Below are 70,928 nucleotides of genomic sequence, written 5' to 3' on the forward strand. Positions count from 1 at the left end.
GAACACAGGCGATGCTCAGTAAATGCCTGCTGAGTGCCGTGTGGGTGAAAGCAAGCCGCAGCCCCCTCCGTGGCTCGGCAGGGCACAGGACTGCGTCTCTGCCGGCTCCGATGGCACAGTGTCGTACGCTGCCTGAGTTATTAGCTTCCTAGGGCTGCCCGAACCAGGTACCACCAACGGGGTGGCTTAACACCGTAGACACTATTCTCCCACGGTTCTGGAGGCCAGGAGCCTGCAATCAAGGTGTTGGCAGCGCCCGCCCCAAAGGCCCCGGGGAGAATCCTTCCTGCCTCTTCCAGCTGCTGCTGGTTGCCAAGTGATTCTTGGCGTGTCTTTGCCTGTAGCGGCCGCACTCCAATCCCTGCCCGCAATCCCCGCGGGGCTTTCTCCCCGTGGGTCCCCGGTGAGTGCTCCTCTCAGGAGGAGCCGGTCGGGGAGGGTGAATGTGCCCCACTCCAGCCCAGCCTGACCTCATGTTCAGTTGATTACACCTGCAAAGACCCTATATCTGAATAAAGTTCCATTCATAGGCACGGGGGTTAGGGCTTCAACCTATCTTTTGGGCCATACACTCAACCCACAGCAGAACCCAACACAGTACTGAGACTAGGGGCTCCGGGAAAAAAAATTCCTTTCAACAGACTTTTCCGTGACCCCTACCTGAGGTTCCTGCTTGGGTTGGATGCCAGCCCGAGGCAGTTCGCCTACCTGAGGACGATGCCCGTTGAGCCCTCCCAAGCTCAGCCTCCTGCAGGCCGGGACCTGGTATGTCAGTAGCTCTCATTGAATCCCCTGGTTGCCAATTGTTCTTCTTCCCGCAGGAGCCGACCACGAATGCACCAGAACAGCTTTCACCTGGCATGTACCACACTGGCTGCGAGGGAGACTTAATATTCACTCTGGTTGTATAACTGTAGGCTTTTTATTTTTATTTTTATGGGATAGAGGGTCTAATCTGGGAACCTAACGACCATTTATAACGCTGCATTTGTCCTTAGAAACACTGAATTGTACATTGACTTTATAATCTAAATTACAAATAAATTGGGGTTATATTAGGTATAAAAAAGTTAAAGATGAGGCAAGAATCAAATAACAATTCGACAGCAACATACAATCCCAGGGGAATAAACTGACAACACTTACAAGTGCTATTGCTTCCAGAGAGGCATTTGTACATGAGTAACTCCAAACCTCAAGGGCACCGCTCTGACGCCGAGCTCTACTCAGTGCCGTGGGAGGCTCCACGTTCCTCCTTTTTTCTGGACCGCCAGGCCTGCCCGTTGCTTCAGAGTCAAACATGGGTAGAAACTGGCTCTATCTGTAAATGCTGACCCTGCGATGGACTCCCAGCTTCCAGATTCAGTATACGAACAACTCACCCCGTCCTGCCATAAAGAAGGGAGCTTGAAGAAATGGGATTCACCCAGGCAGTGGTCTCGCTGGGAAGAGATGGTGGTTCGAGGCCACCCTGAGCCGGCCACAGGCGGGCTGGCTCCCTGCCCGCTGGAGGGAGAATTCCAGTACTTTCTTCCATTGTTGGGTGAATGGGGGGATTTTATGGGGTGTTGTTTTCTACTGCAGGACACACCTGTCTCCTGTTTCAAGAAGAGGCCAACACACGCCATTACCTCCTCATAAGAATAACAGGTATTTGCTGGGCTGCTCTAAATCCGCAGTGTTACCCGATGTCGTGAAAGACCCCTCAGCCGTCAGGCGGGCCTGGGTCCTGGAAGTAGGGAGGGCAGGCAGGAGTGAGATATTTCTTTTAACTGTCTACAAGTAAAAATCTTCGATCTGAAACAGAAAATGATGTTAAGCTGGGCCTGATGTACCAGAGGCTCTTGTGACATAGGAACAATATTTGGCCGAAGTGCTGCCTTTCTGAGTCAACACACGGGTACCCACACACCTGCCAGGTCTTAAGAGTCCTCGGGGCCCTCTGTTCTGGGACGGAGGCATCATGCCTTTGGCGTCAGCACGTTCCCGGCCAGGAGAACCTAGCCGCTGATGGAAAGAGCACAGACATTATCCCTTAATAATTATGCTCTGGCTGAAGGACAAACCAGCCACCCCTGTATCTTAAAGCGAATCTCTGAAAGCGTTCTGAAAGCCCATCGATCTCCAGGCTGGTCTCCAATAGATGGAGAGAGGAGTGGAATATTCGTATTTATTCACCAAACACCCCTTGAGTCCCTATTGTGTGAAAAGCCTTCCTTTACGGCTCTGCTACGCATAATACAAAGATGAATGAACAAAACGCCTGCTTTCAAAGGAGGGAGAACTCTTGTTGCCATTCTGGGCAAAGCATGAAGTGTGCCCTACAGATAGACCCAGGCGGGGTTTCTCACTAGGCCCTCCCTTCCCGTGGGGCGGATCTGAACCTGGACAGGTGACGGGCAAGATTTTCAATTTGTAGAAGCAACGTGGAGGGTGGGGTGAGATGGAAGAACATTCTAGGCAGGGAGGAAAGCGTGAGCTGGAGGCGGAGTTCCCCAGCTGGCCTGGCAAGGTGTCATACAAGGAAGCAGAGCACGGCGGGAGCTTCGAATGCCAGGTAACTGAGTCACTGTTTTACGCTTCAGGTGGAAGGCTGGGTGAACAGAAACTTTATTATAACCTGGTTCTGTCCGGGACAAACTGGGACCTCAGGTGACACTAGCAATTGGGAAACTGCAGGAGCAGCTTTGACTGGGAGACTTCATTACAGAGTACGGGGTGGGGGTGGTGGGGGGTGGGGAGGGCTGGGGGCAGGCCTAGGAGTAGTGTATCAGTTCCCTGGCTGCTACCACAAAGTACCACAAACGGGGTGCTTAACATAATAGGAACCTATTCTCTCAGGGGTCTGGAGGTAGCAGTACCAGGCCCAGGCGTCGGCCGGGCCACCCTCGCTCTCCAGGCTCTCGGACAGGATCCTTCCTGGCCTCTCCCGAGCTCCTGGTGCTGGTCGCAGTCCATGGCCTGTGGATGAATCACAAGGTCTGCCTTCGTTGCGTTTTCCGTGTGTCTTAGCATTGTCTTCCTGCTGCAAGCCCGTCTCAGGCGCCCCCCTACTCTAGAATGCCCTCTACTAACTGAACTACATGTCAGAACCCCAATTCCCAGCGAGGTCACATTTGGAGGTTCTGGGGAAGATATGAATCTCGGGGTACATTCCTCAACCCAATACAAGCACCAAACAGGGAAGTCTGACTAGGTGAGGATGCTCCTGTCGGGCAGGGGGGCATCCGGAGGGCCACAGGGGAGTCCAGAGTGTGGGACTGCGCTTACTTGGGCAGCGTCCCCCAGGGGCCCACTGGGTGCATTTAGCCAGGGTGCCCTTGAAATGCCAGGACAAGGCTGGCAGGCTGCCCACTGCCGCCCATCCTGTGCGCACCCCCCATCTTCTCAAGTCTGGCTCCTCTCTCCCTCCTCTGAACAAGGGGAGACGTCTACTACTAGAAACCAAACCGGAGGTGAGGCTGGGTGATGGCAGTTCAGGTCATGACTCGGCTGCTTTAACCTGGTCACCTTGGGCAAGTCCTGTGACATCCGAGTCTGTTTCCTCCGCTATAAAGTGATCCTGGGAGGGCGTTGGAGAAGGAGCCTTCTGGCTCTGGAAGCTGTGACTTTAGGCGGGAGAAGAGGAACCATGCTCCGCTGCCCGTTAGGGCACCTCCCACAGGACCCTTTGCCATCCCCATCTTTTTCCCCAAGTCCATCTATCGGACAGCATTTGTGGCTGCCAACAACAGAAAGTGATTATCTTGAGCACAACGGGGACTTACTCGAAGGCTGATGGGGGCTGGCACCAAGAAGCACCTGGCCCATGTACCCCGCTGGGTCGAATCTGGTCCCCCCCTCGCCGGTGAGCCCCGTGTCTGCATCTCTTGCTCAAGGGTGGCGGTCCTGGCAAGAGGCTGGGTCCTGGGCATGCCTTCCAGCTGGGCTGGGTGTGGGCTGAGAAGGGCACGATGCCCCCAGGGAGCCGGGCTGCTGATAACAGGAAGAGCTGGCGGTGGGCAGCCGGGGGAACAGGCGCTGCAGCCAGGGAGGGCCTGGGATTCAGCCGAGGATGGAGGGCTCGGTGGCTTATTTAGCCGCCGGTGCCTCCCGAGTTGCAGCTGCCCGGTTAGACCGTGGCCGCTACTGCTTGACCGGAGCGCCGAGCTCGCCTCTGCGGGCGGAGGCCTCGGCCTGGGCTCGGGCGGCCGGCGGCGCCCCAAAGTTCCTCGCTGTTCACGCCGCACCCCAGGAGCCCGCTTCCTGCGGGACGCGGGACGGCGGCTGGGGCCTCACAGGCCGCTGTTCAAACCAAAGGCGAGACTGTAACACGGGCTTTACGCGCAGCCTGGCCCAGAGGACACGCCGCCCAGCAGCGCTCCCGGCCACCCCGAGAAACGCGGCGGGTTCGGGCGCCACCGTGTCGCGCGTGGGGCTCCGCGGCGCAGCCCGAGCGGACTCCCCCCGCACGAAACGCCGCCGAAAAGCGCTGAATGGGAACGTGGGTGGCGTCAAGTAGGGACCAAGTTTTCTCCGAGCGAGCCCGAGTCCCGGTTACACCGCGGGGGGTGCGGGGAGGGCTCCCCCAGGGCGGCCCTGCGGGCCCGGGCCTCCCCTCCCCGGGCGGCCCGCCTGGGTCCCGGGCCAGCGCCGGGCCCACGCCGGAGGCCGGAGGGGACGGTCCCGACCGCCACGGCCCGGCCCCCCCCCCCCCGAGGCGCGCAGCAGGGGACTGAGACCCGAGGGGCCGCCTCCGGGGAGCGCGGGGCGCCCGCGGCTCTGAGCTCACGGCAGCTCCAGGCCGCCCCGTGGCCCCGCCGCCCCCGGGCCCGTGCGCCCCGGACCCCGCGCGCCCCGCCCCTTCGCGCATCTGCGCGCCCCGCCCCCGCCCCGCCCCGCCCCCCGCGCGCCCCCGCCCCCCGCGCGCCCCCGCCCCCCCGCGCGCCCCCGCCCCCCGCGCGCCCCCGCCCCCCGCGCGCCCCCGCCCCCCGCGCGCCCCCGCCCCCGCGCGCCCCCGCCCCCCGCGCGCCCGCCCCCAGCGCCCCGGGCCGAGTAGTGGGCGCGGGGCGGCCGCTGGAGGAGGCGGGAGGAGGCGGGAGGAGGCGGGAGGAGGCCGCGAGGCAGTGGCGCCGGCGCCGGGCGAGGAAGCGGAGCGGCCCCGCGGGTGAGCGTCTGCGGGTCGGGTCGGGTCGGGCGGCCGCCGCCTCGGTGCCCGGCCCGGGGCGCTTCCCCCGAGGCGGCTGGCGGGCCCGGGGGCCGGGGCCGGGGTCCGTGGCGCGAGGCCCTGCGCCTCCCGCGGGCCGGGGGCGGGCGCGCGAGCCGGGAGGCCGAGGCCTGCTTCCGCCGCCGCCCGACCCTCGGCCTCCGGGCCCCGCGCGCCGGGCCGGCCTCCGCCTTTGTGGGCCCGCGGCCGGGGAGAGGCCGGGCCCGGCGAGGCCTGGGGCGGGGCGCGGGGCCTGCGCTCAGCACCCCCGGGCCCCGCACCCCTGGGCTCGGGGCCGGGGCGGCGGGCGGCGCGCGGGGGCTGCGGGGGCTGCGGGGCGGGGGGCGGGCTCCGGCAGCCCCCAGCTCGCTCCAGGAGTTGGCAACTTGGGGGCCCGGCGCTGGCGCGCCGTGGGCGGGGCTGTTGACATGTCCCGCGGGCCCCGCCGGAGCCGGAGCCGGAGCGGCCGGGACCGTGCGCGGCGTCACGTGCCGGCGGGTCGGGGAAGTGGGCCCGGCCCCGCTTCTGGGGTTAGGCGCGGTGGGGACACGCGGGGGCACCCACAGGGTCGGGCCCGGTGCCCGAGGGTCCCCGAGCGCCGTCCCCGGACCAGGCACGGGCGTCGCGGCGGCCTCGCCACGGACGCCGAGCGGTTCCCAGGCACGTTGCGGGCGGAACCTGGTCCCTGGAATCGAAACCTCTTTTAATCACACAAAAGTAAACTGCCAGCTCCTCCTCCGTGAGGCCCCTGGGGCTTGCGTCCCTCTTTCTCCTTAACCCAGCAGGTACCACGGCATGAAACACCCTTCACTTACTCGAGTAAGTGAATTTTAAGGGGCACGCTCAGTGCTCTGGAGAGTCAGGGTTGTTTAAAAGCATGAATGGCGTGCTTGACCAGGTTCCACAGGGAAAGCCCCAGAGGTAGGCCGCGGCACCCCGCTGCCCCACAGCCCCGGCTTCTCAGCGCTGCCTCACCTGGTGCCACCTGCCCAGGTGCCAAGTAAGGTCCGCAGTCTGTCTCTGGGGCCGGGTTGGGGGGGTGGCCTCAGCCCTTAGGTTCCAGCACAGGCCCCGCTGTTCTTCCCTTGTCTTGGGGGCAGCTGGCTCTCTGATGGGGGGACTTGATGAGGGTTCTTAGAAGAGCTTATTCTCGGGTTTGGCGAGCACTGGCCCCTGTTCCCGTCCGGTGAGGACCAGCCAGGCTGTTCACCAGAACCTTTGCCCGTTTTAGGGCTCCCTTCAGCATCTCTTTGAAACACTTTTCCTCTTTATTATTATGATTCTTAAATATCTTCTGAGTTGGTGGAAGTACACTGTCCCTGCCCCCCCCCCCTTTTTAATATGTGTCTTAATTGATTTTTTAGAAATAAAGGAAGGGAGAGGGAGAGAGAGAGGAACATTGATGAGAAACATCAACGTCGATTGGCTGCCTCCTCCACGCCCTCCACTGGGGATCAAGCCCGAAACTGGGCGTGTGCCCTGTCTGGGAATCAACTGGTGACCTCTTGGTGCGTGGGATGGTGCTCAACCACTGAGCCACGCCGGTCAGGCCCTTTCCCCTTCTTTTAATGGGAAGGCTGGTAGTCCCTAAACTTGACTGCCCCACGATCCAGGGACACACCCTCAGGCGTCACCTTGCGCCCGCCCAGGGCAGCAGCTTGCTGGGAGTGGCGGAGAAGGGGTTTGGCCCCATTGACCTGAGCTGCAGCTGACTCTGGGCTGTGCCGTGACCTGGGAGGAAAAGCTGGCTGTACCGAGGACTGGATTCCTACTCATTTCTCGGTCCCCGGGGTTCCTTTTAATGGCCCTCTTTTTAGGGAACATGCAAGTATCTTGAGACTGCCTTGTTATGTAACTTCACCCCTCACAGATAACTCTGGTTGTGGTCAGTTAGGAAACTCTTGTGTTACTAATAGTGCATGTCTTTTATTTTGCTCATGGAAGTTCATTGCGCAATCTGACTTAAAAGTCGTAATATACTCTGAAGAAAAGGAAATGCTGTGTCTCCGATTTTGTGGCAGTTACTGTTTTCTCTCAGAAACATGCAGCCATGTGAAATGGGTTGGTGCACAACTATGTTGAAGTATGGTCCTTATTTATGTACAATCCGGTATGACCAGTGGGTGTGTATGCGTCTGTTTTAATACTTTGTCAGGGCAGACAGGGACAGGCAGATGACCCAGAGCTAAGATCACCTTCTGCTCCTTCCTGTCGGTTGCATCTGTGGTGGGAAGTGAAGGCTGCCTGCTCCAGTCCTCTGTCTCTCTCCCTCACCTCCCCCAGGTTTGGCAAGGGGTGTATCTGTGTAGCCTGGGTACTCTTGGAAAGGTATTCCTTTCGCAAGGGAGGGATTTGTAACACCAGCGTATGTCGCAGAAAGGGGGAACTTGTGTGTGACCAGATTGGTCAAAAGAGTTGTCCAGGTAGTAAACTGGGAACAGCAGCGGGACATGCGCGACGTTGGACCGACAGTGAACTTGGCATTAATGCTCTGTGGTTAAATTTTTATGCTTATTAGCAGTGAAAGCTTTAGGACTGAGGACACATTTTACTTTAAAGTTGGGGGTCTTCTTTGATGAGTCACACAAACATCAAATTTTACTTGCTTGGAGCAGTTGTTTTTAGGTGGCTGTTGGCATTGTTGATGTTTCAAGGGTAGTCGTACCAGGTAAAGTCATTTGAGGTTTTAGTTCTCGCATGGCACCCAGAGGGCACTGTGGAGGTGTTAGATCTTTAGGAAAGAGCACACGTTACTAGCTTTGTGGCCTTTTTTTTCCCTTTCCCCTAAATATGTTTTTACTGATTTTTACAGAGAGAAAGGAAGCCGGATAGAGACATAGAAACATCGACTGGATCGGCTGCCTCCTGCACGCCCCCTACTGGGGATCGAGCCAGAAACCCAGGCATGTGCCCTGACCGGCCATCGAACTGGTGACCTCTTGGTTCATGGGTCGAAGCTCAACCACTGAGCCGCACCAGCCAGGTGACCTTGAACACATCTTATATCCCCTCTCTGAGTCTCCCTCATATGGGGCTAAAGTGGGGATAACCATCCATTTGACAGTTATTGTGAGGTGGTTTTGTTTAAAGTAAAAGCCAAGTTCTACCGTGGGCTATAAGATTTCTGTCTGATTCTGCAGAATTCATAGGGTATTTATGTATTTATATTTCTTGTTTTACTGAGTTTATTGGGGTGACATTGATTAATAAAATTACATAGGTTTCAAGTGTACAATTCTATAGTACATCATCTGTATATTGTATTATGTGTTCACCACCCAAAGTCAGGGCCCTTCCATCACCATTTGTCACCCCTTGATTCTCTCCTACCTCCCACCCCCACTTTCCCTCTAGTAATCACTATAGTGATATCTGTGTCTGTGAGGGTTTTGGGTTTTTTTTTGTTTAATCCCTTCACCTTTTCCACCCAACCTCCCCTCCCCTCTGGCAGCTGCCAGTCTGTTCTCTATCTATGAGTCTGTTTCTGTTTTGTTTGCTAGTTTATTTTGTTCATTAGATTCCACATATAAGTGAGATCACGTGATACTTGTCTTTCCCTGCCTGGCTTGTTTTGCTTAGCATAATGCTCTCCAGGGCCCTCCATGCTGTCCCAAAGGGTAAGATTTCCGTCTTCTTTACAGCTGCGTAGTATTCCATGGTGTAAATGTCCCACAGCTTTTTATCCTCTCGTCGGCTGATGGGCACTTGGGGTGTTTCCAGATCTTGGCTGTTGTCAATACCACTGCAGTGAACATAGGGGTGCACATGTTCTTTTGAATCAGTGTTTCAGGTTTCTTCAGTTATGTTCCCAGAATTGGAATTGCTGGGTCATAAGGCAGCTCCATTTTTAATTTTTTGAGGTAACTGCACACTGCTTTCCACAGTGTCAGCACCCGTCTGCATTCCCACCAACAGTGCCACAGGGGTTCCCATTTTTCCACATCCTTGCCCAGCACTTTTTTTGTTTGTTGATTTGTTGATGGCAGCCATTCTGACAGGCGTGAGGTCGCATCTCATTGTGGTTTTCATTTGCGTCTCTCTGATGATTAGTGACGTTGAGCATCTTTTCATATGTCTATTGGCGTCTGTATGTCCTCTGTAGAGAAACGTCTATTCAGGTTCTTTGCCCATTTTTTAATTGGATTTTTTTTTGGTGTTGAGTTTTATAAGTTCTTTATACGGGTAGGTTTTTAAAGTAAACTGTAAGTCTTACTTGCTTTCTTTGTAAAACCGTGCCTTTCTCACCATTGGTGTGAGAATTAAGTGAGGTAATGCACATATATGTGTGAGTTCAGTGCATATAACAAGTACTAATAGTAATAGTTAGACTAAATTACTCTGTGATCTGTTAAAAGGCGTATTCCCATTTATTCACAACGTATGTATAAGACTTGGTTTTTCTTGTTAAGGAAGCCCTGTGTGGGAAAAGGGTGAGAGGCCAAGGGGACAGGAAAAATGGAAATAAAAGAGGAGTGAGTGGGAGTCCACAGAAGTCCGAATGGTGCCAGCTGCTAGAAGAGCGAGGGTGTCAGATGCTTACAGTGGGAGCCGCCATTGGGTTCCTTGGCCCTGGGTCGTGGTGGCCAGTTGGTGACGTGATCGAGAACAAAAAAGGTCCTGCACGGGTCCCTCTGCAAGGCCCCATGCGCGCGTGGTGCTGTTTTAACATTGTTTTATCACTCTTAACATCCATCACACTGAAGTTGTTTCTTAAAATTATTAAAAGGGCATCACACGCGGAGACTATGTTTGGGGAGCGGTGGCTGTCCCCTTGTCCCTGGGAGCAGACCGTTGAGTAGAGAAGAAAGAAAGGGGAGAAGAAAGAAGACAGGACCGGATCTCTGACGGCCCCGGAGACCAGCAGTCAGCTGAGCATCACTCGTCCCTGAAGCTGTCACTATGCCATCCTGACATTTCCCAGCAGGTAAGTGTGGTTGTCTGAAGAGGCATCTGCCTGCAGCAGTTTACTGCCAGTATGAGATTATATTTAATACACACACTTGTGTTTAAAGTTTTTTTCAGAAGGCAGAGGAATATATGGTTCCTATAAGATTTTTCATCAAAAACAGTTTTAAGAGTTTAAGGTTATTCTTTAGAACTACGTAGACAATAAGGTGTGTTCACCACGTGCTCTGTTTGGCGCTGGTCATGGTCGAACTTGTAGTGACAGCCGTTGATCTGGCCACACCAGAAACACGCTGGGTGGTTGAAGTGGCAGTAACACGCTTTTAAAGTACGATGCTGAAGTCCTACCCGGAGGCTTGTTACTTTGTATGATTCTCCTTTTGTGAAGTTGATTTTGATGTTCTAATAATGAAGGTGTTTGTTATTCAAGCTTAATTTTGGTTTTAAAGGAAATACCATCCTTTTGACAATAGACATTGATTTTAAAGTGCGCGCACACGGACACACACGCGCGGAATACCATTATTACCAGGTATCACAAACTTGAGATTACGGGTCAGACGTAGAATCGCATTAGGATTCTGATGGTTTGGCACATTTGCATTGCAGAGTTAGAAGGAACCTCCTGATCACTGACTGCTTTCATTCTTACCCAGATGATGAGGACTGGTTACATAATCTGCCCGGCGTCACAAACCACGTTACAGATTTCATAGTGGAGTCTGGTGTAGGCGCCCCTTCTTGCCATTGATGCAAGATGTTTTATTTCCTCCTGGGAGCAAGGGAGTTTGGATTCGTGTCTTCATGGGGGATGTGCCGGTTGAGCTGGCTCTTGGAGGGCGACCTTCGTTTGATTGAGAAGAACTGTAGATGACAGGGATGTTATCTCACATGAGTAAATCGGAGCTGTGTCGTCCATGTAGAGATTGTTTTCTCTTTGCCAAGTGGGGTTGCCTGCTTTCTGTTTCTTCGTTTGCTTCCTTGATTTGATACAGCCCATCCTCCTGGTGACTTCCCAGATAGGCGATGGGGCGGTCGTGTGCGTGTTTCACACCTTGACATTAGAAAATATTTATGCGCTCAACCTTGGATGTATAGTCCGGCTGGGTATAGATTTCTAGGTTGCTGTTTGAGTTGGTGGCAGCCTAACTCTGAAATTTCAGCAACAATAAAGGTGCGTTTCTCTCTTTCACCACATCTGCCGTGTGCCAGGGGCTCGTCTGGCATCTTCCCTGGAACCCAGCCTGCTCTCACCTGTGTTCCCTTTCCATCACCTGCTGCTCGGGCTGTCTCAGCAGATGCAGAGAGAGCTGACAGGTCACGGGCCGGCACTGAAATACTTGGTGCAGATGTGACACATGTCACACCTGCTCACAGTCCTTTGTCCAGAGCCAGTCATGACCCCGTGGGTGCCGAGAGATGTGGAAGCACGCCGGAGTCGCTGGTGGAACGTTGAAAGTCAGTTACCCTGGGACTTTGAAGGCTTTGCTCCGCCAGCTTTCAGGGCTACCTCTTGGTCGGTTGCCATCCGTGTCCCAATCATTCGCATGTAATTTCTTTCTCTGTCTGGATGCTTTATAGTACCTTTGTGTTATCTCCTGAACTCTAAAATGATTCCGTGATGTGCCTTGCCTGATAGTTATTTTTTCTTTTTGTATGGACTGAGCATTTGTTCCATGGATCCTTAGGCTCTGTACACTTGTATTCTTACTTTCTGGGAAAATGTTTAAAATTTCGTTCATAACTTCTTCCCCTTGATTTTTAAAATTTTCTCCCCTGACTGAAACTCTGTTGGATGTTGGACCTCCTGAATTGATATCTTAATGTTTTTAGCTTTTTTTTTTCCCCCCTCAATTTTTTACAATCAGCTTTTTAAAAAACCCTTTTTGGGGGTGTTTGTGATTTTCTCAGTTTTCCTTCTTTTGAATTTTAATTTTGGCTTTAGGAGTTTTTGTTTTCTAACTGTTCTCTCCCCACCTTTTACAATAAATAGCATATGACTCTTGTTTCAGATTTGTGGTCCTCTTCTCAGCAGGGTTGGTTGCCCCCTTCCAGCAGGCTTCGATCTCAGCGTCCTCCAGCGTCTCTAAGCCAGTTCACACTTGTTGCCCGCTTTCCATTTCTCATTGTCTTTGTGGTTTTGGGGGGAAGTGGGACAGTGGAGATGAAGACGTATGCATTTCATAAGGTCGTGCAAAGTTTTTTGTTCTTTTAATAGTTTGGGTGTGTTTTCCTTGCATTGGTGGATATAAAAGCCTTTTACCTTGGGGAACACTCACATCTAATTTTTTTCCCTGTTGGTTTTCAAAGAGTGGAAGGTGGAGAGAGAGACATCAATGTGAGAGAGACACATCCGTTGGTTGCCTCCCACACGTACCCCGGAGGGGGCTGGGGATTGGGCCTGCAACCCAGGTATGTGCCCTCGGCCAGAGTGGAACCTGAGACCCTTCAGTCCTCGGTCTGATGCTCTAAACACTGAGCAAAACTGGCCAGGGCTAAGTTTTCTTTAAATAAGGGCTTTCAGTGTGTCTCGGCTAGTGCTGTCATGGAGACACATCTCTGTCACTGAGCTCTGTGTGACTTAACACGAAATGTCTGCTGACCTGCAGTGGGCAATGTTAATTATTTTAGGTTGGGTCATTTTAAAGTCAAGAGATTCCATGTGTGGCAACTTATAATAAATGATTATATTTGACAATTATTGTTTTACAATGGATATAATGTTTTCCCTCTTGTAAGATTTTTATATCATTTGCTTAATAGGGCCGTATTATTAATTTGAATAGTTCTCGCTCCCCAGGATCCCCTTTATGTCTAAAGATCAGTGAGTGAGGTTCACATTTGCTCTTCATATACATTTAGTAAATCTTACGTGGATTGCTTTTTGTATCCCAAATCTGCTCTTCTCAATTTCAGTGTACTTACAGAAAATGAAAAAAGATGATTTTAACTGAAAGCTCATATTCTCTAATGCAGGCTGAACGAAAAACTCTTACATTCTATGCAGAATCATTTGAGTAGGTGACAAATTGCTTTTAAAATTGGAGCTTTTGTGTTAAGGTCTAAAGGCTGAGAGCATTCAAAACAGCTGTGTCACTTTTCAGTTTTGTTTTTTTAAAGATTTTTTTATTGCTTTTTTTTTTTTTTTTGAGAGAGAGAGAGGGAGGAGAAACATCGATGTGAGAGTGAAGCATCGATCAACTGCCACCTGTATGCTCCCTACCAGGTGTCGAGCCCACGACCTGCGCATGTGATCTGACCAGGAATTGAACCGGCAACCTTTCGGCGCACAGGACGACTCCCAACCACCTGAGCCACATGGGCCAGGGCACTTTTCAGTTATTTTTATGGGCAGGTTGCCTTTAGGATTTAAAAGTTTTTGCTTTAGTAGTTCAACATATTTAAGAGATTTTGTGTATAAAGGAATAACTTTAAATTTTGAAGAATGAAAAGTAACGACAGAACTTCATCGTTGTCCTGTTTGGTACAGCACCCCTGCCACAGAGTGAAAACAAGAACAGCAGACAGATCTTTGGGCCCTGCTTAATCATCAGTATTTGTCCGAAATTCTAAGAGGGTTTTCACCTGCTCGGTGGTTTGAACAGTGAGGTCATCTTTCTCTCAGGGGGTCAGCATGGTGAGGTTGTGTAGGGAATTTGCTAAACCATTGGCAAGTGCCTAGAAAGGTGTGAAAATAGGTACATTAAAATTTAATATGCACATATATAAAGACAGTGATGACTTGTTACGTAACTGTACTGCTTTTTAAATCCAACATGTTCAGATCCAAATTAGAAAATTAAGGAGGAGTGAGTTTATTTCATTAGCTATTATAAGCTGGCTCCATTAATATTTTATTTTTCCATTAATATCTTAAAGGGTTGAATTGATGAACACTTGTTTCATACTCAGTTTAGTAGGAGTGCGTTGAACACAGTTATAGGAAAAGATGCTTAGAGATGCCAGTGGAAGAGTTCTCTGCAGGTTTAATGGCTAAGTGTCTGTGTAGTTTTTTGTTTGTTTTGTTTTAAATATTTTTATTAATTTTTTTTTTTTTTTTTTTTTAATCCTTACCTGAGGATATTTTTCCATTGCTTTTTTCGGGGGGGAGGGGGAGAGACAGGGAGAGAGGAACATCAATGTGAGAGAGACACATCTATTGGTTGCCTCCCGCACAGGGCTAGGGATCCATCCAGAGCTTGGTTCTGCACGCATAAGTCTCAGGTATCTCTCAGACAGCCAAGTGGCCCTATCGAGAAGGGAGTGACAGTCAGTGGGCTGAGTAAATAGATAGAAACTCGGGAGTGGATGACACATCAGTGTTTAAAGCATGAGGAGTGAAGTTGCTTAGGGCAGCAGTGTAGATGGGGAAGAAATGACCGAGGTTGAGTGCTGGAAGCTCCAAAATTAAGAGACTGGAGGCCGCCCGAGGGGTGATGAGCTGTGTCAGATGCTGCTGGTAGAGCACCCGAGGTAAGGACTGAGACTTGATGCTGGATTTGCCGTGTGGACGTCATTAGTGACCCTGACAAGGGCAGTGTCCATGTAGTGGCAGTGTGGTTGGTCTCTGGTGTGGCTCAAGAGAAAATTGGGAGACAGGGAATGGTAGACCTCAGGTATGCATGATTTCCCAAGGTGCTTTGCTGCAGAGGGGATTGAAAAGTGGAACCTCTTTTCCACCCACAGCTGGTGGGGAGTGGGGGTCAAGACAAGTTTGTTTATACATGTGAGAAACGACATTTTTAGGAGCGACCCTGTAGAGTGGAGAAATGGTTGGGTGGCGAAGTTGGTCACCTGTGCAGGTGGAGGGTGCCTTTAGAAAGGTGTGTGCACGTTCACGGTGACGGGATGGAAACCCTGTCGCCAGGTGGTAGCAGTGGTGTCAGAGTTTGACGAAACAGGAAGCCGGGCCGTCAGCTGGGATTGAAGATGGGGGAGCAGGTGTCCTAGGTGGGAGGAAAGCTGGGAAATGGTCCACAAGAACAGAGAGAGCGAACGGACCAGGGGAACATAGTCTGACTTCCGGGCGGCGTGGAGGCTCCACCTGAAGTTCATGGTCGTGAGCAGTGAGACCCATCCGAGTGGTTGTAGGTTCCTGCAGCCACATTCCCCTGGAAGGGCCCAGGCGTGGCCCAGGTGGAGTGGGGTTTACCCATCGCTGTGGTTTGCTGAGAGTTTTCCGGAGTGAGAGTGGGGGAAAGGTTAGGGTTGGGGTTAGGTCTGTGCTGGGGAACGATCCTGATTGATCGTGGAAACAAGCTGAGGAAGGAGGGGGAAGGGACACTGAAAAGTTGGGGCTGTTACTCTTGTCTTTTAGACTCTGAATATTTCAGGCCACTGAAATACACCAACAAAATGTTAGATTTGAAAACGTTATTTTGGGTGGGATGGGAAGAAGGAGGCGACGACCTAGGTTCTAGTAAAACAAAAATAATCCCGTGCTCTCCTCTACTGACTTACATTTTTGTTTGGCCCTCACGGTGTAACTGGAGGCCAAGAAAAGGCCTCGCGTTTTGCTTCGATCTGATGGATTTGCTCAGCCATTCCCTTTAAAAAGGAACAAACAGGCCCACATACTTCATTCGTACAAAAACGCCCCGTGCTTGTTAGAGAATATTTGGAAAATAAAGTAATGGAAGTAATGTTTACAAAGGCTTCTCTCAACGGCCCAACTGTCGGTTCTGCTGTAGTTCTTACTGGTCCATTTTCCTCTGTATTCTTTCTACATAATCGAGACCACACTTTACATACGATTGTGTTTCCTGTGTTTCTGTGCTTAACAAACGAACAATATGAACTTTTCCCCATGTTATTTATAACTCTGTATAAATACCAATTTTAGTGGCTCGCTCCAGTCTCATTGTGTAGATGTGCGGATTTTGTTTCCAGTTCACATACTATTGGAACTTAGAATGCTTCTGATATTTGCGATTTAAATTTTTTTAAAAATTATTATATATACGAGTGCAGGGGACATTATGCTTTGGTTTCATATTATTTCTTTAAGATTTATAAAAACAGCATTATTGGGTTGCAGTGTGTGAATATTTTTAAGAGTTGCATATATCCAGATTATATCTTTACAACTATATGAAGACATCTTCATGTAAGGAGCATCATTATTTAGATAAATCTTTGCTGATTTGACTTGTGAAAAATCATTACCGTTTTAATTTGCACAGCTTTGATTCTTATGGGTGTCAGTATTTTTCTGGGAATGTGTTGAGCCAGTTGGTTACTTCTGTGGAAAATGCAAATTATTCCCTGCCTTACACATAACTGGGCACTAGATTAATCAAGGACTTGCATTTGAAAAGTACAACTTGGGTACTTTCCTGGGAAATAACAGCCCTAGCCAGTCTGGCTCAGTGGTTAGAGCGTCAGGCCTTGGGCTGAAGGGCCCCAGGGTCTATTCCGGCCAAGGGCACGCACCTTGATTGCAGGCTCGATTCCCACCCTGCCCAGGGAGCGTGCAGGAGGCGTCCAGTCGATGTGTCTCTCTCACATTGATGTTTCTCTCTTTCTGTCCCACCCCCCTTCCACTCTCTCTGAAAAGCAATGGGGAAAAATATCCTCAGGTGAGGACTGAAAAAAAACAAAAGGAAATGCAGGAGAATCTAATGCTTTCGAGTGCCAGAGGATTTCTTAAGATAATAGAATGGCAAACAATAAACCAAGACTAGCACATTCGACTAACATAAAATTAGAAACTTCTGTTCTTCAAGGTACCACAAAAAAAAAAAAAAAAAAAAAAGTCAGGGCACAAGTCCTGTACAGCTGCACAGAAAAGAAAGAAGATGAGCTGTGGGAACTGATGCGGAGAGGCTTCTGGGGGCCTGGAATGTACCTGCTGGGTCATAAATCTTTTTGTTCTATATATTTAGCCATGCGTTTAAATGATCTTTCCCACAGTAATAAAAAATAAATAAATAAAAACATCATTTAAAAGCCAACCGACTGTACGTCCCCACCAGCAGTGTGTGAGGGCTACGGTTTTCCACATGCATGCAGACGCTAGGGCTCGCCCTCCTCGTGGGTGGGCAGGGGCATCTCCTTGTGGCCTGTAGTTACAGTTTCCCAGTGAGCAGCACTATTAAGCACCTTTTCCTGTGGTCATTAGTCATTTATATATGTCTTCTTTGGTAGAAGTTCTATTCCAGTCACTTGCCTATTTTAGAAATTGGGTTGTCTTATATATATATATATATATATATATACACACACACACACACACACACATATATTATGGGTACAAATCCTTTATCAGATGTATGATATGCAGATATTTCCTCCCAGTCTATGACTGGTCTTTCTCTCAGTGATGTATTTTGGAGCACTGGAGTTTGGAATTTTTTTTTTTTTTTTTTTTAATATGTTTTTACTAATTTCACAGAGAGGAAAGGAGAGAGAGATAGAAACATCATTGAGAGAGTAACATTGATCGACTGCCTCCTACACACCCCCTGCTGGGGATCGAGTCCACAATCCTGGCATGTGCCCTGACTGGGAGTCGAACCGTGGTCTCATGTACCCTAGGTCAACACTCAATCACTGAGCCATGCCAGCTGGGCATTAATTTGGGATTTTAATGAAGTCCAAAGTTGAGTGATTTTCAGGAGTAAGTTTCTTGGTGGGTGCTGTTTGTTTCTGAAGTGCTGACGTGGTTACCTTGGGCCGGTGGCCCGTCTTCAGAGCTCCACTTACTGGGAGGGTTTATCAGCCTCTTGGTTCCATCATGCTAGACGTGGATCCCCTGGGTGTGTACTTTTCTTATGCCCAGGTTCAGATGAGAAAACGGAGGCACGGACGCCCCAGGTCCTTAGGCAGTGGTGGCTGGTCTGAGCTCAGGTCGGGTGGCTGCAGAGCCGTGCTCTGGATCACCGGGCTCTGTCCCCCGTGGCCCGTGTCACGTTCACACGGTCCAAGTGGTGTCTCTGAGCATGCTCCAGCGGTCAGCACTGTGTCTGTGAAGTTCCTAAGGTGCAGTTTGCTCTTTAAAATGGAGAGAAAGGTAGTACCTTCCAAAGAGAGTTCCTGGGGAGGGTTCAAGAAGATCCATGTGCATTCCTTAGTATGCACGTGGTAACTTCGACCCTTTGATGGGGAGGGAGGGTGTGGTGGTGTTAGTAACAAGTCGTAGCAGGGGCAGGAGCCTCCCCCCTCCTGGTGTGAGTCGGGCATCTCAGCGACGGTAGCACCCTAATGTTCCTCTTCCAGCCCCTCCTGTGGTCCTCTGCGAATGCCTGCGGGCTTTCACATTCTGTACTGGAGCCTCAGGGCCTGCAAGTATTAGGACGTGATTTTTCATCCTGTGGTTTTGCTGTGGCGGCAGCTATCTCCTTATACTTTTCAAGGGAGTGCGGCATTTTATCAGTACCGAGACCAGCATGCGACCTGGAGTAATGAAATAAGGCAGGCGAGGGAGGCACAGAGGTGGGCTCATGTCACGGAAGTTTACAGAATCGTAGTGGACGGTGAGTGCCACTTGGTGACTCGGTGGCAAGCTTGTGAGTCAGGTGTTCGGCTGGGTAAGGTGTGCATGCCTGGCGCCCATGGGCGCAGAGCCACCGGAGAGTCTGAGTGTGGTGAGGGAGGCCAGAGACTGAACTGTGAGTGTGAAGCCCATGGGGGGAGGCGGGGCGTGGAGGGAAGACCGAGTCATGGATTAGAAGATAGGAAGAACCGAGGCCGGTTTGGGGAGCTTTAGGGAGAAGGGACCTTTGACCCCGAGGGCATCAGAGTCCTGCTTCTCCTGACTCCAGGTGGCTGAAACACACACACATCCTTTTACTTGCACTGCCTCCTTTCTTCTGTGAGTGTGGATGGGGTGGTGGTTCTGTAGTAAAATAAAACCTGCCCAATGGTTACAGAACCATCTGATGTAGAAAATACGTGGCTCCTGGGCCCCCAGATCCTGTTCTCTGGAGGTAATCACGGATCCTTGGATATTCTTCTGGACATTTACTGTGCTTATTTAGGCATATGAGTATGCACACAGATGGGGTCATTCTTGCATTTTGTTCTGTAGCTTGCTTTTTTCTAACAGTGTATCTTGGACCTATTTCTTTATATGCAAAGTATTTCATTGTATTGGTGGATTATAAACTTACTATACAAGTCCACTGCTTTTTGATGTGTATTATTGTTGCTGTTTCTTGGAAGATATTTAGGTTAAGTCCACATTTTTCCTAAAATGAATTAAGCAGTAAAAGTCTGTGTCGTGATTAAGTGGGCTCGTTCTGTAGAATCAGTTGTGTGATTTTAGGCTAGAGCCTTAATCTCTGCCTCATCTTCCCCATCTGTGCAATGGGAGCATTACTATTGTTACTATTACTGTTTGCCGCAAGCGCCTATTTTTATGCATGTATATACGTATATGTATATTAGCCTCATGTGGACGAGACATTTTTTAAAGGGCACCACATACATGAACACATTCAAACTGCACAACTAACTTGAGTGATCAGTACTGTTATTCCTAAGATCGCACAGCTGTTAAATGGTGGAGCTGGGATATACGTGAACTCAGGCCTTCTGGTTCAACTGAACGCTCCCGCTGTGTTACACGTCTGCGTGCGTAGTACTTAATTGTAGCGTCATGAGGATTAAATGGGACACAGCATATTCAGATGACTTCAGCCAAGGCCCAGCACCTATCGGGTCAATACATGGCCTATTTTTACCAGCAACAGGCCAGCACTAGGTAAGTGATCAAGCAGTATTAGCCTTTAAAAAAAACAGTGCTGGAGGAGCATTGTTTTCCATAGGTCCTTGTTTTGGCATTAGCCTGTATCCAGAGGACAGATTCCTAATAGCATAATCACTTGGCTAAAGCACATGTGCATTTAAAGTTTTAATAAGTATTTCAAATAACCCTCTGCAGCTTGTACCGTTTACGCTCCGGCAGTTGGTTATGGGTGCCCAGTTTCCCGTACCCTTGCCAGCATTGTTAGCGGTGCAGCGTTTCAGGCTCGCAGGTGAAAGATATTATCTCGTTTTGTTTTGAATTTCCTTTGCGGTGAGTTTTTAGAGTTGAGATGCAGTGAGCTTAGAGGTTGCTGCGGGGCGACTCGCCCCGGGCGGTGCACTCTGCTCTCTGTTCGCGTCCCTCAGTCATGGGACCGCCGCCACACCCAGGAGTCAGGACAGTTCCCTCGCCCGCCTGGACTCCTCTGAACGACCGAGAATCTCCTGGGTGGCGACCGGCCGCTTGACTTAGCTTTCCCCGCCCGCTTGTGCCGTCCTCTTGCCTGTGGCCTCGCCTCCTTTGCTTCTCTCCCTTCCTGTGTGACCTGTCCACTTGGACATCCCGCCCGCGTGCGGACAGGATGGCGTGCCTTGCTCTCCCTGCTTTCTAAGCACACAGCCTGCTACAGAAACAAATCTTTTGTCCTGTGTGGTGCAGTTTTCCTCCAGTCTGTCTCTTCGCTTTATGACAGTTTTTGGCAATCTAGAAATTTATAAATTTTGCTTGATTAGACTTGTCGATCTTTTTCTTTACGGATTGAAGGTTTTATGTAATAATGCATGGAAGGGCTTTCTGCAGCGCGAGATTTTTATTGTCCTATTTCCCCCAAACTTTTATTTTAATGTCTGCATCTTTGATTCCCCTGGAATTTGTTTTTATGTAAGAAATAAAGTAAAAAGCCTTGCTGCCCCCTCCGCTCCCAAACGGTGGTCCAGCCTGCTCATCAGTTTTTGAGTAATCCACCCTCCCTCAGTGGTGCAGCAGGTCCGTCGTCACATGCTCTTTTCATGTGTCTTGGTCTGTTTCTTTCCCTCCAGCTTTAAGCTGTTACCATGTGTTTTAAAGCCTTGGGCAGCTCATCCCCGCTCAGGTGCCCCTTAGAGTTTTTCTCACTGTTTTCATCGTTTACATGTCAAAGTTTGCTTCACTATCATTTTGCCAGGTTTCTTGCAAATTCATTGTTGGTGATTTCTTGACTCTTGAGTTAGTATTTTGACAGGAGCGAGTTGTTTTATCTGAGAGCAGGGTGCGTCTTTCTGTGTATCTATAGAACAGGAATGATCCTCTGAGCGAAATTCTTGACGTGGCTTCAGATTTCTCAGCGCAGCTAACTTAAGAAACTATCACTTGTTGATTTTTGGTGTAGTATCACGGAAGGATACCCACAGTTGTTGTGAAAAGGTTATTTTATGCAACGCTCCTCCCTCTTCCAGCTCTTTTTACACTTTAACTGGCACAACGTATTGGAAACTATTGGAACCTACAGCGTATTGGATGCAGACCCAGACGTGAGAGTCGGCTGTCTTCAGTCAGACAGTAATGCAAAAAAAAAAAACAGTGCCACTCTGCTCGCTGAGTTTTTATTGTTTGGAATTTGTATTTATTTTTCATGAAAATATTATTTATGTTAACATTAATGCACATGTCATTTTAAAATGAACTGATAATTCATTTCTAAATCTTCTCAGTTTTAATGTCTAAGAGGGTAAATTTCAGTAGGTGTAACCCACACAGACAAAGCTGCTTGTGGTCCTCCTCAGTTTTAAGAAGATAAAGGGGTACCAAGTCCAGAAAGTTTGGGAGCCACTAATTGAGCAGTAGAATGACCAGCAGGGCAGCCTGTTGTAGGGGAAGGTGAGTTTTGGCGTCAGCAGCAGGATCCGCGATTTCCTAGTGGCAACTTATTTAACTCCATTGGGCAAATTTTAATCTTTCAGACCCAGTCTCCTCGATTGTAAAAGGACAGTGAAGATGCTGTTCTGGTCACTGGAGGTTAAGTAGTTTGATGCTGTTTTTTAATTTATTAGGTTGTTACAATGGCTGCATGACTACATCCAATCAATTTTTTAAAAAGAGATTGTGAAGTTACTTAAAGAAGTTATCTTCTGCCCACAGGTGTAAAATATTCGTGTCTAGAACCTTTTCCCGTGCAACGTTGTACACATTTTCAAGCATATGTGTAAACGTAAGATTTTACCATCAGAAAAGCGGTGAAACTAATTCCGAACGTGTACCCAGGCATGCTGAGACAGATGGTGATCCTATAGAGAAGGCATATATTTTTAGACGTGCAAACAGAAAAACAGATACTCTTAAAAATCCCCGAGTAATCTTTGCCCGGAAAATGAAGGGAAGAGAATATGGTCATATGGCCTAATAGAACGTCTTGCCGTTCCTCATGTCTGGAACTGAGTCTTGCTTATTTAATGGTCTTATTGAATTGCATATGGGTTGGTCGTTGAAAAGGAATAATCAGTCAGGTAGGTAATTACCAGCCACTTTTACTCGGGTGATCAGCCTCTCGCTTTCTATGAACTGGATGCAGTAGTGGGAAACAGAACCACAAGACCCCAGATTTAGTGAGGGTGATTTACATGTGAATGTGTGTCACTTGGGAGCAGTCACATAACAAACACATCAGTGCCAAGGTGCCTGTCATTGTAGAGCAGTGTTCTCATTCAGTTCACTCCGCTGTTCCTTTAACACACATTTATTTAGCATGCACCTTCTTTGGGCCAGGTGTGAGCTAGGTGCTGGGTATAAAGTGTTGAGAAAAATAATTGACGTAGTCTCTGCTGGCATGATAAATATTAGTCAAGTAATTATACAAATAGGTCTGAGCATACACACCAGATGGAAATTCTAGGCAGGAGAGATACGCGGTCTTCTGAGAGCCTTCGATCGGGGGATTTCACGTAGTTAGGAAGAGATGAGCTGAAGCTTGAACAAATTCATCAAAGAGGAGAGTGAAAAAACATTTCAGGTCAAAGGGCCAGTAGCTTAAAAGTTCTGTATTGAGAGAGACTGGTGACTCTGAAGCTTTCAGTGTAAATGGAGCAGAAATCAAGCCAAGAATTGGACAGACTGTGGAGGGGTCATACTATGGAGTTTTATAACTTGATCCTAAATAATGTTAAATTAACTTTATCCTAAATAATGGTAACTTATCTCTTAAGGCAGGGAGTGAGGGGGGAAAGTGGTCAGGGTGTCTCATTACCATACCTGATTAGAAGTGCACGTTTGAAATTCGTTAACTCATAATTACAGGGCTCCTCTTACCCCCTTGGTCAGATCCTGTACTCTTGGGAGACATCAGTGGCCAAAGCAGAGTTACAATCCCAGCTTTTGTAAAGCTCATGTTCTTTAATATAAAGACAGCTTCTTATTTTGAATATAAAACCTATACTGTCTATTTGAAAGGAGTGACTTGCCAGCTAAAGTACATTGTCATTATATTACCTAATTTTTATGAATGGCCTTATTTTTGTAGGAAATCCGACTCACATGATGCAGACACATTACACATATTTTTACCAGAAAGCCTATTTGCTCAGTTTTGCTTGCTATTTATTTCCTTGTCTCTTACTATTTCTGTTGATTTTTTTTTTTTTACAATTTCAACATAATTTTGTATATATTGTTATTCCCAAGTGAACCGTTCATTTATTTTACTTTACTTACATCTTATATACACTGCTCTCTAATGGCAGGTAATAATTAATCATATATCAACAAAATATCTGAATTCTATTACATTATGTTTTTATTTTATTTTATTATTTTATTTTTTTAATATGTTTTTGTTGATTTTAGCGAGACAGAAACATCAATGAGAGAGAAACATTGACTGGCTGCCTCCTGCACGCCCCCTACTGGGAATCGAGCCTGCAACCTGGGCATGTGCCCTGACTGGGAATTGAACCAGTGATCTCTTGGTTAATGGGTCAGTGCTCAACCACTGACCCACACCAGTTGGGCCACACAGTGGTTTTATATTTACAAATGTACCTATCCCAACCCCAGCACATGGCTTCCTAGTCTTGTCAAAAGACATTAGATACTGGAATATGTCTTACTTTAAATATAAAACCCACACTGTCTGTTTGAAAGGAGTGACTTGCCAGCTAAAGTACATTGTCATTATATTACTTAATTTTTATGAATGGCCTTATTTTTGTCAAACAAATAATATATGTTAATAAATGTTACATCTTTATGCTTGGGAAGAAGATAGAGGTACTTGGATAGCTAGTCAGTCTAATATACAGTAATGTTAAAACATAACTGGTGTTCCAAGGTTTATATATGTATTTTATCTTTTACCACTTGCTCAAAAACATAGGACATGACAGACTTTTTGAAATTGCATCTTCCTTTTTAGAGGTGACATTGCTGATCCCCTGGTAGGTTGTCCGATCTGAGTGGTTTTTTCTATAAATGAGTTCACGTAGATTCTGTCTACACAGTAAGCAAATTCCATCTATAACTAAAGTAAACATTTGTAAGACACCTCTCATTTCAACTCCTAACATGTTATCTTCTATATTACTAATGGGTTTGTAGTATAACTTATCCATTGATCGATCTCCCTCTACTGGACCATGAGGTCATAAACCCTCTGTTATCTGCATTTCACCACACAGTACTGGGTGTGTAGGGCTTAGTAGACGCACAGGGAATTAACAAATGTCATCAAGATTAGAACTGAAGTCTCACCATAGAAGACTGGTGGGTGGGGAGTCAGAATCTTGCTCTTAGTTAGCATTTTGCTGTAGTTCAGGCATTGCTCTTGTGACATTGTACTTTGATGGTTGCACCAACTGCAGGACGTGGCCACAGAGGGAGTAAAACATGCGTAGTTTAAACAAAATGATTTCTGTGATCGGTTAACATAACTTAGGAGGCCAACATGTTTTCCTCTGAAGTGACTCTCAGGTCTCTACAGAACTGAAATTCTATCATGTCAATGATGGAACAGTGTACAGAAAAGTTTAGAAATTATGTTTCTGGATACAGAAATAAAAATTTGCCATTGGAAATTGCGGAAAAAAAAAAAAAAAGAGCAAGACATGCTAATTCTGGACCTAAGTACTGCGACCATCTTCCAGATAGATGTCTGCTAGCCGTGCCCAGCTGTACGCCGTGCCCAAGGTGAGGCTCGGGGGTGCAGGCGAGTGGACTCGTCGGGAGAGAGCCACACTGCTGGCTCTTCCCAGATAGTCTATCACAGATTGTGGGATGCCTTTTTAAAAATTTTTATTTTTCATTTGTACAGATATTTAAATTTTAAATATATGTATAAGTTGTTGAGGAATCCACTATGTTTGCTTTTCTCCTGGTTCAGCCGAGTTCTGCCACCTCCAAGTGTGTGCTGTTCTTGGACACAGACTGGTGGCCGGGCCCTGCGGGAATTAGTGCTGAGGCTGAGCATTTAGGAAAGACCAGAAAGAACTCTGACCATGTCACGTGCAGGAGACGACCAGAAGCAAGGAACAAAAGGACATAGGTAGATTAGGGTTTGCTCGGTAAGTGTTACGAAATACTCATCAAATGCTGGTTGCATGGTCGGCCCGGGTCTACTGTGCTGGGTGAAATGGAAAAAACCACCGTTCTGATGGACCTGACCTTATGAACATACTCGGACGCCTTGTTCAAAAGCTAAAGGATTGAGACTGAGTAAAATAAAAGTTTTGTGAAAATTTCTTTAATGCAACCTTTTTTTAAAAAAATGCATTTATTTATTTATTTTAGAAAATGGCCCCGAAGGGTCAATGAAGCCGGGAAAATGCACCGACGCGGCGCTGCCCACGGCCTGTCCTGATGTTCGAGGGCGACACACCAGAGAGAAAGTGACCCCCTTGGATTCCGTCGCCCGTCATAATGAAGAAGATCAGTCTCAAGACCTTCCGGAAATCGTTCAACTTGACCAAAAGTAAAGAAGAAGCGGATTTCATGGTGGTCCAGCAGCCTTCGCTGGCCGGCGAGTTTGGAAAGGAAGATTCCTTGTTCGGCGGCTGCTATGGGAAGGACGTGGCCAGCTGCGACATCAACGGCGAGGACGACAGAGGGGCCAAAAACCGATCCAAAAGCGAGAGCCTCATGGGCACGTTGAAAAGGCGGCTGTCGGCCAAGCAGAAGAAGGGCAAGGGCGGCCCCCCGGGGGGCTCCGGGGATGGCGAGGCCTTCTGCTCCTCGGCACCGATGGTCTTTAAGGACGTGAGGGCCCAGAGGCCCATGCGCTCCACCTCCCTGCGCACCCACCACTACAGCCCCACGCCCTGGCCCCTGCGGCCCACCAACTCCGAGGAGACCTGCATCAAGATGGAGGTGAGGGTCAAGGCCTTGGTCCACTCCTCCAGCCCCAGCCCAGCCCTGAACGGGGTGCGCAAGGACTTCCACGACCTCCAGGCGGACGCCGGGTGCCAGGAACAGGCCGGCTCCCTGCGGAGCTCGGGGTCGCGCCCCGGAGACCTGCACCTTCCCCTGGACGAGCCCGTGGTGCCCGTGGTCATCGGGCTCCTGCCTCAGGACTACATTCAGTACACTGTGCCTTTGGAGGAGGGGATGTACCCGCTGGAAGGGCCGCGCGCCTGCTGCCCCGACGGCTCTTCTCCCATGGAGGTGTCCGCGGGGCCCCCCCCGGGCGGCGGCGCCTTCCCCGAGGACGGGAGTCAGGGGGACCCGGAGCTCGGGGTGGCCCCGGAGATCTTCGTGGACCCGGCGGTGAACGGCCTGCTGATGGGCACCACGGGGGTCCTGCTGCAGAGCCCCGGGGCGGGCCGCCGCCGCCACCACCACCACCACCACGACCACGACGACCAGGACCAGGACCAGGACCCCGAGGACGACGAGGCCCCCCCTCCGCTCTCACCGTTGCTACCTCCCCTGCAGGCGAGTCAGATCCAAAGGAACTTGGGCGGGCTGGCGGGCGCCCCGGCGCGCGCGGCGGGGCCCGAGGGCGTGCGCTGCCACTTGAACTTCGATCCCAGCTCGGCGCCCGGGGTGGCCCGGGTGTACGACTCGGTGCAGAGCAGCGGGCCCATGGTGGTGACGAGCCTCACGGAGGAGCTGAAGAAGCTGGCGAAGCAGGGGTGGTACTGGGGCCCCATCACGCGCTGGGAGGCGGAGGGCAAGCTGGCCAGCGTGCCCGACGGCTCGTTCCTGGTGCGCGACAGCTCGGACGACCGCTACCTGCTGAGCCTGAGCTTCCGCTCGCACGGCAAGACGCTGCACACGCGGATCGAGCACTCCAACGGCAGGTTCAGCTTCTACGAGCAGCCCGACGTGGAGGGCCACACGTCCATCGTGGACCTCATCGAGCACTCCATCCGCGACTCGGAGAACGGCGCCTTCTGCTACTCGCGCTCGCGGCTGCCGGGCTCCGCCACCTACCCGGTGCGGCTCACCAACCCGGTGTCGCGGTTCATGCAGGTGCGCTCGCTGCAGTACCTGTGCCGCTTCGTCATCCGCCAGTACACCAGGATAGACCTGATCCAGAAGCTGCCTCTGCCCAACAAGATGAAGGACTATTTGCAGGAGAAGCACTACTGAAGTTGGGGGGGGGGGGGCGTGGGGAGCCCCCCGCGTGCGCGCGTCCTGTGCGCCCCGTGCGCGCCCCGTGCGCCCTGCGCGCGCCCGTCCCGTGCGCCCCGCGCGCCCCGCGCTTCGGGAGGAAGGGAGAGAGGTTGGGATCCAGTTTACAGGCGGGCAGGCGGGCAGACGGACAGACGCCGGCCCGCCCGCGGCCGTCGGGCTCCCTGCGGCCCTGCTGTTGCAGTTTTCCAGCAGGAGAGCCATCGGTGTGTCTCTGGGTTGGGGGAGCGTCGGCGAGGCGTCCTGGGTTTACTCTGGTTCTTTCTATAAAAAGGGAAGTCTTGCGGTGTTAGAAGTGTGAGTTCTCTCTCATCGACGTGCAGAATAATCACAATGTGAATGATCAGATTCTCCTTCCCCCTCACCCCCCCACCACGTGGCCCCGTCCTTTGCTGCTATCCACTGTGATTTTTATGCATTAAAAGCACATTTCATGTGTGTTCCACCCTGAGTAAAGCCGAATGACACGTAGAGAGTGGAAATTGTCATGTCTCTTTTAAAAGGGCCCGTTTTCAAAGATTGCGTGGAGCAGAACACACACCCCCGTGTGGTGAAACACAAGAGTTTACGCCTACACTGAAAGCGATTCTGTGTTTTTGTTTTTTAATCTCATACTTGAGAAAGATTCATTTAGAATTATGAATTGACGTAATCTTGGGTACTGGAACTCGAACCTGCGACGTTATCTTTTACAACACTCATTTCTAAATTATTTTTAAGGCTGTGCTGGGTTTTTTTTTTGTTTTGTTGTGGTTGTGGTTGTGAAAATTTAACTTTTTCTGTTGCCTCCGTTTTCATCTTGTGGTTTGTCTGTTTTAATAAATGGCCTTACATGAAGAAATCGCAAAGAAATGCGTACCACCCGTTTAGAAATTGTTGCCTTTTCCCGTCCTTAAGCTCTGGTACAAATTGGCATCACATACAGAGACCCGTGGAACTGGGAATATAAAGAATATTGAAGAAGTGCTTAGATGGTCATAGTCTCCGGTGATAGCAGCTCTCTCTGTGTTATCTCTGCCTGCCTTTGCTAGAATGTTCTGCCTGTGATTTCTTTGGCTTAGTCAACATTTTCTTGGGTGAACCTGATGTAGATCGGATTTTCGTAAATGGGCTGGATTTTGTTGGAACATTCAAGTCTATATGAAGTTTTAAATTGATTTCAGTAGAAAGAAAATATTGTTTTAAAGTCGGATTTATATTTCCTTCTACGTAGACACTATAAAGATGTGCTAGGTGTGACCCTTCATTCATCCCACCAAGAGAAAACAGTCAACAAACCCAGTGACTTCAGTCGAGACATTGTGGGAATTGTGGAACACCACGTAAGAAAAGCATTAAAACCATATCAGATATGGAAGTCTTGCTGCCTGCCGTATATAGGGTGTCCTAAAAAATGTGTACACACACACTCTGAGTAATTACAAAGGCAATGTTTATTAAAATACGTTTCATTTTCAAAACTGAGCTGCCAGCTGGTAAAGCGTGTATACATTTTTTTTGGATACCCTGTGTACTGCCATTTAAAAACAGGTTTTCTGTTGTTTCTTCTTAAGCCTTAGGTGAATTGGCATCTCTTATTTTATCTTTTAGATTTTTGGTGGGGCGGGGCGGGGTGGGGGAAGGAGTGTGGTAGCCCCAGTACTTTGTAGTTATTTTGAAATGCAGTGTTTGCTCACTGCACGATTCTTTAGTATTTTGGGATCGAGTGCCTCATCCAGAAAATGTTTCCATCTCAGATGAAACATGTGATTGATGACATTTTCCTTTGTCACTCAGTTTCCAGCTCTTACCCCCATTTAAAAACAAGAGTAAAGGTCTTAGGTCAAACTGAATGGCTTTGTCACCCAGACATACCCGTGTCCCCATTTTTTCCTCTCTTTGTTTCTGAGGGTCAGAACTGAGAATTAACAAGAAAAGGCATAAATGCCATAACATCCTGTTACGGGCATTTTGACTTAAAAAGGGTTTGAAAAGGTACTTAATTTTGGTGGAATGTTGATTGTACCTTGTTACAAAGAGTCATTTTCTGATGTTTTCACCTAAGAAGATGGAATATTGAGTATACTGTAATAATATAATTTAAGTGTTCGCTATAAGCTATTTGGATTAAGAACTATTACAGAGTTGTAAACTTATCAAATTAATGCAAGACATTTAAACTATTTTTTTGCAAAACTATTTATTTTTAAACAATTTAAAGACTAGCTAGGGTGAGTTAAAAGTCCCTGTGCGTCTATATTAGATGGCAGGTCTTGTCACAGAGTCACTGTGTATTAATAGTAGACGTTGAGATGGCTTCTCCGTGTGTGCTGGGAGCATTTCCATGTCCCCTCGTGAGGTCACGGTGCGCAGAGGTCTGTGGACCGCCCGGAGCCGTACCCGCGTGTGGGCGTAGCCGGCTCCTTACCGTCTCCTCGCGGGAATGTGTTTAAAGATCTAGCCATTTAGGTTCAAGTTATGATTGTTCTGATTTCCATCTGAATGTTTTTTAAAGCTCTATTTTGTGTTTTTATGGAGGGCACGCCTTGATACTGTTCTGATTTAGAAAGCCAGCTGTTAGCACATGCTTTTGTGTATCCATAATACCAGATTCTTTAAAGTAAAATGCCCCATTCTGATTCTGTTTGAAATTCCTAGGGTCTGATGCTGTGTCAATAAAAATAAAAGTATTTGCCAAGAAATTATTTACAAACAGAGAAATATTGCAGTGTCTTCTGCTTTTGCCTAGAGAACCATGTGAAGTAAGCGAGACAATGTAATATGAAAGATTGGCTTCATAGGACCCTAAGGCAGTCTGGTTAGAAACGGAAAGGGGGAAGGAGAGAGAGAGAAACCTTCATCCTGTAGTTTGGCCTAGATACAATTTGGATAAATTTCTGAATTATATCGAACATCGGCTTAGATGATGAGGACAGGTACAAGCAGGGAGCGATTTTTAAACGTGATTCTAAAAGTCTGAAGCTCAAGGCATAAAAAAAAACAAAAAAAAACCCACCAAAAGCTGTGTCCTTTTGCTGTAACAAATGAATCAGAGCTGTTTTTATCCAGTATTTCATCAAAAAACCCATGATGGAGGCCAGAGCTATTTTCTGGCTTACTAGAACACTATTATGCATTTTTATAAAAAGAAAGCGTAGAAAGTACTTGAAAAATATCTCCCTCTCTTTCTAAAGAAAAATGTCCTCTTTCTACTTGGTGCAATAACCTGAAGATTTAGACAGCAGAAGTATTATATCACAGGAAATGATCGCAGAGCTAAAAATAGTTTTTAAGGAAACCAGCTACACAGGGCAACCATCTTGCTATTGAAGACAAACCATGTGCCAAAGGCTAGGTCATTGGCACACAGGAAATACAGCCAAGTATCCACGATCACCTCTGAGCCAGTATTACTGAAACAGGATACAAGTTACCAGCACCTTAAATAGAGGTTATATGCCATGTCCCTGCCAGTGCTGAAGCCTAAATACCTTTCTTAACAATGCTTTTAGAAATGCCCGTCTCAGTCAGTGCACATTTCACACTATACGACAGGGATTTGCTTTGCGATTCCAGTAACATGTTGTCCATCTTAGTGGGTTTTCATCGAATGTGAAGTCTGAATTTCAAATTGACATCGCTACCAGCAATAGACAGTTTTGTCAAAACCCAATAAGGAGCGAGCTCCAGTTCCATAACTTAAAAATCCTAAAACTAAGTATATGGGTACGCTAGTCATCGCCAATTCGGTTTCTTCAAATGCTTTTTTAATCCTGCAGAGAAGGTTTTTTTTAATAAACGTCCTTTGTATTAATCAAGTCACAACACAGCCGGCGGATGTATAGTCGCTGTGTCTGAAACGTGATCCAAACAGTCCACCCAGAGGTGATGAAAAATTCTTACAGAATTTTATGAGTACACACGTCGGGTTAAAGGAATTTTGTAGTCGTTGGAGTGCCATGAAATTAATCCTTGCAATCCAGATTGCTGTAGTTTACACTTTTCTGTATGTTTCCAATCAGGTGTGGACCATTTGTACTGAGAACACCACACAATGAACTACCCAAAGTCCATTGATTTTAATACGTGTTTTGGTTTGTACACAAATTATAGTAATTTCTTGCACATTTTCGGAAATTAATTGTATAAGAATTTATGTATCTGCTTCTAGATACAGTGTGTAAATAAAAATTTTGTTCCCAAGATCTGCCTTGTAGTGTATTTAATACCCAGGTGCAGATTTTAATTCATAGAGGGTTAGGTAGGGTGATTTCTGGATGTCCCATAAACTGGGCTGAGACTGGGGGGCAGGGACCAGCAAAGTTTAGTAAAAAGGGCAGTGAGATAGTGCTGTTCATGGGAGACATCAAATTAGGAATCAGCCAGTGTTGCTAATATCCTGAAGCCTTCTGCTTGGAGGCTGGAGAGAATCTGCAGAACATTTAAACAAAGACTCATTAAATTAACACTGTAATAAAAAATGTTTGGATTGTGACATTTAAAAAAGCATGTCTCATTGCTTAATAGGATTTCATGGGACTAGAAGCAGGTTATCCAAGTGCATCGGTACCGATTTCATTCATCAATTCCTTCACTCAGAAAGTAAGCAAGGAGCTCCTCCCAGTAAGTGCAGGATTGTGAAAGCAATTTAAGTGAGATGAGTGTCAAGGAAAGCTAGTGGGCTCAGTGAGACCTGGTCTAACCTTGAGGGGAGGGGGTAGGCAGGGAACAGAAGGTAGGTAGTTCATTCCATCTTCAAAGGGGGGATGCTTTTGGTTTCCCAAATCATAGGTTGTAAAACGAAGGTTTGGTGGGTAGGACTCAGGAGCCCCAGCCAGGATTCCCGTGCTATCTGGACCCTCTCACTTTACCTGCAGTCTCTGGATGTCACCTTTATCCTCAGGCTTTTCCATGGGGTGAGGGACCAGCCTCTGGCAGCCCTGTGGCCACATTGTTAACGTTTCTTTCCTCTGAGTTTCTAGCCAAGACTCCCAATTGCTTCAGCTGTGTCCCGTGTTCGTCTATGACTCAGTGACTTGTCAGGAGGGTGGGGCTGGGCCTCAGGGCTCCTGTGGTCGGGAAACAGGATCGAGTTCAAGCAAGACTTTCCCCCTCCTCGCTCCCATCAGGGAAGGTGGCATCTGCTCCACTCCAGGTGGGTGTGTTCGTGCCTAAAGGAAATGTGGGAATGAGATAAAAGATTTGAAATATGTATGAAAACGTGGGCGCTTTCCCACCGATAGCTTTATGTTAAATAGGATCCTTTTATAGGAAGCGTATTTAAATATTGTGGTAGACCTTTCCCATTCATTGACCAAGGTGACTTATGTTTAGGCTACGCCTAAATACAGGGTGGGGCAAAGTAGGTTTACAGTTGTATGTATATTTAGGTTTTGGGTAGAATATTGAGTTATCTGGCCGACTCATCCTTATCAGGGAATGACGCATCTGGCCTGCAGATGGGGGGCAGGAAACCACTGTTGACCATCTCTTGGGAAATTATTTGAAGTCTTTTAAGTGCCATGTGATTTTTTAAAAACCCTCAGCTTATTGATCCATTAATGGCCAGTAAAAGTTCATGGATTGACAGGTTTCCTCTGTTTGCTCACTCCACGAGAACAGTATAAAGATTCCGCTGTGCCCAGAACACGGACTTTATAGAACAGTATCAGGTAATGAATGTACCTTTGACCCATTTATGGGAATAAAAGTCATCTTCTTACTGAATTACTTAAAGAGGCAACTTCTGTTATCATAAGGTTAAGAACTTAGTAGGCCTAATGGGCAGAACTTACATTTTCCCCCCATTGAGTTAAATATTTAGTTGAGAGGATAATTCTCAGAGTGCATGTGACCCTATAATGGTGTTTTGGTTGTTTGAAAGCTCTAGACAGTCCATAACCAAGAGAACTTTTTCCACTTTTATTGTCAGATGAACCTGCTCTGAATGGAAAACATCCTGTAATTAATTTGCTTTTATCCTGCCCTTGCCACCCCATCCCGGGAGTCTTTCAACTCTAACCCAGCCTCTTTTTCTTTCCAAAAATAGCATTTTTGTAATTCTGTATCCCACTTGGGTGTGGTGGTACAGTATCTAACAAAATCCCCCTTCTCAAAAAGGAGAATTGATTTCTTCTGGGTAGAGATTCAGTTCCAAAATATCCCATCCGGTCTTGGCATGTGAATAAATTAAAGGCAAAAGGAGTTTTAAGTGGCTGAAGCTATTCCATCCAAGAAGGTACAATCGACAACCTCTGTTCCTTCCTTCGGTACGGCCTTGCTTTTTTCTTTACGGATCTGCACGCGAAGCCATTTTAATGAAAAAAAGATGGCAGAGCACAGGGCAAACATATATATCAATACTTTCCTTTCTGCGGTGACCTTGGGGCTCTCAATAAAATGTGCATGACGCACCTGTGTGTCCCTAAATAATTCGCAAAATGATTTTTTCATGACTTTGATCCCTTTCTGAGCTGGTGTCTCCATTTACCCAGGGAATGGCCTCATTTTCCTGTGAGAATGCCTCCCGGGGGAGCAGCAACACCGGGAAGGCAAACTTCCATCTATATCCTTTGATTATGGGGAAAATATGAATGTAATTCACTTGTTAGAAACCAGGTAATTTTGGGAGTCTTCAGCTGGAAAGTACGGCCAAGGCGTGGTATGTGGAAGTTTCTATTTATGTCTTCAAGGCCTCATTCAAACCCTGGCTACCTAGTTCCCCAGTAATGCTGACTGGTGGTTCGTTTTGATTGCTTTTAAAAGTGACTTAGTTGTGTGTGTGTGTGTGTGTGTGTGTGTGTTTTAACTACTTCTGAGGAAGTACTTTTTCACTGTTTAGAATTTGAAGACAATTGGTGGAATCCAGAATTTCAGCCAATGCCAACTGGAAAGGGAAATCTGAACTGGAGTTTTCAGAGCAATATGCACAAGATACTGATTTTTTTCCCCATTCTGATTTATATACTAAAATATCTGCACTTTGTATTGTTTCTACTGATTGGTGGCTTTTTAAGCCATCTATGTTTGCCGTGTGAAAAGAAGTTTAAGTGTAAATTCTGCATTTAAGTAAATTAATAATTTAATTAACTTGAGTTATTAATTAGCTCGAGGGCATGAAAGAGTTTATCTAAGTCCTTTAAGTAGGTAACATCTATCAACTACTCCCTGCTCAATTTCATGGATTGGTAGAATCTTGGATTTTCACCTTGCCGTTGGACTGTTTTCAGTAGTGGAAAGGATTTCTCCATAGGAGCTGAGTGTTAAGGCAAAACAGGGTGGGAGTATGGCTCTATTGTTTTCAGAGGAAGTTAAAATGCAAGTCTAACCGTTCAAATCACCGAAAGCTATTGAGTAAAGCTCAGGGTGAAAGAAACACATGTACTTCTTTTTTCAGATTCCATTTCCATGTTAGCCTTAGGGTAAAAATTCACTTTTGTCTCATAATGTTTGTTTCTATTCAGAGCTTGGGGTAGAAATGAATAGGTTTGGGCTCAGAAGTTAAATATATATATTAAGGTAATCTGTCTGCATTTTAGCATGAATTTTTCAATTGCATATCTTAAAAACTTACAGCTTAGTAAATTTTATTTTTCATCTAAATAGATTACAGGATAAAGTTCTGGAACAAACTCTGTAACAGCCTAGATCTTTCATGACACTGGGTCAGTTATTGTATGTGTGTCACTCTCATTTGAGCAGTTAATCATAGACCGTGTAACTGTTCACTGTACCGCTGTTTGGTCTCCACAAAGAGATGATAAGAACCTGGAGAGCAGGGTTATAACATTGCCATATATCCAGTGTAGGACTTGATTACTTTCTTTAAAATTTTATTGAAATTAATATTAAATTTTATTAGCAGGCACATTGCCAAAATAAGGGTCATTATAAGTCTTTCTTTTCTTCTTTATCCTGAATCCTTAAAAATAATGAGTCTTTAAAAAAAATTATAACATATATATCTTAAATTCTTCATGTATTGCAAAGGGGACCATCCAAGTTTCCAAAATAAATTTAAAAAAGAAAAATAAAGGGAAATTGTCGTCATCATCGATAATTACTTTTGCGTATGCTAAACCAGGGAAATTTAGGTTATCAAACATCAGCATCACAGAGAGACCATTCAACCACTTTGACCTCTGTTCTCCAAGGTGGAAGGAGAATGTGACCCAGAGGAGAGAAATAGCTAAAGCTTTTTGTTTCTGGTCCCGAAGACGAAAAACAGAGAAAGGGTGAGCAAGCCAGGCTTTTTCTGTCTCTCTCTACCTTGGTGCCCACACTTCCTGGAAGAGTCCATGCTTTAGAACAGCAGTCTTCAAATCAGGTTGAAGTATATGAAAGTCTAGAGGTTAAGTGCATGAAAAATATTCTGAAATATGCAGGCATGGGTTGTGTAAGGGACTAATTCCCTAGGTCCCCAAATGCCATGCCTTTTCTTTCCTAAAAGTGATCTGCTGGAGGGCACACTTGCGGTGGACTCTGGTTAACTGGCTAACACCCCCTTCATAGTTGGCCTTCTGTTACCCTGTTGCCACAAGATACCACATACACCACTCTCCACACCATCCTCACTCAAATCTCAACATCATTTTGTAGATGAGGGAAAAGGTTTCCAACTTAGCATACTATATAGAGCCTAACCATTAAACAGATGTGAGGATCAAGAAAAAACTTTTTAAGACATGCAAGCAAGCTAAAAACACCCCCCACAAAACACACACCTTTTCTCAGAGAGCTACTGGAGCATGTGCTCCAACAGAAAGAGAGAGTAAACTGTGAGAGAGGTGGCCCTCAACATAGGAGAAATGTAAAAGGAATCCTGGAAGTGATACCAAGGGAATATCTCCAGGTCAGTAGCTACAGCAGATTTGAGTAGTACAATCAAACCAAGTTCCTAGAAAAGGGAAGAAGGCCAAGGAGAGGTGTTTTCAAAAAGACGGAAAAATGGATAGATTATCTACTGTGTTTGAATGTCTTAAGAAATGACTTCCAAGTTTGATGAAATCTTCAAAGATGATCAGTATATAACTCCATTGGGAAAATGGAAGAAGGAATGTGTGTGTGTGTGAATGTGTGGGCACATAAGAGTTAAATCATTATCTTCTTAATGTTAAGGCTTAAATGAAACAAGAAAATCCATAAATACTAGTGTATACTGGTAATAAAGAGAAAAAAAAAGACTTTGGAATTGGGGTGGGGAGTAGTGAGTGTGGCAGACAGACCCCTCTACTCCCCAAGATGTTTATTTCCTAATTCCCAGAACATGTGAATATGTTAGGTTACATGACAAAAAGGACTTTGCAGATGTGATTTAATTGAGGATTTTGAGATGGGGAGAGAATTCTGGATTATTCTAGTGGATCCAATCTAATCACATGAACCTTTGACAACAGATAACCTTTCCTGACTGAGATGAGAGAGTGAGAGGAGGCAGAGAGATGTGAGCACAGTAGAGGCAGGGACTGACTGCCATGGCTGCCTTTGAAGATGAAGGACGGGCCATGACCCTAGGAACACGGGTGGCCTCTAGAAGGTGGGAACAACTCTCATAGAAGAAATGGGGACCTCAGTTCTGCAACCTCAAGGAACTAAACTCTGTCAACAACCCCAAAATGCAAGGAAATCCAGAACTCAAGGACTTCAAGACTATCTTGCTTAAAAAGAAAAGGGCAATTTCTCATGTGTGCATGGCAAGAAAAACTGCCACCAATAACCAACCAACCCCCCCACCCCACGCCATGAAACAAGATGTCTTATTCAGTGATGGTGGGTTGGGGTGGGGAGTGGGTATTTGAATTTTACATATTAAAAAAAAATTATTGGTTACTTACTGCAGTATAGCCAGGGAATTTGAGTTATATATTGTGTAATTTTTAGAACCTATTAAAATGTTCTTAATATCCTAATATATAATCAGTTCTTTAAATCTCTCAAATGTTTATCTAAATACATATATATAAATATATTTTAAAACTGTTAATTATATTACTCAATTCTTTTAATAATAATAAACACGTACATAGCATTTACTCTGGGCCAGGCACTGTTCTAGAAACTTTATATAAATTAATTCTTCATCCATTTACTATTTATTTATTTTAATTGATTTCAAAGAGAGGAAGGGAGAGGGGGAGAGAGAGAGAAACATCAATAAGGAGAAAGAATCATTGGTCAGCTGCCTCCTGCACGCCCCCTACTGGGGATAGAGCCCGAAACCCAGGCATGTGCCCTGATGGGAATTGAACCGTGACCTCCAGGTTCATGGGTCGACACTCAACCACTGAGCCACACTGGCCAGGCTTTTATCTTTAATCTATATGTACCTTTATATTTACAGTGGGTTTCTTGTAGGCAGCATACAGTTGGGTCTTGTTTTTTGATTCATTCTGACAATCTGTCTTAATTGGTGCATTTAGACCATTGGCGATCAAAGTGGTTATGGATGCACTTGCATTAGTAATCACATTTGTTACTGTTTTTCATTTGTTGCCCTTGTTTTCTTCCTGTTTTTGTCTCCCACACTTTATCTGCCCTTTGTAATTTTAATTGAACACTTTATGATTCTATTTTTCTCTCCTTTCTTAGCATATCAATCCTCTTTTTAAAAAGTGGTTGCTCTAGAGTTTGCAGTAGACACTTACCACGAACCCCAAGTTCACCTTTTAATACCACTACATTTCCCTGGTTGTGTGAGAACTTTATATCCTAGCTCCTCCCTCTGGTCCCTTGTATCACTGCTGTTATTTATTTCATTTATATACAAAACATACATAGGCCTAGGTATATACATAAGCAGACATAATTAAATACATTGTTGCTATTATTATTTTGAACAAACTGTTATCTGTTAGCTCAATTAAGAATAAGAATAAGAAAAAGAAAACATTTTATTTTACCATCACTTTTTCTTTCTTTGATGCTCTTTCTTTATGTAGGCCTGAGTTTCCGACTTAGGTTATTTTCCTTCTGCCTGTAGAACTTCTGTCCACATTTCTTGCAAGGCCGGTTTGCCTGCAACACATTTCCTCAATGTTTGTCTGAGAACGCCTTCGTTGCCTTTTCACTTTTGAAGGATGCTTTCTCAGGGTAGAGAATTCTAGTTTGGTGGTGTTTTTTTTTTTCTTGCAACACTTTAGAATTGCCTCTTTACTCTCTTCTTGCTTCATGGTTTCTGAGAAGAAGTCAGACGTAATTATTACCTTTGTTCGTCTGTAAGGATGGTGTTGTCTACCCACCCGCCACCCCCAGGTGCTTTCAGGAGTTTCTCTTTATCTGTGACTTTCTGTTTTTTGAAAATGATATGCCCAGGTGTAGATTTTTTGTTTTTTTGGCATTTATCCTACATGGGGTTCTCTGAGGTTCCTCAGAAAAATTAATGTTAAATAAGATAAGAGCCTTTTGAGGTTGGTGCTAGCATTGCTCCTACCGTGAACTTGACCAGTGAGCGGGTAAGTCACGCGGCCAGCATGTGGCAGGGCAAGGTTTGCACTCGGGCAGCAGTTTCATTTGTTCTAAAGGCTCTGTGGTTTGTGTCGGCTTATTTCAAGCCACCCCGCCTTATTTGGAAAGAGTTGTAGTCTGCCATATTAACAAATGAAAATGAAGGGCTGACATAACCTCAGTGAATGCAAATAATACTTATTTACTAAGATATTTCTTCCCTCTCTGCTACTTCTAGTTACTCCGTTTTTTTGTTCTTTGTTGCCATTATTTGGAAACCTCTCTGACTTTTAAGTATGCTCGTATATTCTTTTGTGTTGCTGCTTGCCTTATATTTATCTCCTTTTCTGTTTTGTTTGTTTGTGTATTTTTTTTTAGTTATTCCAGATGTTTAGGAGTCAAAAAAATGGCCAGGGTGCCTTCATGACAGTGATTGGAATGAGCGGGTTTGATTTGCCTTTTGATCTGTGCTCTCTCTGCATCCTGGCATAGTTTCTGAGAGGTGCAAGGATCTGAGTCACTCATTTGGATCATCTGGTGCGTCATGGGGAGAGTGCCCAGGGGACAGAGAGACTGGGATTTAAGTTACCTGGAATCTACCCTCTGCTGGCTCGGGGCTGGCTCTACGTGGGGCTACATTTTGACTATGGTTTAATCTCTTAATTTCATGTTCTTTGTGTCTTTTCCCCCCTAAAATGGTAGCAATGATCTTTCATTCCTTCTCCTCCCCACCAGGATATTGCAAAGATGAATTGTTATGAAAACAAAATGAAATTATTCATCTCTCCAGAGATGTTTGCTCTATAAATACAAAAAAAACCCCGACTCTCATGAACTTTGTGGTCTTCAGAGCTGTGCCTGGAGGGTGAGTACTTTCTCAATGAATAAGGCATTTTGAAATTCCTTCCAGAGAAGCCTGGCATTTATTCTAAATTGACCCAGAGGCTGAGGAAGCCTGGAATCAGTCCAGCTGGTTCTTACTCTGCAGGTAAATATTTCCATGAACAGACAAGCTGTTTCAGACGGGTCATTCACGGATGTGGCGGTGATGTTGGATTGTTCCTGAGTTACTTTTGTCTTATAGTTTTAGAACCCCTGTAATTTTGTAGGTCCCAGTGCTTCATCTGAGTCAGAGGTGTTCTTTAGTCAGATGCAGAATACTCGAGCTGGCCAGAACAACCTACCTGTTAAGAAAGGACAGTTATTGTCCGGCCAGTGTGGCCCAGTAGTTGAGTGTCGACCCATGAACCAGGGGATCACAGTCTGATTCTGGGTCAGGGCACAGGCCCGGGTTGCGGGCTCCGTCTCCAGCAGGGGGCGTGCAGGAGGCGGCCCATCAGCGACTCTCACCACTGATGTTTCTCTCTCCCTCTCCCTTGCTCTCTCTGAAATCAATAAAAACATTGTGGTTTTTTTTTAAAGGAAAGGACACCCATTGTCCACTTAGTGAGATGTTTAAAGGTGGGCATTTCCAGATTGATTGGTGACAATGTCGTGGGGGTCCCAGGCTCTTCTTTCCTTCCTCTCCAGCATCGGTAGCAGGTTTAGGTCTTGTCTTTAGCTTTGATGCTTCGTGGTCACCAAATGGCGGCTGTATCTATGGAGAGCAAGTCTTACGTGGCCTCGTACGAGTGCAGAAGCAGAGGCCTGTCAAGACGGCAAGAGCCCAGCCTGCGTGGCTCAGTGGTTGAGTGTTGACCCATGAATCATGAGGTCACCAGTTTGATTCCTGATCAGGACACGAGCCTGGGTTGTGGGCTCGATCCCCAGCTGACCGTTGTTTCTCTCTCCCAGATGTTTCTCTCTCTTGATCCCTCTCTTCATCTCTCTCTAAAATCAATAAAAAACATTTAAAAAAATAAAGGAAAATGCTGCTTTTTTTAAAAAAAAAAAGGACGGTGAAAGCAAAGAACATGCCCTCTACTTTTATCCAGGAACAAATCTTTCTCCGATGTTCCCCATCTGTCGTCTGTTGGGGCAGGAAGGGGTGTCATGGCTCTTCTGAGCTGCAAGGGTGGCTGGACAGGGGTGCACCTTGCTTTCCCAGCATCTGCACGGAGAGACGGGTGGTCCAGGGGAAGGAAATGCGTTTGGAGCACATTCCCTCTGAATTGTCATAATTACTACGTAGCCACAGGTATTCACTGAGCGATTTTTCTAGGCATTGGCTTGTGGTTTACAGGCATTATTTCGATTGGTCTTCAATGCAGCCCTATTGGGAGGATATTATCACCTTCATTTTAAGGGAACAGCCAGAGAGGTGAGGCGGTTTGCTCCAGGTCACACAGCCGGTGAGCTGCAGAGACAGGCTTTGTTCTTGTTGACGCTGAAACGTGATTTCTGAAGTTGGTTGAATGACCTCTTGCAATACAAGAGCATAGTTCTTCACTCTTAGTGTGTTTGTCCACGTGCTTTAAAAAAATTAAATAATTGAGCAACCAGTTTTAACCTTTGACAAATGTTGGAAACAGGAAGCAAGATGACTCCTGTAGAACAAAGACAGAAAACGCTGGTCGTTTAGGCCCCTTTTGATGGTGGAACTTCGGTGCTTTGGAATTTGCTCTGGACGGTTTTCTTTGAGAAAGTCGTTGGCCCTTGGGTTTCCTATGCCACCGGCGACGCAGGCTCCCTCCTGTGAACACGAGCGTCCAGTTGTCCTGGGAGCAAGTGAAGAATTATCCTACTGCTTGACAGCATTTCAATCATTTTTTTAAAGCTGAAGACCTCTAAATGTAAACAGGAGGGTAGGAATATTAGTGGTAAGTTATTAAGGCCCAGCGGGCACCTTTCTCAGTTGTCTCTTGCCTAGGAAACGTTTGCAAGGGACCCGGGCTTCCCACTCAACCCCGCCCTGCCCTTGCCAACTGGCCTCCCCCGGCCGCCCCGGAGGTCGCGTGTCGCCCTCTCCCGTCGCGGGCACGCGGCGAATGGACTCGCAGAGCTCACTGCGGTGGCTGCCTCCCCAACCGCCGACTCTCCCGACAGGAGCGTGTTGGGGGGACTGACCGCACCCAGCGTCCGGGGGTGGGCCCCGACTGGTTTCCCGCAGGAGGTGCTCACCATTGTCTCCAAAAATATCCACAACTGCCGCGGCCTAGCCTCGCACACTCGCGCGCCTGCCAAGGGCCCCAGAGCCTGCGGCTCTCCGGAGGCCCCCGAAGACCTCACCTGCCCTAGGTCACAGGGATTCAAGCGGCGACCCGCCAGAAGGAGGGGTTCTCAAGGCCGCACCCCACAATCAGCACCCCCAGCCTGCAGTTTCTCCTCACGTGGAACACGCACCCCTTGTTCCTGTACATCGCTCCCCTTGTCTTTTAGTCCGTTTGTGAATGAGTGGCGGGCGCTCTCTCTCTCTTTTTTAAAAAATATGTCTTTATTGAGTTCAGAGAGAGGAAGGCAGAGGGAGAGAGAGGGAAACCTCAGTGATGAGAGAGAGTCATTGATGGGCTGCCTGCTGGCCGCCCCCCACTGGGGATCGGGCCCGGAACCCCGCGTGTGCCCCGGCCGGGAATCGAGCCTCGACCTCCTGGATCCTAGGCCCTCGCTCCACCGCTGGGCCACCCGCCCGGCACCAGGGGCTGTTTTTCCTTTGCTTTGCCTCCGGAACAGGCCTGCTGGATTCAGCGCGTGTTTTTGCTTCGGTGCAAGATCCAAGTCAGCGGATAGAGACCAGCAGGTACCTGTCCCGGGATGTGAGCAGACGAGGGAGCCTGTAGCTGTGGATGCTCCTGAAGCCGCCCGGGGCAAGAGGGAATCTAGCAGGGTGTACCCTTGCGTTTATATTATGCTTAAAACTAACTGTAGACGAAAAGATGGACAGATATACAAAATAAAAACAATTGCTAGTGCTTCAGCTATGAGGGCAACTTTTCTTTTAAACATTTATAAATATTCTATCATTTTGCTTGCTTTGGTGTTCTTATATCAAACTAGTAAACACAAGAAGTTGGTTTTATGTTTTTTTTCGTTTTCTGCTGGAAACAGATGAAGTAAAAAGGGGGCGAACGTCCGTTGTGAAGGTCAGTTCACAACGGTACCCGCCAGGGGTCAGAGGCAAGGATCCCAAAATAAGTGAAATAATAAAGTTTTAGGTTTATTTGGCAAGGCAAACATTCCATACCTCCCATTCCTTTTTAAAACCATGATAGCTGTTTGTTGAATTTACATTTGCAATTTGATATGAGTCGGGGTCACAGTGAAAGAGGAACAGTTTTAAAAAAGGGAAACCATAGCACAAGAGGAAGACTTTAGCCAATGTTTGGAACAACCCTAACGACACATTTGTGTGTATCTGAGAAGCGTCTCCTGTGTTATATGCCCCGTGCAGCTGACTGGCAGCCTCCCCCTGAGGGAATTACTTGGCTCATTTTAATATGTTTTTATTCCTTAGACTTACGCAGGGTTATTACCTACAAAGGTCAACAGCGGCAAACCCCATTTGAAATAATAACCTTAAGACATTACTGTCATGTGGAATGACAGGATAAGATCCATTTTATTTCAGCTTCTTTGACAATCTATGAAAATTAATATTAACGTTTAAAAACTAGCTTAAACATAAGAGTTTTACAGACATGAGAAAATATCTTTATATATATGAGTTTTTATTATATATATTTATTGCTGTGCTATTTAGCACCTAGAGATTTATGATTATCGTCTTTGTCATAACTTTTTATCATTACCAAATAACCCTCCGACATTCATATTAAGTGTCCTATTATCTTTTATTAATATTGCTGTTCCTGCATCTTTTTTTTTCTTATTTACCTAATAAGTTACTGCCCATCTCTTTATTGTTGACCCATTTGTATAGTTCCTATTTCAATATTCCCACAGCTCCCACCACACAGAACCAGAACTGTGCTGATCTGGTTCCTGAGTCCCCCTTGATCCTGCTGGTCTCCAGAGCCTGGGGCAGGGGTGTGTGAGGGTGTCATCAGCAGGGAGGGGACCTCTTTCAGCCTCGCTTGACTGTGATGGAAAAAACAGGCTCCCGAATCCCACGATTTTCTGTGTGTAAGTGATGCACTTAAGGGTCGGACTCTAAGGAGAGCACAGTAAGTGCGTATTCTTTCCAGTTGAATCCTTTGCAAAGTTTTTTGTTTTTTGTTTTTAATCTGCGCCCAAAGGATGTGTTTTTTTTTAATTGATTTATTGATTTTAGAGAGAGGAAGGTTGAGAGAGAGAGATCGATGTGAGAGAGAAACATCTATTGGTTGCCTTTCGTACGTGCCCTGACCAAGGAACTGAACCCGAAACCCAGGTATGTGCCCTGACCGGGAATCAAACCAGCCGCCTTTTGGTGTGTGCGATGACTCCCAACCCTCTTAGCCACCCGGCCAGGGCTCATTTGCCAAGTTTGGTGCTGCTACAGAGAAAGAAGAGCCTTTCTAATCTCCTGATGCAGACAGTTTATTGCTTCGTCACCATGTCGAGGGACCAGGGTGGCTGCAGGTGTGCCGACCCAGGTCCAGCCCACCCCAGTCCTGCTTGCTGCCAATTCTGTGGGGGCCCCGGAGGTGAGCCGAGCTTCCTGGCCCCCGGCTCCCCGGCGCAGCTCCCTCTGTGCGCAGATGCACCAGGTAGGGCGCGCTCCGCCGCAACGGTGCGCGGCCTTGGGAAGGGAGCCCTGAGTCCCTCGCACCCCCCTCATCTCCAGCTCGAGCCCCGGCTGGACCGAGAAGACGGAGCGGCAAAGGTTAGGTTCCTTTCCTTTTGGGGAAGGAGTTGGAAGTGCCTTTCCTGGTCCCGCCAGGCCCACACCCTCTGCTGGACTGGTTGCCACCCACTCATCTGTCATCTTGCTCCACTGTCACCTACACAAAGCCTTTCTTTCTTCTCCGGGGCGGTGCCAAAGGCGTCGGCCTCTGGTCCCCCGGCCCTGGGTTGTGCTATATTTAGAACTAAACACACTGTTCCATGAGGGACTTGTCTAGACACCTGCCCCTCCCAGGAGGCGATGAGCTCCCCGAACCAGGGACTGTGTCCTGTCATTTCTATACACCCATCTCCTTCTGCCGAATAAATCTTGGCGTCTGTTTTTGAATCTCTGATCTCCTCCCTGTGATTCCCATTGTCACTGGCATTGTCAGTGTGGACATCCCAGCTCCCCTGAGCGGGCCGGGCGCTCTCTCCCTTCTCTTTACCCAGAACGTCCCCTTTGCTAGGAAGATATCTCCCCAAACATCCCCTCTGGATTAATTCTTCTTCTTTCTCAAGACCTGTTAGGGTTGCGCCCTAGGGGATCCTACAGCATTCTGGGCTTTTCCCAGCATGAGATTTCACACACCTCTTGTGACACCTGCCTGGTGTCTGCTTTACCCCTCAGAGCGAAGGACCCTTGAGCCGAGAGCCGGGTACTCAGTAAATATTTGTGGATTGTGTTTCTTATAAAATCCATGTAATGCCTCATGGGACTTTGTCATGAAGTACAAGTGTGCAATCAGAAAGTAGAAAAGTGGAGTTCTCAGGTAGGTTGTGCCGTTTACAGTGGGAGGAAAATAAGCTCTAGAAGCTTGCCTAATTGTAAGAGTGCTTTAGCAAAAAGTGCACATAAGCAAAGAAGAACAGCGCCTGCCAGGAAGTAGGACCCAGAGTACACGGACAGCGAGGAAGCAGACAGGTCAGCTTAGCAGCACCTGGGGCCAGGAGGCCTACTGGGAAGGGAACAGCAGCTCTTTTTGCTTTTTTTCAGATAATTTTTATTTATTGATTGGTTTGAGAGAGAGAGAGAGACACATCGATTTGTTGTTCCACTTATTTCCGCATCATTGGTTGCTTCTTATATGCGCCCTGACTGGGGATTGAACCCACAACCTTGGTGTATCGGGACGATGCTCTAACCGACTGGGTAGCTCCAGCCAGGCCTGGAACAGCAACTTGATGTCACAGTGGCCGGCAATGCAGGAGCCAGGACGGGCCTGTGCCTGATGGAGTGGCACCAAGACCGCCTCAGGGACAGAAGGAAAGAACCTGTTGTTGGTTTTGGATAAAAATAGGACATCAAGCCCTAGGTTTATTGATGCACATGTATTAATATCTTCTGTCATCCAGGTATATTATTCTTTTAATGTATTGCTGCTGGATTCTGGTCACTAATTCCTTAGGTTTTTGCACTCAGTTCAGAATAGAAGTTTATCTGTAACGTGGGCGTATGGTTTTGTCTTTGTCAGATCCTCGGAATCTAGAATGTAGTCTTCCTGAAAAGAGTTTTTTACTTTTCGTTGTGTTTAAAGTTTTTGACCAGCTTAAACAGCATTGGAGTAATCTTTTCCTTACAGTTCTGGTATACTTTTCCTTTGAAAATGTTCAGATCTGGTAGCTTTGTGGGGGATAATAGGTTGATGATTATAATAATTGTTCTATTTCAATTTTGGCTCTCTTCTGAGATCCAGTTTGGTAATTTGTATTTATGCAAAGTCAACCCTTCTACCTAGACATTCAAATTTATTTGGCTAGAGTTGAGGAGGGAGTCCCTTCTGATGATGTATTTTTGAAACATATATGAAATAGTATCAGGAAACACCTATGGCCTGCGCCCTGATAGACCCCATCCTGAATCCCATCCTTACTCTTTTTTTAAAAATTAACTTTCCTCCACACCTTCAGTTAGTTTGGTAATTCTATCAGCTTCATTATTACAATATTGATCTATGTTCGAATCTCAGTTTCACATTGTTTCTGGTGACCTATATTTATAATTCCTCTATCCTGCATGACTTCATCTTTTAAATATTTATGCTGTCTACTGCAGATGCCTACCCTGCTTAGTTAATGTTTACCCAGCTTAGACCTATTGAATTATTTAGTCCAATTTAGACTTTGGTCCTAGTTACGTAAGCATTTTTTATATTCCTCTCCACGTTATCCTGGACTTTCAGTCATTGGGGAAAAGTGCAATTAAAAAATTGTGAAGAAATATTGTGGGACCACCATGTAAAGTATGTGATTGTCTAACCACTATGCTATACAATTGAAACTAATGCAAAATAATAATGAATGTCAACCATAATTGAAAAAAAAATTGTGAAGAAAACCAGTTCTCTGTAAAGTAATAAAAGCTGTTAGTAAAACACCACCAAGTCCCTTTGAGCAAGAGGACAGAGAGGAATGACAGGACTGTGACTTACCCCTAACGGCGTGAGGGGCTGGGGAAGGGGTCCCAGCCGAGGATCAGGAAGGTCCCCATTTATAAGGCAGCGTTTGAAAGTCTGGGTGAGAAAAAAAAAAACACCCAAAGCAACTTATCTGTGTCATTGAATTCAATAAAAATCAATAGGACAGATCAGGGCTCATGACTTATTTAAAATATACTAAAAATCAAATTGCATGTAATTAATTATCCTTTCAATTATTCATCGCTATGGAGAAAAACCTGAAGCATCCCCATTTGTTAACTGTGACAGAAGATGCCTCTAAATATCGCTGCAGTAATAAGACTTCGATTGGACAGGCAGGGACTGGTGGAGGGCAAAGGGCATCCAAGACTTCTAGAACCTCCCTTTCCCCTGACCTGGTTAGGAACAGAATTCCTATGATGGGCTGGGGTCAGGGAATAATATTCTTATTAATGTTTGAAAGGGATGACCCTGCCACTAAAGCAACGAAATATAAATACTAAGCAAATAATACCATGTAATGAGATAACCTTGAAAAACATAAACTGTTGTTCATGCAGTGATATTCTAATGTGCCCCGTCGGGAGTGGTTATTAGGAATTCATGAGAAACGGCTCGTCTAAGTGATGGGAGGGCCATGCCGGAGGGTGGTTGGGAGGAGCCATTGCCTGACCCCTAAACTGCGTCACATTTCATGTCTCAGGATGTGCCAGGATCTGACCTATGTTCCGGGGACGACACAGATTAACCATGAACAGTTACTGCGTAAGTGAGTGTCGATGGTCAGGCACTTCTCCTTTCAGAAAAGGGGAATTCGCTGACTTTAAGGTCAAATGTGCCAGATGTGCTAGAATGTGCCAGATGACTAGAAACAAAAGTGATGAGGTCAGGGCAATATATTAACTCATTCAGTCCTTATAACACTCTCGGGGAAACTGAGTCACAGAGGCGTTAGAACTTTTCCGGGGTCACCCGGCTAGTGAGGGATTGCTTGGATTTGACCGCGCACTCCCGCTTTATTGCTGACTCTCCTCGCCATGCTACAGACACGTCGAGTGTAAAGGCATAGGCGAAGCGCTCATTAATTTTAACTACCGTTTTTATAACCTTGCTCTTCAGAAGAACTTCCTTGATGTAGAAACAGCTGGAGTTTCTCTTCTCAGTTATAAGTATCGCTTGATCTCACTTATATGTGGAAGCTAATGAACAAAATAAGCTGATGAACAAAACAGATCCAGAGACACTGAAACGTGCAACAGACCCACACATCTCAGAGGGAAGGGTGGGAGGGCAGGAAGGGATGAATCAAAGAACTTCCACCCACATACGCAGAGCCCACGGGCACCCGACAGTGTGGGGAAGGCCCGGGGCGGGGGAGAGAGAGGTGGAGGGGGCCAGCGGGGAAAACGGGGGCCTTCTGTAATACTTTCAACAGTAAAGATTAATCCTACTAAAGATTACCTTTGCAAAGGAACAGACGGCGCCCCTCAGGTGTCTACCCCTTGAATTTGCCTGCTTCTGAGCCAGCAGGTGGCCCAGGCCGCCGTTGCGTGGGACCAGGGCCAGGGCCGCAGCCTCTGGCTCCTTTCCCCGCTGCACCCTTTTCCTACGGGGCAGCCGTCACCTTGCTAAAGGCCACCCTGCTTTCATCGGTCGAATTCACCCAGCACCAGCAGTCAACCGACATTAAGGGGCGAGGGAACAAATGGATGAACGAAGGGGAGGAATTGAATAGCAGACCTCACTAGCTGCAGTTCTGTCGCTGTGAGGCCGCCCGTAGGAAACGCCATTTGCTTCTAGCTTCCTTTATAACAACGTCCTCTTCTGGGGGATTAATTCTTTCAATGTTTCATTCAGTCCTTCAAGCGATGCTATGGGGCTGAACAGGGAAAGCGGACAGTGGTCTTCGTGTGCTTTACACCCCAGGGCTCTTACCCTTGCCTTTCGAACTGCTCTCCACCGTTAAGTAAATGACTGTCATGGACACTGGTCTCAGTCTCACAGGGCTAGACCTAAGCTATTTTTTCCCCCTCTTAATTTTGTTGCTTATCTGGTAGCTATGAACTTTCACCACGCCCATGCCTGCTTTCACCAGGACCATCATCATCGTCACCAGCCCAGCAACCTTCTTATGAGTCAGCCGTCGCCTGACCCCTGACCCCTGGCCACCGTGTCTGTTCACTCGCTGCTGTAAACTGAATTGCACCCCTACCCCCCAGTCACACGTTGAAGCCCTGACCCCGTGGCTGTGTTTGGAGTTCGGGCCTTGAGGGAGGTGACTGAGGTTGACTGAGGTCATACGGGTGGGCCCTAATCTGATATGACTGTAGCCTGATAAGAGGAGAAAGAGACACCAGAGCTCTGGCTCCACGTGGGCTGAGAGGAAAGGCCGTGCGAGGGCCCAGGGAGAAGGCAACTGTTTATAAGCCGCACCAGAAACCAACCCTGGCACCTCGATCTGCGACTTTTAGCCCCCAGACCTGTGAGAAAATAAATCTGCTGTCAGGCCCACAGTCTGTGGTCTTCTGCTGCGGGGCCCGGGGCCCGAGCTGACAGGCACTCCCGTCACTGTGAGGACCACTAACCCGGCACCTCCCACTGCCTTCTCTTCCTCCTCGAAGCCCGGGGGGCTGCATTTTACCTGGAGCCCAGCATCTTCACCTCTGGGCTTGAAGGGAAGAGAGTGGGAGAGGCGGGTGAGGACCTGGACCAGAGAGAATACGCACTCTTGGGGTTCTAGCCCCTGGAAGTCTTGGGATTCCCAACACTGAAGAGGGAGTGAGGGTGAAGGAAGGAAGCAATCATTGTTTACTGTGGACATCTGGGCAAGAGCCCCCCATCCGTGGAAGGCCCGTTTGGAGACAGTGGGTTTCCCGAGACGGTGGGCTCAGCATCCGTGGTCGAAGTGGGGGGGGGGCTGTCTCATGAGTGCGCACCGGCCGCTGCTCTTCTTTCTGGATAGTCCTGATGGCCTTCAGACACACGTGGATCTACCTGCAGATCCAGTCCTGAGCCCAAGACAGTGTCCGCACCAACCTCTCCTTAACAGCATTTGGTCTTGGTACCGATAAGCTTCACTCACGAATGTACAACTTGTCTGTTTTTCCCCAGGGAGGGCTTGAGAAAATAGGAAGCCGCTGGGTGGAGACAGGAGGGGAAGCCAGTTAAATAGAAAAGGGAACAGAAAGAGGAGAGCGGTGGGCGGAGAATGTGAGGACACAGCCTCCCTGCCGCAGGAACCCTAAGCTCCTGAGAGCCCAAAGAGAGAAAACTGGATCGTGCCCATTTCCTTGCTTCCCGGTCAAAGGGACCTTAGCGAGTGCTGCGGTGCCGCGGGGCGCGGTCAAGGCGAGCGGCGGCTGCCTTCACCCCCACGGTCTCCCCGATTCCGCCCACGGCTTTCCCCGCCCGCAGCCGGGACGCAGCGTGGGCTCCCGTTCGGTGGGCCGGGACCGTGCTCGCTCCCGCCCTCAGGCCCCTCTCTCCTCCGGGTCAGCTCCAGCTGTCCCCTGAATCAGATGGTCTTGTGATACTTACGCCTGGGGCTGGGGGTGGGGACTAGACTTACGGGGAGCTCGCTTCCTAAGTTATACAAATGCTGGCCGCCGTGCTGTACACCTGAAACTAGTATAATATTGAACGTCCCCTGTCATTGAAAAATTAAAAACACACACACACCTAAGCCATCACCTAAAACAGGTGGGGAACTTCCGACCAGCGGGCCCAAATCCCTGGGTCTGGCCCTGCCAAGGCCACCGCAGGCGGGACTCGAAATTCAATAAATCTGGGAACTTTCTTCATAGCTAATTTTTAAGTTGATAATTTTGTATGGCCCTCGAATGATGTTATAAATATCCAAATGGCCCTTGGCAGGAAAAAGGTGCCCCACTCCTGACCTAAAAGGACACAGACCCTGGCGGGTCCCCCACGCTCATGCTTTCGCAGACAGGCTAGGCCGCAGGAGCTTGTCAAGGGAAGGTGAGTGAGGGGTGACTGTAAACGTCCTTCGGTAAAGAATTAATTATTGCTTCCTCGGAGCTCTAGGCGCTTAGGGCTGTGTCTGGTTTTTACACCCAAAGCTGCCAGGGCTTTGGGCTACTCACCAGGGCTGTGGTTTTTCCCGCTTAGACGGATGATTGACTTAGCGATGGGGGAGCCAAGGAACATTCCAGAGCCTATGACGCTGCATGTCTGCCCCCAGCTCTGCTTTGGGTTCTGCTCCATCCGGCTGGATGAGCCCCCAGCCTGGGGTGCGGGGTTTGGATATAGGGGGCTGGGGACGGCAGCTGCCCAACCCGTGGCTGATTTCTCCCAGGGGATCCTAAGTCGCTGCCACCCGTGGACCCACGCGCCTTGCCCTCCCAGGCCTCTGCAGGGCTGCAAGAACTTTTCATCTCCGTTACTAGAAAGCAAGCTCAGCCCCCCCCCGCCGGACACAATTTCCCAATCAGGTACAGCTTATTTATGATCCCGGGTTTTGCATGAAAGCAGCTCACTTGCTGGGGCTCAGCTTGCTCTTTAACGGCGCGACCCCTCAGGCTCAGCGGGGAGCTCTTTGGTGACTCAGTCCTGCAGAGCGCGTTCCAGGGAAACGTCTCCCCAGCTGACAGGGCCGGGGGGTGTCAAGGGGCAGGATGTGGTGGTGGCTTGTCATGTGTCCCTGGAAATGTGCTCCGTTCCACCCCCGCCGTGGCCGGGCCGCACCGTTCCAGGAGGTGGACCTCGAAGGGTGTAAACGTGTCTAAGGGTCAGGGCTGCTAGGGCACCGAATGCCACCAGTGGAACCGGGCGGGGCTCAGCACCGTAACCGTGACAACACCGCCATGGGCAGGCCTTTCTACAACCTTCCCGGGGCCGAGACACATGTTTCTTACTTCCTGATGCTTTTATTCAACGAATATTGTATTTGTGCATGGCGTCAGGTGTGGGCAAAAAGCGTGCATGTAATACCCATTCGCCGAGAGACTGTCGAGAGCTGGCTTTCCGTAGGACAAAAAATGAGCACGTTTTCAACCTGCGGAGATTACTTTTTCTGAGTGTGAAAAGCACCCGTATACCTTGAAAAGTACATTTGCTCTGTAAGAAAGTCAGACAATTCAAAATAGGAAATAAAAAAGTAGAAATACCCCGCGTCCCTCCCTTCAGATACAGCCACAGCCAGCAGAGTATGTCTCTGAAACCTCCTGAATATCTTTCAAACACCTCTTTGGGAGTTTCTGAAAAAATTAAGAGAGCATTGAAAATTCAGAGGACATGCAAGTATTGGTATCCCAGTTAAACAAAACAGTCTCAAAGCCCTTCCCCAGTTCTGTTGTAATGTGTCACCAGACGTGACCTGTATCCCTAGAAGGAGGCTGTCGGCTAATTGGTAGATGAGGCTGGTCTCGACCCGAGCAGCTCCCCAGGGAGCCGGCGCGGGCCCGACGGAGCCTGCTTGTCTGAGCTGCGTCACCTCTGCGGTTGCTCATTCAGGTAATGCCACGCAGCACCACTCGCCCAGGACCCTCGAGCTTGAAACTGGAGCTCTAATTGCCCTAGACCCATAAAGCTCCCACTTGACGTGGTGGCATCTGGTTTTCTGAAGGTCTGAGAGGTGGCTGGCGAGGCTGACCCTATAAATGGTGACACAGAAGGGACAGCAGGTTCCCTCGTCCATAGAGATGGACAAAGTGGATATAAAGATGCCACAGGTGCGTTTGGGGACTTTCCCCCGCTAAAGGTGCTGCCTCGATAATTATGAGTGGGACATTTAATTAGAGATTGTGTTTGGAAGGGTTTGTAAACCACTGTAAGGAATGCCTTTGCTCTCTCTGTTCTTTCTCCCCAGAATGCTTTTCCTCTCCATTTGCCTGTCAAAAACCTTAGTCCATTCTTTAGAGCCCCACTTACGTCTCAGATTTCGTGTAAGGTCTTTGTTAAGAATATTTTTTCCATTGTTCCTTTTATTTATACTTAAAAAAAAAAAAACTTATACTTTGCTTTAATTATAGTGAATTGTCCTTAGCTGTTTCCTTCACTTGACGGCAAACTTCTCAAAAGCAGCAGTTATTGATCTCTATAGAAACTCCGTTATTCAGGGAGGTATAAATAGGTGTTCAGTAAACAGAGGCTGAGTGAACACACCCAGCGGCCCATGCCGGAGTGTGGGCATCATTTCACCATTTGAGGAGAACCTGGGGCACTTCACAGGGGCATCTTGACAGCACCAGAGAAGCTGGAAATTGGGAAACACGCGGTCCACGTCTCCTGGTGTTGGCTGCCTCCATTTCCACCTGCCGCTGTTGAGTAATGGAGCAAGTCTTTTCCACTTGTTATTGTTTTTGCCTTTCTCAGGACCAACCATCCTTTGGCCAAGATAAACGCCGATTGTCTTCCCCTTTGTTCTTTCTGTCCACCTTCTACCTGTGCCATCGGGCTCCGATGTTGGCTTTCCTAGGCCAGGTGAATGCCCCCGACGGCAGGTCACCCCCCCACTCTGTGCTTCTTTGAGCAAGGATCATCCTTTGTAGCTTTGTTACAGCCCAGTGTCAGCACCTGGTGCCTACTGACCTTGCTGGAAAACCAGCATGGGCAAGGCATTCCGCTTTGAGCTCCACATGTAATGACAAAGAAGATGAATATTCATGTGAAGCGTCACCTGTTCCCAGTGTGACATTTTACCGTATGAGGAACCCGAGGGCCAGCCTGAGATGAAGCGACAGGGGGCCGACCTGCAGGGCAGCCCAGCAAAGCCCCTCTGTCTCCCTTCGGAAGGCAGCCAAGCTGGTGCATTTCCGTCTCCCACCCTTTGCTCCGACTTGCCCGTCAGGCAGCTATCGGTTTCATCATTTTTTCTTCCTTTGGAGACAGACCCCCCCCCTCCTAAGTCTTGGTCAAGCCCCATGAATCATTTCCTCGCTTTCAAGCAAAGGTCACGGCGGGTCCCGGTCAGAATTCTGCCAAGTGCTCCCCCGGGGGAGGGGTGCAGCCTGTGGTCTCTTGACCCGAAAGGGCCCTGGTGGGGAGATGAGTCATTAATTCCCTAATGTCTTTTCCAAGCTCGGGTAAAACCCACAGTTGATCAAAATATGGGGCAAGGTGTGGACTGAAGGTTGGCACTACTCTCGGAAAAAAAATACATTTCCTTTTCCAAAGTAAAATGTTTATTTTCATTGGCTCGCAATAAATAGTAGGGGTATTAGTAACCAACAAAAGGGAAGTGTGCTTTGGAGAACGGGCCTCCTGTAAAAAGAAGAAAAAGTACAGAGAGGTGGGAAAGTTTTACATCAGTCCTGCTGTGACTTAGAGCCATTTTATAAGCTTATAAAATGGGCTGGAACGAGTCGCTCTGTGGAGTAATTTAGAATCACAGAGTTTCAGAGCTGGGAGGTACTTTACACAATAGCTGATTCAACCCCCTTATATGGCAGATGGAAAAAAAAGGCCTTTACAGAAAGGACCAGTTTCCAAATTCTCGTTACCTCCCATTGGAAAGCTCGGGTGGATCACAAACCTTGACAGCCATAGGCCTCCAGAATGGTGCAAACTCAGCAAAGAAACTGTGGTCGGTGGCTGACTGTCCATCACCTCTCCTGGGACCAGGGTTTGACCCAGGTTCTGGGGCATCCAGGCTGCGTTAGAGGGCGGCCCTCTGAGATGCTCTCTGCCCCTGAGGCTCATCGGGTTTGTCAGGATTTCTAGGTGGGTGGGGGCCCAGCCTCCCCAGATCTGTGTGTCTCTCAAAGGCTCGGGTTGGTTGCAGGCTCCCCAGGGCTCTGAGGCTGCTCTGGGAGTTTGGACTGTGGTATAGAGGTGATGCTTAAGATGAATGCTTCTAACCACAAGGTTACTCTTCTGCTTAAAAGTCTTTAAAAGCCCTTCTACCAACACCGATGTTTTGAAATGTAGGTTTTATTCTTCTTCTTCAGACTTGGTGAGCAGCAGTTGCCATTGAAAAGCTGTTGTGCTGCTCACAGTTCCCAGAAGAAGGGGCTCACAGCAGAGGCCACGTAGCAGCCAGGGGCGTGGGTCAGGAAGCCGAGGAGCCAGGGCAGTGACAGGTCCCCTGCAGAAGCCACCCAGAGGTCCTGACGTCACATTTACAAGAATGAAAAACTTGGCATCTATCATTGGGCTCCTGACTCAGAATGTATCACTTTCTTTTATTTTACAATTTTATTCCAGTTCTATTGAGAGATAACATTGGGTTCATTTTAAACGGACAACGTAGTGATTGGTTATCTTGTGAAATGCTTGTTCTCAAAGTCCAGTTTTCCATCAGCACCTTCCCAGGGTGTCTGCCAGGCTAGATTTTGATGAATCCCTGTGACATCACTGCCAGGCCCAGGGATGGCCTTGCCCAAGGAGGACCCTCTAACCAGACGGGACGTGATCACACTGCCCATGGACACTGAGTGTGTTCCAGGACTTTTCGGGGCATGGGGCCAGTTTCCTAGGTAGCTTCCTTCGGACATCGACAAGTGTGTTTTACTGTCATCTTGTCATGGAGGAAGACACTAGGAGGCAGGGAACGTGCCTTCTCCAGCCTCCGCTCTGGAGTCGGTGGTGCCCAGGCCCTCACCTGTCCCCCTCTGCACACACCTGGTCACTACACTCGCTCTTTCGCCGGGTGGGCTCCGCCACCCAGGCCTGGGTGAGGTGCTCAGGAAAATCTCTGATTTTCTCCCCAAATTCTTTTTTCCTGGTGCTCCTGGCAGTGGCAGGAAAACACATTCATCTGCCAGCAGCGATATTTTCATTTGCTTTGACAAGAGGACAGCAAACTCTCTCCTGGGGATGAGCGAGAATGTTGCTGCCAGTAAACCCGAGACGGGGCGTCACCAGGGCAACCTCCTCGCTGACGGCCCTGAGCAGCTCTGAGGCTGGGGCGGGGGTGGCGAGCGGCGGGCACGATGCTTCCTTTACGCGGCCGCCTCCCCACGCTGGCCACGGCCATCTGGCAGAGGCTCCGTGCAGCTCTCCCACCCACAGGAAGGACCGTGTCTGATGTTGGGACGTCCCGTGTCAGCGTGTTGAGCCGACACACATACTTTATGTGTCCTTTCCCCAGCTCACCCCTGTGCCTCACCCGTGCGACTGTGGCGTCCTCAGAGGGGACAGGTCTTGTTCACTGTGCATCTCCCTTCCTGGAGGAGAGCTCAGGATGTAGCAGGTGCTCAGCAGGTGCTGGTTCCATCAGTGGATTAATGGGCATATTAGAGGTTTTCTAGGTTGGCCCAAAGGGATAGGTAGTTTCTTAGGACCCAGAGCTGCGAGGAACCAGAACTCAGAGGCGGTGGTCTCAGGTGAAGTGCCCAGTAATACAGGCCATTTCTGACTTCCAGAAAGGGACTCCCACCTGGTCCATGTACCTGGGAGTAGCATCCGTGTTGTAAGAGGAAGGCACCTCTCCCTTGATGAGTAGGGTTGCATGGACTTTGGTACCATCACAACGAGATGGTTTATGTATTGAGAGAACATATACTCCTGCTTTTCATTCAAAGGATGCAACTTAGGCTAGTGAGAACCTCAGCCTAGTAGGCAGGACTAAGAACGGGACTCGGTATTGAGTAAATGTTGTTGAGAAAAGGGTTGAGGGAAGTTGCCAGGAGGAGTAATCGTGAGGTTGAGTCAGCAAATCTACTCTGTTCAATTCTAATCTGAGCAAATCAATGCGTTAAATCATCTCGATAATTCATTCGAATTGACACTCATACAAATGGGGTTGAGCTCACATGTTTAGACCGGTTCCTGAATTACAATTCAGGACCTGTCCCCTCTGAGGACTCCACAGCCGCACAGGTGAGGCACAGAGGTGCTGACGGCCAGCGTTGGGTAGACAGAGGCCGAATTTGCCTTCCTCAGCACCTTTACCTTGAACGGAACCACAGGTGTGTGGGCGAACGGCCAAGGGAAACTCTCCTGCCTGTGGCCATTTGGTTCCTAAATTGTAAGAGAAACTGCTGATTTTTTTTGATGCTTAAAATAACAGCTGACAGATAATACTCAATAGGCCTTATCTAGTATCAACTGTGTGTGTGCTCACGTCATTGGCTGAGCTAATATTTACTACTCCCTTCTCTAAGCCCTACGTGTGTATTGACCGACTTCATTCTCAAAATACTCTGTGAAGAAGTTGTCATTGTCCCCTCATTTTAAGATGAGGAAGCAGAAGAGTGTGTGTGTTTGGGGGGATCACACACCTACTGAGCTACCAAGACAGGATGCCCCAGGCCGCCGGGCTCGTGGGCACACTCCACCGGTTCACAGCTGGCCTATCGGGATATGTTCTTCCAGGGACGTTATGACAGTCAGTGTTAGGTGACATTCGAATACTGATAGGATCTGATCCACAAACACAGACTCTGGGCGTGCCGGGCTTACTGCCCCTTTCAAAATCTACCCACAGGCATAGTTAGGATGTGTGTGTGGGGCGGGGGGCTTCTGGGACAAACCTCTGAGACCAGAAGAAGTGGGATTTACTACAACTCAGGGGCAAATGAACCCTGAGGATACTGAGGGTTGGGGACCCAGAGTGGCCGATCCCGGCGGCAGCCTGACTTTCTCCCTCCGACTCGCAGTGGAATGCTGCCTCTAGTTGGGAGGCGAGCACTTGGGAGCGTTTTGATATTCAAACTCAGCCAGGCGATATTGACATTTTCCTGGAAATTTGCATAAATTCTTTTATTTGTTTTAACCCTGGGTTGCTTTCCTAATGAGGAGGCTCAGTGTGCTTTTGTGTGTGGTTTTTTTTTTGCATTTCTGCCGCCCAACACCATTTAAATGGATAAACGTGGGAGGAAGAGATGGGAGGCTGACATCTAGGAAGCAGCCTGGGCGCGGGAACGAGGACGCCTAAGGTAACCACCGGGGCCGAGCGCCCTCCCGCCTTCCCCGGGCCTGTGCCTCGTCTGCGCAGTGCAGCCCCTGCCTAGCAGCGGGGTTTTCTCTGGGAGAGCAGGGAACCAAGGCTGTTAAATAATAACGACGGACATAAATGCAAGGACAGCTTCTGAAACGAGGGTTGGGGATAACATGCTGGACGAGAGTCTGGCAATCCAGACACCAGGCCACAAGGATTCTTTATCGGTTCAGAAACACAGTCCCGCCCGCTCCCTCCATCCAGGAGGGTCCCATCGCGACACCCGAGGGGGAGATCAAGGGTGCAGAGGACACCCTTGTAAGAGGAACAATCATCTGGAGAGTGTCCGTCACTCACAACCAGCCAGCCACCTCACCGCCTGCTGTCAGATGATCTCACTGTCCAAGTGACAGCGGGCACAGAAATCTTGGCACACCCCGAGGGTGTGGGTGGGGCGCCACAGCCGGGAGCAGTGTGGGTGTCTAACAACGTCCTGACTGCGGTGCAGGAAGAGCCAAGTCCAGGGGTTTCCGTAAGAGTGAGGGTTCCTCCCACAAGGCCCATTGTCAAGGTTGCTGACGTCATTGCACACGAAACGAGAGTCCACTGGTCACAGACGCGCTTGCACACATGAGTTATATGTGAGAGATTTAATAACAGCTTGTGGACAAGGCTGGGCGAGGACTTGTCAAAAGTAACTCCTCCGAATACTGTGACAGAGCCAAGCGAGAGAACGTCTTTGTGCTGTTCAATTTTTAAAAACGACGAAATCTGTCACAGTTATAGAGAATTACAGAGAAGACCACCACCAACAGGCACTATCCTTCAGCTCTCTCAGGGTCAGCCTTTGGTGGCATTTCCTTCCCATGGATTAACACGAAGATATACTTAACCCCCTCTGTGAGGTCGCCCTCCCCTGCACCCCTCCCCAGCTCCATTTCCAGAGAAGGGTGTGGTGTTTATCATTCCCAGTTTTTACAAAAATCACTTTCTTACATCTGTGTGTATCTCTAAATTATTGATACTATTCAAAGAGGGTTGAATGGGCCCCTCCCCCCAAAGATATGTCCACACCCTAACCCCCAGCACCTGTGAATGTGACCTTATTTTGGGAAAGGGTCTTTGTGGATGCAATTAAGTTGAAGATCTCGAGAGGAGATGATTCTGAATTTATCCAGCAGGCCCCCAATCCCATGGCAAGTGTCTTCGTAAGAGGGACAAGAGTGGCCATGTGCAGATGGAGGCAGATACTGAAGCAATGCAGCGACAGGCCAAGGAACTCCTGGAGCCACCAGAAGCTAGAAGGAGCCAAGAGGGATTGTCCCCTCGAGCCTTTGGAGAGAGCACAGTCCACCCCTCGCCTCGATGTCAGACGTCTGGCCTCCAGGACTGCGAGAGGGTGTCTGCTGTGAGCCGCCCAGCGTGGACTTTTCCTCACTGTACATTTTAATTTTATTCATTTTCTTGGCTCTGTCGAGTTCCGTTGTGTGACTTTATTATGATTTAGCTGTGTGATCTTGGGCTGATTTCTTTGTGATTTCTCAATATCCTCACCTATAGAATGGAAAAAGTAGTCGTCATGAACAGTGACATTACCAAAAATCAAAAAAGCCTACCAGCTTCATGGGGCGGTTTCGAGAATTAAATGTGCTCATATTTGTAAAGTCTTTCCAATGGGATACACTGGAAACATAGCAATTGCTCACGTGTTAATTAAAGAATACATTTATTTGTTCAGTTGCTGAAGGACTTGTAGGTTGGGTGTAATGGCTCTACTTTGTCATTGTTCTGAACTAAGGGGCTTTGACTGTTCCTGGTTCACAGGTGGGAGACTTTCTCGATGGTCCATACCTGGCGGTGGAATCGCTGAGTCCTGGGCCGGCACACCTTCCACTTTTCTAGGTCTTGCCCAGTTTTTCTCTGGAGTGTTTGTAACAATTTATCTTCCCACCAGCTATAAACGAATCCAGTTTGTCCATGTCTTTGTCAACTCCTGTTATTATCAGAGTGCACATTTCCGCTTCCCCGATGGGTGCGAAATTGTTTAATTTCATTTTCTGGTTTAATTGTACTTTTTCATTTACTTGCTATTTTTTCAGATTCCTAGTGAGACTGAGCATCTTGTGAAATGCTCGGTGGCCATTTCTGTTTCTTTTCCTGTGAACTGCGTGCTCACGCCCTCTGTCTCTGTCGGATAGCTCATCTGTTTGAAACATACCTGTCACTTTCCGTGGATGCTGGATGCTTGCACTGTCTTTGTATTAAGTATTGCACATATTGTGTATCAGTTTGTGTCTTACCTCTTCCCTTGATTTATGGTGTCTTTTGTTTAATGAAACTTTAAAGAAACTTCATGCAATCCAAAATACCTATCTTTTTCCTTATGATTTGTCCTTTGAAACGAATCTTGTTTAGGAAATCCTTTCCTAATCTTACGCGGTAAAATCTTGCTTTTTTATTTCTTTTCAGTGTTTTAATGCATTTGATTTTCATGCCTAGGTTCTTGATAGACTTTGAGTTATTTCTGTATATGATGAGAGTGAGCGATATGATATTCTCCGTGTGGGTGATCAATTGTCGCATGTTTATTGAAGAGAACAGGGTGCATCTGGGCTCTCCGAAGCACTGGCCTGCTGCCCTGATCTTGCAACTAAACCCACTCCCCTAATGGACTGTGGTCTTGTAATAGGTGTTACCAGACGGGCAACTTCTCACTCTCCTCTCAGCTTTCCTTCCTCTGAAATGCCTTTGCTCTTATTGCCAATTGGCTCTTCTATGTGAATTTTAGAAAATGTGTGTCCAGTTATAAGAAAAAACCCTGTTGATTTTTAATCCGAGTTTCCTTTTTTTAAGATAAATGGTGATATATTTACGAGCCTTTCCATCTAAGAACATGGGCTATGTCTCTGCTACTCAAATGTTTTTATGTCCATCGATGATGTGTATCATTTTCTCCATGAAGGTCTTGCCCATATTTTTAAAGACTTATTTCTCTGACACTTGTAGTTTATGCTACAACTTTTTTCGCCTCATTTTTTTCTATTATATTTTCTACTCGGTTATTATTTGTTTATTCTAAAGCTATTGCTGAATTCTCTAATGGTTTTGCTTGCATTTTTTTAGCTTTAAATTTTTTTAAAAATTTAATTTAATTTCTTCCATCACCAGTTATCCCCCCTATGCCTGCCCTCTTCCACCTTCAACTCCCCCACCCCCTGTTGCTGGCATTTTTAATGGTGACACATTTTCTACAAATTAGGAATTTTATAGAACTGTTACCCCTCTGATTCTGCTAATACTCAGCTCTCCCTTCATTGTCTATAGTAGATCACTCATTTTTTATTTTTGTATTTTTACCAAGAGGTGTCATGAGTGTGGGTCTGACCTGTCCAGCTACAGCTCGAGTAATTGAAGACATGGGTTTTATTTTTCCTTGGCACCGAGTTGAATCGAACACACACACGCATATATATATATCAGAGAGGATGTGTGTTATATATATAAAAAATACCCCCTCAGTTTCTCTTACTGCTTTTGAATGGTGAGGATCCAAATTCATTTTTGCATGAAACATATATTTTTAACAAGTTTATTTTTTAACAAGTTGGTATTTTATAGCGTGCTGTAACCATCTGTCACTCAGTGAGTCTAAAAATCAGATATACCAAAACCAGCTTTTTTTAAAGAAGAAAATATAATCATTTCTTTCCGACCTTTATACCCCCAAGGGATTCAGGGGACTTTTGCTTTGAGGCAACACTGACCTCCTGTGGCCGGAGAGTCTCTAAAAAGCATTTTCTTCCTTTTTACTAAGTTTTCTTTCGAATAATTTCTGTCATACTAGCAGTGACTTTCAGTCCACAAAATCTGCTTTACCTTGACGATGCTGATATGGCCCCCCTGTCATTCTCGCTCACCTCGGCCACGTGTGGGCCCCTCTGCCCTCGGCCACGCGTGCGGGGGCCTCAGGGAGCGGGCCGGGCCGTGTTGGCCGCGTGGGCCCCGGGCCTGGGGCTGTTTCCTGCGCTTATTTCACTCCCCTCCTCCTCGCATGTCCCTTTTGTGACCCGGTCTCAGGGAGGCCCGGGGGCCAGCTGTCCCTAGTGAGCCTTATGCAGCTCTTTGTCTCACTCCCGCGAGGTCTTCAACACGCCTGTGTCTCTTTCCCTTCCACCACCTTTGTCTCCAGCTTCTCCGGAGATGACAGTCGCCTGCCCCCTCCCCCGGGCACCTTCTCTGATTTTTTAAAATCGAGGAATGACTGACATAGGACATTGCATCAGTTCCAGGTGTACAACCTAATGATCCCGTATTTGGGTGTCCTGTGGCGTGATCGCCGCGGTAAGTCTAGTTAAGCTCCATCGCCATGTGGTTCAGAAGTTTTATTCTTGTGATGAGAAATCGTACAGGTGTACAGTAGAGTGTCGTCGCCTGTCGTCACCATGCTGGGCAGCACAGAGGAACCGGCAGGTGTCAGCAGGGTGAGCCCCCTAGAACCCCACACCGCAGCGCGTGGGGAGGCGCTGACAGCTAGGGACAGAGCCATTTGCGTGTGTCAGCCGAGGGAGGGTGTCCCCGCTGACAGACAGAGGCATGGGAGAGGTCCCAGGAGGGAACTAGTGGTCCTTTAGCTCCTAACTCCATGCTCACTGTTACCCGTTTGATTTTATTATTATTTAATTCATGCTTTGTCCACTAGAGTTCAGAGCCGCAGGGGGAAAAAAGGAAGTATCTAAAAGAGCTGAATCGCAGTTGATTTGGGGATAGTACATCAGGTTTACAGGGTTGAATAAAACAATTTTGGGGGCACGTTCTGAAAATGATTCTCAAAGCATAATCTAAGGTATCGCAGGCCTTCTTATCAGTCACAGAAAGGCCTTGATTAAAAAGACACAGAGCTGGCCTAGGAGAGAAGCCTCGTTTTTGTCTGTCACTCACGGGGAAGCTTTGCAGGGAAATAATAAAACCGATCGCCACGTTCAGCCCTCGCGTTTCAGTGTTTCTTGGGGGACTTCCCTTAGGGGAAGCTAAGGATTGTGGCGTTCATTCTGAGCACGGCAGAGCCTGACTCTGAATTTCAGAACTCGATTTGCATTTTAAACATTCAGGGGTTAGGCTTTTTGGCGTTGTTTGCTTTGGTTTTTCCCTCGGTGCCCTTGAAGGCAGCACTTGGAGCTGAAATAATTTGCAGAGTGGTTGGAGGCTGACTGGGCGTGGTGGTGGCTGGGCTGGGGGTGGCATGGAAGACCCCCCACTAGGGGACTCAGCTTTGAGATGTTTTATAAGTGGATTGCTCCCCAGAGAGAACGAAGAGTAACTATATCTCCAGTTTAATGCTCTGTTGAAACGAAGCAAAGAAAAAACACCCTGCTACTCCCTTGTGTTTGCCTCTCGAAACCGGTTTTTATGTTTGACGCTCTATTTCTGGATATACGCTCTTGAATACAGTCCTGTTTTAAAACCTCTCCCCTTCTTTTGTGAGTTGTCCGAGTTTATCTCCCTCTTCCAGGGGGTGGCAATGGGGAGATTATTTAGTTGTGTTTTCTCTCTGTGGCCAAGGAAGGGCTGGTGTTGGTTTGTCCGCAGCGCCCCCTTGTGGAACTCTTATGAATTTCTTAATTCTAAAGAGTGAAAAACATTTCGGGGACCAGGAGTGGAGCAATCTGATTTATAGACAACCTTGTGTTTTTCAGGCTGTTAATTTAATTATTCTTTTCTCTTGCTGTATCTGTTCGTTCAGCCTACAATGCATTTTTACCGCATGGGGAGCTGGTCTGCTGAGATTAAATTTAGGGCCGGAGCCTGTGGCTCGGAATGGACGGAGCCTGTGCCACGTGAGGTTTGAAGACCCTTTGATCACGGTGGTCAGTGGCAGGAATCCGTGTCAGATTCTTGCTCTTGGCTTGCTTTTAAGCACTCGAATACTTTAATTTTAAAATATACTTTTCTCAAGGCTACAGTATTTTTGTTATTACTGTTATTTCATGGTATGCTACTCCTTTTATCTTTATTTGAACTCAGGATATGAATTCTCTAGACTCTTTCATTAACTACTAAAATGTATATCTTGTGCAACGTCTTGGAAGCTCATACTCAAATTCTGTGTGAAATTACTTGGAAATTGCTTGAAGAAAAGTTTCATAGGTAAGAGGTATAAACTCAGCAAATTAGGGCTACCATAGGCTTTAAATTTCAAAAAAAAAGCCAAACCCCATGTTTCAAATCACAGAATTAAAACTCAGAACTAATGCATTTCCCATGAGCTTGAATGACTGGCTATGAGCTTTGCTCTAACTCCAGGATTAAAAGCAGTGTTAAAACTGCTATTTTTTCTTATTGTTGACACCATTACAGATGTCCCGTTTCCCCCCCTGCCCACCTCCACCCAGCCCCTCCTTGCCACTGGCCTTTTCACCACACTGGTGTCCGTGTCCACGGGCTATGCATGTATGTTCTTTGGCTAATCTCTTCATTTTCTTTTATCCAGTCCCCCCTCCCCTCTGACATTTGTCAGTCTGTTCCTTGGATCCATGGCTCTTGACAATGTTGTTTTGTTTTTGTTTTGGTGATCACAGTTTTTTATTGCTATAACTGCTTTTCCCTCTGTCCGTCAAGTTTTGGTCTTGTTAGAGTAATTTAGATTAGGTCATTCAGAGATAATTTAAAATACAATTTTGTTGAGACTGTCTTGCATATTATGTCTCAGGGGTACTGAGTGAATGCTTAGCTGTAAAAATGATCAGATCTACGGCAACTGGTTTAGAAGCCAGGACTTTTCTTTGGGGTGTGTTTGTGTGTATAATTAGCATGATTATGTGTATTTAAATATAATGTTGGGTTTACGTGTGTCTTGAATGTCTATTTTGGGGAAAATTAGAATCCCTTGTCTCTGGTGTCAGGTTCTTTTACTTAAACGTCTATCTTCAGTTTCTTTCTCTCTCATCTGGTCCATAGCTTTCCAAGTGACACTTCAACTTGTATTACCTAACTCCAGTTACTCTAAGAAGTGCTTTGGGTTTGCCCCGTGGCAACTGTGCTGGTATAATTAACTGTACCTCCTACAGTAGCCTCTCTAACAGAATACTTGGCGCACTACCTGTGACCTGCTGGCTTTGGAACTGTTCACCCGACTTCGGTCTGTGGTGACTGCATTCTTATACGATGAAAAATCTTTTAAAGAGATTTCTAGAACTCGATGAAAATGTTGGGTTTCCTAATTAACAGGATCTTTCCTTTGCTTGCTAGCTTGCTTATTTATTTAAATTGTGGTAAAATTCACATGACATAAAATTTACCATCTGAACCACTTTTTTTTTTTTTTTTAGTGTATAGCTCAGCAGTGTTAACTACCCACATTTCTGAGCAGTAGCTGGCCAGGAATTTCCCATCTTGCAAAACTGAAACTCTATGCCCTCAGAATACTCCTTCCTTCCTCTCCCCCCAGCAGGGCCCTATTTTCCAGACACTGCGGGGACCAGGGATGGAGCAGTGGGGCAGAGACTCACTTAGGCGGCTTCGAGGAGAAAGGGAATTGGGTGGTGCTAAAAGAAAGCTAATTTTCATTGTAATCAGCCCTTTCTGCTCAACTATTCTTCATGGAAGGAAAATTAATCTTGTCCCGCCAATGAATATATCTTAACTATTTTTGTGAATTCTCCTTCCCCTCTTTTCTCTCAAGGCTAATTTTGCTGATTTTTAAAAATCCAATCTCATATATGGGGGAGTAACCCAAAATGTGATTTATGCAAGACAGCTTTGATTTTTAAAAAAATTAAATTTGTTGGGGTGACATTGGTTAGTAAGACTATATAGGTTTGAAGTGTACAAATCTATGATACATCATCAGTATATTGCATTGAGTGTTCACCACCCCAAGTCTAGTTCCCTCCCTTTCCCCCTCTTTAAAACAAGAACCCCACACGGTATATGCTAACACGCCACTGCAGACACCACAAGGGATGGAGGCTTCTGGAGAGGAGTGACTCTAAGCATTGGGTGGCGGAAAAGCAGCAGTGGGAGGAAGGTAAGTCACACGAGTAGCTTCCAGCAGCGGCGAGTTGGGAGGGGAGGGAACGGTGACAGGAACGTGAGGAACAGACTGGCTTTTGCTGATTCACGTCTGGAGTTATTGAGCAAATGCACAGTGACGTGAAGAACAGGCTGCTTGGTGTTGCTAATTTGAAAAGAGTGAATTACTCTTCATTGCAAAGAGCTTCTTTAAATATAGAAAGAATGCCAGCAAAAGGAACAGAGCTTTCCCCGCCTCATTGTGAAAGGCCACTGTGGTCCTACGTCCAAGGTCCAGTTACCGGGCAGCGTGGGCACAGCCGAGCCCACTCCATCTCAGTCGCGGGCACTCCCTCACCTTGTGTGACTCGCTGCAATTTCCTCACCCCAAGGCTAATTTTAGGAGTGAACTATCAGGAAAAGATGAAAAAGAAGAGCCTGGTTCTGTGGAGGCCGGGATTCTTCTCTCTCTCTCTTTTTTTTTTAAATTTGAGCTGCACCTGTCAGCTTACCTGTCAAATCCGTGGCCAGGGAACCCTCTCTGCTGTTTGTGCTGCTCGGTGAGGAATTGAAAACAAAACAGAAAGGCAAACCTATCGGTCCCATTCCTTCATCTCAAACGTAGGGCGGCACTCTGTTGCAGATGATTCCTAAATTTTGACCCAACCTGATAATTAAAAAAAAAAATAAGCCTGGCCAGGCCTGGCTCAGCGGTTAAGCATCGACCTGGGATCCAGGCGATCGGGGTTCGATCCCCGGTCAGGGCACCTGCCGGGGTTGCGGACTCGATCAATGACTCTCTCATCATTGATGTTTCTCTCTCTCTCCCTCTCCTGTCCTCTCTGAAATCAATAAAGATATGAAATACAATACAATACAATACAATAAAATGCGTTTGCTTGAGGCCTGGCATCACGAGCAGGGCGCGTGGCGGCCCCTAACCCGGGGGCAGCTGTCCTGCAAGGGAAGGAGGGACACGTAGGAAAGCAGGGACGGGCTCCACGCCCGGCCCAGGGCTCGGCCTCCCGGCGCAGCGGGCGGCCTGCGGGGCCCCAGGGCGGCGATGGGAGCCCCGGCCCTTGTCGCAGGCGGAGCCCTCCGGCCACCTGTCCGCGCGCCCGGCCGTGCCCGGCGGGTCCCAGCCAGGTGCCTCCCGCTGCGGCTCTGGGGGCGCCGCAGAAGGTCCCCAACAGCCTCGTTCCTGGAGAGCCAGGCGCCCCCAGGCCTGGCCTCGCCCCAGCGGCCCGCGCGGAGGGAGCAGCCGCTCCCGGCTCCTGTTTTCGGCCAGGGTATTTCAAGGTTATTTTTATGTCTGTTCTGAGGATGCGCCACAGGACGGCAGCTGGAAGGAGTAAATAAATCCCAAGGCGCGACTCCCCAGGGCGGACGCCCTTTGCTGGGGCCTAAGGCGCAACAAGTAGCGACCGCGGGCCGGGAGGGCGGGGCCGGGCCCTGCGCCCCAGGGAGGCCCGCACCCACCCGGGGAGGCTGGGTGGCTCTGGGCCCAGCACCCCCGCAGGGCAGCCTCCGGGCAGGAGGGCCCCTCACCTCCCACCCACGGGCCCGGCTCCTGCTCGGGAGACGGGGGCCCACGCGGCGCCGCCCGCTGCGCCCTTGGGGGCGGGAAGGCGCCGGCCCAGCGCCAGGGCCCGGGGTGGCCTCCGCGGGCCCCGCGTGGTCTCGGGGCGGACCCGCTGCGCGCGTGGCGCAGGCGCTGCGCCCCCGGAAGGCCCGCCCCGGACCCGCCGCGGGAGGGGCCCCGCCCCTGCGTGGGGAGCCTGCCCAGGGCCGGCGGGCGCGGGTCCGCGGGAAGGAGCCCACGCAGAGCCCCAGCGGGCGCGCCTCTCCGGCTGGGCGGCGAGGGCCCGGGCTCCTGCGCGTCCGCGGCCGGAACCAGGCCCGTCACACCTGCGGCCGAGGCCCAGCCCGCGGACGGTACCTCCGCCGGTCAGCGGGGGACACCTCGCCGCGCAGCACGCAGCCGGCGGTTTCACAGCCGTGGAGAAGCTCTACGTCGTGTGACTCCTGGCGAAGTCGCCTCTTTGTGAGGGTGACCCCAAGCCCAGGACGGGCCAGCGGGGCTCTCCTCGACCTCCCTTCTTGGAGAATCCCCCCCTTTCCTAAGGTAGGCGTGTGCACATGGGTGTGCGCGTGCAGGTGTGTCCAGGTGCGTGGGCGCGTGCAGGTGGGCGTGTGCAGGTGTGGGGGGCGTGCAGGTGCATGGGCACGTGCAGGTGCATGGGCACGTGCAGGTGTGTGCAGGTGCGTGGGCACGTGCAGGTGTGGGCGCGTGCAGGTGTGTGCAGGTGTGTGGGCACGTGCAGGTGTGGGCGCGTGCAGGTGTGTGCAGGTGTGTGGGCACGTGCAGGTGTGGGCGCGTGCAGGTGTGTGCAGGTGTGTGGGCACGTGCAGGTGTGGGCGCGTGCAGGTGCGTGGGCACGTGCAGGTGTGTGCGCGTGCAGGTGGGGCAGGTGCATGGGCACGTGCAGGTGTGTGGGCCCGTGCAGGTGGGGGTGTGCAGGTGGGGCAGGTGCAGGTGCAGGGGCGCGTGCAGGTGTGCCTGCTGCCTTGGGAGGTGGGTGGCGAGTGGGAGGGAGAGGCCAGGGAATGTGCCAGGCGTCCTGGGACAAGGGCTTCACCGTTGCTCTTGGTGCCTCCTATAAATGTAAAAGTAGGAAGTTAAAGCCCCCGAACTTGTTTATTCCTTTGAGGAGAAGAGAAGCAGCAACTATTAGAGGGTCGGCCTTGATGTTGGCAGCAAAAGTAAAATATAAAAGAAAAGAACCTAGCCTTTTGTGAAAAGATCAAACTTACGCCTTTGAAAACAAAAAACAAAGAAAACTCTGCCCGCTGCCTGTTCTGAGGGCTCAGACGTTTCCTTACGGGGTTGGGGCTGTTTCATTTTGGAATGAAACATCATTACTCCCCCAGCTCTTTCCTGGAACCCTTCATATCACACTGTGACGTGGTGAGAAGCGACTGCCACTCGTTCTGTTTCAAGTTCAGAATGCTTTAGGATGGAGTGTCGGTTACACACCTGTTCCTCATGGAAGGAGATCTGGAAGAATATTAAGCCATTTCACCAATTCTTTGTCCTAAATTCATCTCTTTTTCATAAATTCAAGGATGCTTTGAATTAGAAATGAAATAAAAAATGAGTATATACCAAAGGAATTAAAAAGAAACAAAAAGTTGGGAAAGGGTTTGACACAAATGTAGTAGGCTGAGTGTGGATTTCCTCAGTATGGAAGTCACAAACATCAACTGGATTTTGCGTTAGTCTTGCTTTTAGTTCTGTGTAAAATAATAAAACCATGTAATTGGATCCAGTAGTCAATTTTCCCCCCCGTGTTAGATGTCTTATAGATGAATAAACTCAAATAATCTAAGACCAGGTTGGTTAGTGGCCATTTAGAGTGACCTTAGACAGATGGCACGCGGAGTCGTGGCCATCTGAGCATTGTGACTCTTCCCTGCACCTGATGGTTAATTTTAGGGGGCCCCTTGCCTGGGCTGAGGGATGGGTAGCTGGTAAACGTTATTTCTGGGTATGTCTGTGAGGGTGTCTCCAGAAGAGATTGGCATTTGAATGAGTAGCCTGAGTGACGCAGGTGGGCTTCACCCAGTCCCCGGGGGAACCTGGATAGAACAGAAAGGCAGTGGAAGGGAGCATCCGCTCTCTCTGCTTGAGCTGGGACGTCCATTGTCTCCTGCCCGTGGACATTGGTGCTCCTGGCTCCCGGCCCTTCGGGCTCAGGCGGGGATGACACCACCAACTCCCCTGGGTCTCCAGCTTACAGACGGCCAGGAGTGGGACTTTTGGGCCTCCGTAACCTCGTGAGCCCATTGCTGTGACAGTGGTCCTCTTACATAGATCTGTATGCTTCTATCGGTTCTGTTCCCCTGTGGAACCCTGACATACACCGAGGGTCGTCTCCTGCTCACCAGGGAAATTCCCACCATCACCCACTATGCTAATTAGGACCCTATCCTGCCCCTTCTTTAGGAGCAGTGACTGGGCTGCCCGGCAGCACCCTCAGAGGGGTGTGTCAGTGGGTTGATGAGACCAGGACAGCTAGAAAATACTAGAAGTAGTGGCTGGACATGAACAAGGGGAAGGACAATGGAAAAGACTTGGGAACGCAGAAGAGAAAAGCTGTAATTCATAATTGTGACCACACATAGGCCTCGCACTATTGATTGAGGCGATAAGTCATGTTTAAGGTGTCAGAATTTGTCACTATGGAAAAAGCCAGGGATAATTATTTTTTGTTTTCAGAAAAGTTAAAAGTGTGGCTGATGGAGGCAGATTCATCACAGTGTTTTCAATCTTCTCTTAAAACTGTGGCTCCTTACCATGACGGTGTGAAACACCTGTTTAATAAATGGAAGGGTTGGGGTAACTTGTTTTTAGTATATTACTACTAGTTAACAAATTAGGAGACCCTACACCCGGTAACACCTGAACTTCATCCTGATGGATTTCTAGTCGCCCGATGGCACTAAGAAGGTCCGAATGAGTAAAGGGCGCCCTGCTTGTTGTCCTGAACGCTTTATTTTAATGAGCACACACAGCCCAGAGTGTGTGTTATTAGCATGCAGACCCTGCCAGCTTCTTTTTTGTGAAAATGCTGCCGTTTACGGAAGTTTAATCTTTTAAGTTGAAAATTTCACATTAAATGTTCATCAGCATTAATAAATCATCACCAGATCTATTAATACTGGGCAAGGCATTGGAGAAAGGCAGCAACTAGGGGTCGCAAGGTTTTTCTTCTTTTCGTTCCTTTGGAAAACTCCTGTGAAAAATATGTTCAGAATAACATACGTGGCACTTTTTAGCAACCCACGTTTTTATTACAGGGTGGGGTAAAAGTGGGTTGACAGTTGTTTCCATGGAAAATAATACAGTAATTAATAAATAATCAAGAATAAACCCTACTCACAACTGTAAGCCTACTTTTGCTCCCTCCCTGTATATCACATCCCTTAGCCCTGATGTATACAGATGCAAAAGCCTCCATGACTTGACCCAGGGCGGGTGAGCAGGACGCGGAAATGCAGGGTTTGTGTCAAGGTTTTTAGGATCCTGGCTCTCTGTGACATTGCAGG

The 70,928-nt window shown here is 48.0% G+C and overlaps 1 protein-coding gene and 1 long non-coding RNA gene across 7 annotated transcripts; one reads left to right on the top strand and one right to left on the bottom strand.

Moving 5' to 3' along the window:
• Positions 1–951: 951 nt before the first annotated feature.
• LOC148092737 (uncharacterized) lies at positions 952–3,964 on the bottom strand. 4 transcript variants are annotated; one of them, XR_015714770.1, is made up of 3 exons: positions 3,768–3,964; positions 1,913–2,007; positions 952–1,797 (listed from the first exon to the last, which is right to left on the bottom strand). It is a non-coding gene; the product is annotated as an uncharacterized LOC148092737 (long non-coding RNA). The 4 variants fall into 4 exon arrangements; XR_015714768.1 differs by lacking the exon at positions 3,768–3,964 and adding an exon at positions 2,830–2,948; XR_015714771.1 differs by lacking the exon at positions 3,768–3,964 and adding an exon at positions 2,862–2,947.
• Positions 3,965–5,089: 1,125 nt separating this feature from the next.
• On the top strand, positions 5,090–27,407 carry SOCS6 (suppressor of cytokine signaling 6). 3 transcript variants are annotated; one of them, XM_087818598.1, is made up of 4 exons: positions 5,090–5,146; positions 7,998–8,168; positions 9,912–10,109; positions 25,590–27,407. In XM_087818598.1, exon 4 carries the CDS (start codon positions 25,719–25,721, stop codon positions 27,387–27,389), a length of 1,671 nt encoding a protein of 556 aa, XP_087674724.1. In that variant the 5' UTR covers positions 5,090–5,146; positions 7,998–8,168; positions 9,912–10,109; positions 25,590–25,718; the 3' UTR covers positions 27,390–27,407. The 3 variants fall into 3 exon arrangements, with proteins under 3 accessions (XP_087674724.1, XP_087674726.1, XP_087674725.1); XM_087818600.1 differs by lacking the exon at positions 5,090–5,146 and adding an exon at positions 5,960–6,004; XM_087818599.1 differs by lacking the exon at positions 5,090–5,146 and having other exon boundaries at positions 7,523–8,168.
• The last annotated feature ends 43,521 nt before the right edge of the window (positions 27,408–70,928 follow it).

This window comes from Miniopterus natalensis, chromosome 7 (assembly GCF_054644295.1).
Source record: "Miniopterus natalensis isolate mMinNat1 chromosome 7, mMinNat1.hap1, whole genome shotgun sequence".
In the NCBI taxonomy this organism is placed as follows: Eukaryota; Metazoa; Chordata; class Mammalia; order Chiroptera; family Miniopteridae; genus Miniopterus; species Miniopterus natalensis.

What these genes read in the sequence shown, in the direction of transcription:
- SOCS6 (XM_087818598.1), top strand. Translation starts at nt 25,719, where the DNA reads ATGAAGAAGATCAGTCTCAAGACCTTCCGGAAATCGTTCAACTTGACC.